Source organism: Cryptomeria japonica, chromosome 8, assembly GCF_030272615.1.
Source record: "Cryptomeria japonica chromosome 8, Sugi_1.0, whole genome shotgun sequence".
NCBI lineage: Eukaryota > Viridiplantae > Streptophyta > Pinopsida > Cupressales > Cupressaceae > Cryptomeria > Cryptomeria japonica.
In genome coordinates, this window is record NC_081412.1 from 440,887,163 (window position 1) to 440,959,251 (window position 72,089).

General features: G+C 35.3%; 1 protein-coding gene across 1 annotated transcript; it reads right to left on the reverse strand.

Annotated features, from left to right (window-relative positions):
* Positions 1–16,679: 16,679 nt before the first annotated feature.
* LOC131857709 (uncharacterized) lies at positions 16,680–43,362 on the reverse strand. Its single transcript, XM_059210412.1, has 3 exons — positions 42,982–43,362; positions 40,235–40,582; positions 16,680–17,267 (listed from the first exon to the last, which is right to left on the reverse strand). Exons 1-3 carry the CDS (start codon positions 43,360–43,362, stop codon positions 16,680–16,682), a joined length of 1,317 nt encoding a protein of 438 aa, XP_059066395.1.
* Positions 43,363–72,089: the final 28,727 nt, after the last annotated feature.

Below are 72,089 nucleotides of genomic sequence, written 5' to 3' on the forward strand. Positions count from 1 at the left end.
AGAACACCGAAGTCTTAAGCAGTTTGTAACCTTCTTTCTAGATTTGTTCTTTGACAATGAACTTTGATCAATAAGTTTATTGTCTTTTCCAACCTTGCATCTTCAAACAATATGCTTAGATTGTCATTCAAGATGTCCTCATAACTGATGCGAATGTTGCTATACATTGACATTCCATGGCAAAATGTTATTATGTCTCTACCACTTTCATCTTGCAAAATAGGCATTTATTTTTTCCACTCCTCTTTAGGTATCATCCATCTACCTATTTCACATCTTAAGTGATGAGAACTCGTCCTTAGTTGGGCTATCAACATTTTTGCTTTCCATTTCATATTCGCTCTCGTGTAAGTTTTTTCCATGATCTCCCGTGGGGTTATAATCTTTGATATAGTAAGTTTTTTTCACCCAATTTGTTTTTGTTCATATGACATTTCTAAATTTTTCTCTCACAATTTTTTTTTATTTCCCCATTAGTAATCGCAAATTTTTGCATATTAATATCCCATTTTTTTATCCATTTGTTATTTTTTTTTCATCCATGTGTTCTTCCTTTTAATTAGCTATTATGTCATAATCATTGTAGACCCATGATGCTTTTCCATATTTTGAGTCTTCTTTAAGTAACTTACTAATTGAATCATCGTCGATGCTTCTAAAGCAAAGGTGCCTATTTTCGCCAATAAGATCTCATGTGTAACCATTGTTTTTATTTGAGGTTGGTTATGATTAGATGTTTTTGAATTATTTCTACTTTCAAACTCCATTTCTAATCTGACTTGTTTTCGTCCTAGATTTCACACCCATAGAGGATCACAAGGGTGATCAGAAAACCAAAAATCATTTTTCTTGGTTCTCCAATCCCACAATTTTATATTCTTGTATATATTTTCTAGAGAATATAATGCTTTGCATCCTCCTTGAATTCTTTTTGCTTTGCATGTTTCCAAATTTAGTTGCTTGTGAAAATTGAGCCCAAGGTATTTGTACTCATTCACAATCTCCAATAGGTTGCCTTCAAAAAGAAAGTGATGTTGCTTTATTTTCTAACTTTGTAAAGAGAAAATCATCACTTTGGTTTTGCTAGTGTTCGCTTGCATCCCGACTTCTTGACATAAGGTTTCAAGATCCTTCAAGTGTTACCTTGGAATATGAGCTATTTTAGCAATTAAAATGATAGCATATTGAACTTCCTCCCTAGTAGCCTTGTTTAACCACTCTTTTAACTTAGCCATGTACAACCTACACAAAGTTGGGGAAAGTGGGCAGCCTTCTTTGACACTGATATAGCTACCAAAACATTGTGACAATTCATTTGTAGTGTCTTGACTTGCATTGAGCATAACAATGCATGTCTAGTAGGCAATGGTGTTGAGCAAGAGAAGCAAAAGGGTTTTCACCTTGTTTGGAAAAGGTGACAAATAAGGGAATGGGGATATAGTGTTGAAAATTGCATACCCCTTTGTAATTTGACCTACACCTTTTGTAACCACTTTAGTGTCCATTTCCCTAGCTTTTGGGTAGGCTCACTTCAGCCCTTGCATTGGCCTTTTTCCTCTCAGGTTGCTCGAGACCCCCTCTTTCTGGAAGCTCCCTCGTAGTGTCAGTCTTGATATTCACGTGTCTCCCTTGTCTCCTATAATTTTCGAGCGTGATTCATTTCGACACTAGCGCACCACGCAGACGTTCGTGCGCCATGCATTCATTTTGTGAAATCTCAACATTCGAATGTCAGTTCAAAGTGTGCCTTTCCGCTTGTCACTTGCACATGTCGATGGAAACGGCCCCAAATCTCCCAAACGTCTTGCTAGCCCTCTTTTTCCCTCCTCTTCTCTCTTTTTAAACCAATCTTTTTTCTCTAGCACTCTCTCTTGCTTCTTCAAGCTCTCTAGTTCTTCCATACAATCTCTCTTAGACTCTCTTACACTCTCTTGGTCTCTTTGTGGCTCTCTAGCACTATCTATCTTAGAATTCTCTTGGCTCTTACAACTTGCTCTTATTCTCATGCGCGTGCTACAATAATATTTCATTTGTTATAGCGCTCTAAAGCTCTCACAGTAATCTCTTTGCATCTAACTTGGATTTTGTGAAACCTATTTGGTAATATCTATCTATTTATCTTATCTTTGAGCATCTTCGGATTCATCACATCTCTTATCCATCAAATCATTTATCATTTATCATTTATCTTACCTTGCATTTATTTTATTTATCTATCTATCTATTTGGTTGTCTTTGGAGGTGGAAATACCAAAATGATTTGACTGAGGCAAGCCCCCAAGTAGCCCCAAACATTTTTCATTTCTGGCTTGTGTGTAGGTTGCATTAGAGAAGATTTATCTGGCTGGAGGCCTCATAGTTGGACCTATTGTTCATCTATTTTCTCTTATTTCACTTTATTTCCTAGTTGTATGTATTTTTTATATTATCGTATTTCTTTCATTTATCTGTATGGTCGTCAATCCCTTCTCTGTACAATTCTCTATTTCTATCCATATAGGACGGTAGTGCATCGCGCTAGTCCTAGTTTTGCACGTTTGTATAGGTCACAAAGAGCTACCAGAACTATCTAGAAGGTTTGTTTATCTTGTATTAGCTTAGTTCAATATCTCATATCCCCTAGCTCACCCTTAGCGCCAGTTTAAGTGAGGTAGCAGCGAATAGTTAGTTCTCTGAGATTCATCATCTTAGAGGTAGCAAATTCCCACCTCTACATTTTGGTGAACCCGACGTGAACACTTCTTCTGTATTATTTTCAAAATCATTATTTATCATTCCTTCATTCATTCAATATCCTTCCACTTTATTATAAAAAAAGGACAATTCTAAATCTTTCCCCTTCTTCCAAAAAAAAAAAAAAATTGGGGCGCTACCCCAAACCCCATTCCATACCGTCAATTTATTAATGATTTATCAGTCTTCGGGTGACTTGTTTATGCATTCTTTCTTAAGTTTATGTTTATTAATTTCAAAATGCATATGTTATTTTCTTTTATTAACTTAGTTTCTAGCTTTATTCAAAGTGCCAATGATGTTCCTTTTCATGCTTGTGATGGTGACTTAGCTCTACCTATGTCACTCTATGCCTTTGATCCCTCTTGTAATATATCTTGTTTCAGAGGATATTTTGTTACAAGAGGATGAAATCATTGACACCTTTCTCAATGTTACTCTACCATATCTTCATTCTAGTGCACTCTCTTCTAGAGATGATGCATTAGTGAATGATGAATCTCAACTCATATCTGATTTTTCAAAGGTCAATGTTGAGAAAATTCCTTCATCTAAATCTTCTGCCTATCATAATGAGTCTGTGAATGTCATTTATGTCTCTATTGCCCCTAAAATCCTAAGAGACCAATCATTCATGTGACTGCAGCTAGTCCTTCTCCAAAGAAGGTCAAATCTATTCATGGTGTTCCTTTTGAAAGTGACTCACCAGATATTTTTACAAGATATACATAGTCTAAGGCTCCTTCTTATAGAATGTTAGCCCATACTTATAATACTCAAAGAAATAAGCAACATATTGATCATCCACAACCCTCTATACCATCTTCTCAACCAATTCTTCCTCAAGCACCTTCGCCTATGGCTACGCGGCCTAGTGATTACAATCTTATTGAGAAACTTCTTGTTACTCCCACTAAGATCTCACTTTCGGATTTGGTTTAGATTGCTCGAGTTTATCAAGGTATTCTACAGGAATCTCTACAAAATATCTTATTGCCTTATTCTGCTAGGCTAGTAGATGTAAATGCATTGATGGATCATATTCATGTAGACTCACCAAATATTACATTATATCCCCATGAACTTCCGCCTCTGGAAGTGAGGAACTTGGTTGATCCATTAATGATAATTGTTCATGTTAATGACATTGGAATTAGACAAACTCTTCTTGATACAAGTTTCACATTTAATGTATGCAGTGTGGATTTATTATCGAAGATTAAGGTTGATCCAAATTCCCTAGCAACATCTTCTTTATTTATTCCTAGTTTTGATACAAGTGGAAAAAGTGTTTTGGGAACAGTTATCTTGCCTTTGAAGGTTGGAGCTATCACTATTCAGACTCTATTACATGTGATGTTATGTCCTCTATCTTATAATCTCTCTTGGGTAGACCATTACTTCATGCTTTCGGAGTTGTTTCTTCTATGCTTCATGGTTCAGCGAAGTTTGTGGCAAATAATAAAGTGGTTACAATCAAGGTTGACCCTGATTTTGTGCACCTATGTCAAGTAGCGGCACTAGGTCAGATCTAAGTTATGCCTTCATTTCCAAATTATGTTCCAACATTGTCCTCCACAGTGATGACTTTTGCCTCTGTTGTGTCCCCTAAAAAGGAAATTCGGAAGGGTGAAGAAGTCTCGAAGAAGGAATCACTTGAGAAACAAGATTCTCCCAAAGTAGATCCTCCTAAGCCAGATCTCCTGAAAGCACAAAGCTTTGAGTCTACTCCTGATAAGACATCTTATGTTGAACTATCTTCTTCATCTAAAGTGAATGCATATCTTGGTGATGATCGGGGCTCCTTAGACTTTACAAGCTCCTTCATTGGAAAATATGAAGTCAACCCTATCCATCTTAACTTTCCAAAAGTATCATTCACACCTGCTATCAAAGATATTATTCTTTTGTATCGTAGGATCATGGGAACACCATTGGCTACACCATTAAAGGTGATCCTCCCTCTTTGGAGGAGTTACAATCACGTTATGGTCCAGGATTCAATATTCCTTCCAAGTATGGATACAAAGGAAATGGTCTTGGGTGCATGGGTCAAGGTGTAATGCCCCACCAGGAACCCTAAAGGAAAACAACACAGCTAGGCAACTAAAGGGTGAAATAATTTTTTTTTTGTTTAAGACTAAGTGCACTAACTAAAACTATTGCACGTTTAACAACACAGCGGAAGTCTACCATATGTTTTCCTAAGGGTAACCAATGAAGATTAATTTCGTAGATTATAATAACACCATAGTTAATCCATTTAGTTAGATAAATTGAAAACTTATGTTTAAAACTACACATACATCCAAATTTCATAATAAAGAAATAAAAGTATTCCAATATATCCAATTTCCATAAACCATTTAAACATAAGATCAAAACAATAACATTCATTTCACTGACATAATAATATTACAATATCCATAAATACATGGCTTCCAATAATACCACTGATCACAAAGATACAATATCAAGGTTACATAAAAATCTGATACAATAACCACAAGGTCTCAACTAAACAATGATCTCGAACAAGAGCTGGTACATAAACCACGAACCAAGAACACCAGCGAAGCCTTTCCTCACCTGAAGATACAATCCAGAACATCCGATGGGAAGTGGCACTACCACCCGACCATGTGATCCCGAAATGGAACCACCCCACTATGCTAGGAGATAGTAAAAAACCCTCAAGCAAGAAAAGTAAGACAAGTACAAAAGGACTACAAGACTCTGCAACCATGCATGAAACACAACTCACAAAACACTAGTGACTCTAAGGAGAGAGTGTCATCGCATAGCTTGATGGTTACCATGGTACAGCCTCCATAGGTCTCGGCCCCCATCCTTGGGTTTCTCCTGGTAACCTCTCCGGAGCCTCCGGTTCCAACTAAGTCTCATGCAGACCCTACCAATCCTTTCGTGAAGACAAGGTGGTAAGCTTGCCATTCTAGGCCTTCTCGTAGCATTATGAGCCCTGTACAAGCACTCACCTATGTATGAGGTACACTTATCTTAATTAATATTTATCTCACTCCCCCCCAATATATTATTATGTTATCACTTTTTAACTAACTTTCGATGGGTTATCCTGTCATCCACTTCGGGCACGACCCTCGCTCGAAAGCCACTCTCTCTCATAGGACACTAACAAGAAAGGTCTCTCTACAAGAACTCTATGGCGAAACAGACAACCATAAACAATCCTGACAAAGCACAGGTGAAGGATACATAAACACTAACCCAAGATTGACCATTTGGACAAACACACACAATGGCTCACATCAATAAGGTTATACAACAACACTTGACCAAGGAAATATAACAACATAGGACGCAATGACAACTCAATTAGAATTGCAACGAAATTAAGCTTGACTGCAAACACCATTTACACAAGATCCTAATACATGCAATCTTTTCTTAAAACAGTCAAAAGCACAAATAACTTGCCATTAAAGATTTTCCAGACAATAAGAAAATACAACTATATTAATACAAAGAAATCAATTTTGTCATTTATCCAATAAGGTTAAATCAATCACATAAAAATTAACCCCCTAATTATATGTTCATGATTAATTTACAAATAGACACGATTAGATTATATCAATAATCTAAATTAAATTCCCAATTAAAAATTATATATAATAATATAATATAATATAATTACATAAATATATATATTCTACGAATATAATATTATATAATTTTATCACATTCAAATATATAGTAAAAAGAAGATTTAATTTTGAAACATCTTTCATTTCCAAAATAACATAATTAAAACCATAGAAAATACCACACACACACACACACACACATATATATATAATATTTTTTTTTTAACTAATGGTTTTCTTTTTTTTTAATTAATTTTTTTTTAAATATATATATATATATATATACAATAATCTAAAACAAGTAAATTCTATTTTCACTCAAAATTTATTTCCAATCAAATTTATTTACAGGGAAATTAATTAATACATAATATCTCCAAAATAATATAATAAAATAATTTCCCTTAACTTTTAATAATACAATAAATTTAATTAATAATTAAATTTATTTCTATAATAACTAATAATATCATAGAGACATAAATATTAAAAAAGACTGTCATAGCCAAATATCAAAACAAAAATCAAACAAGAGGGAATTTCTCTGTTAAATCTCATTCCTCTCAAATCTTGCAATTTTCATGCACAATAAAAATCTTGGCAAAATTTGTCAAAATAACTTTTCCCAATTTTCTCAGAATTTAATCTATAAACACCCAGGTAATAACTTCTTTCCACAAACTAGAAATTAACTTCAGGAATAGGCTTTAGCCAAGAACAAGAAATAATCAGACAAAATTTTAGATTTGACAAACATCTTAACACACACATCATTCAGAAAGAAGAAAGAAATAAAATATTTTCTTAAAACAACAATCAAAAGAAGCCACCCAACCTGGTATAGCTTTCCTGGAAGAAATTTGTAGAAAAGCCCTAATCTTTCCAATAAGTTTCCAATAAATTTCTTCACCTAAATTCCTGACCTGTTTCCTGTGTATCTAAAACAATGACCTATTCCCCTTTTTAAACTAAAATTCTAGGTTCAATAGCTTTTTCTAAAAAAACCTAAATTTAGAATAAAAGTAATTTTATTTTATTTTCTAATTTTATAACAAAAGATAAGCTAACATGCAATAATTAAAAATCATTATTCTTTATTTTCTTTTCTCATGCAATTAATTAATTTTCTAAATAAAGAATTAAAACAATACTTTAATTCCAATTAATTCTTTTTCTAAATAAAGAATTAAAACAATACTTTAATTCTAATTAATTCTTTTTCTAAATAAAGAATTAAAACAATACTTTAATTCCAATTAATTCTTTTTCTAAATAAAGAATTAAAACAATATTTTAATTCTAATTAATTATTTTATTCATTTATTTATTTATTCTTTTATTCTTTTATTTATTTATTTATTTATTCTTTTATTTATTTATTTATTTATTTATCTTTTTATTTATTTATTTATTTATTTATTTATTTAAAATTCTAAGAAACAATAAATATAATTAATCTAATTTATTTTTCCACTAAAATTTAAATAAAATATATTTCTAATATCATGCAGCTTGCAACTTAATTTAATAATTTTTTTTAATTAATCAAATTTATAATCTTAATGCATACATAATTCAACTATGAGATAATTCCATAAACTTAACTAATTAATTAATTAAATCCACTAAAACACTCAAATTGAACAAATCTCAAGTAAATACTCATAAAAAGATCAAACGACAAAAAACAAAGGCCGAACTAATTGACTAGACGACCAACTGACGACACTCACACAAGTGTAAATGAGTAAAATAGGGTCAACTACTATCTCCTCCACTTCCATCGAAAAATATAAGGCACGCTCAGACCTGTGAAGCCAGGTGGAGACGATACCCCGTACCTACCCGGTACTTGTACCTACAATATCCTGCATCACCGAACCACACATGCATATATATACAATATAGAAAACACGGCATACACACTAATGAAGGAGAATTGTGACGTTCCCTGTCTCACCGAAATGAGTGAAGGAAAATCGTCCCCTTGCATCCAATACACTCGCAAATACACAACATTTAATTACACATTGCATAGATAAAGTAAAATGTCAGTACATACAATAATCCATAAAATGCCATAAATCACAAGTATTGAAATACTAAAAATAAATTATACATCTCATCTCCAAATAAAGCATAATGTCATAAAAATCTGAATAACATATCATGGTAATGTATCCATCGAAAACAACCAATAATAAAATGTGAGTCTAATGAGTTCAAATAGTAGGGGTACTACACAAGGTGTTAAGGTGCCTTTGGAGCCAAAATCATGTTCGTTTATGATGGGTTTAGGTTACAATCCTAATCCATCTTCATCTCGTCCTCCATCATATGTTATCTTTGTATCTCCTTGTGAGCGGTCAAGATCTTCTCCACAAGAGAAAGTGTTACTTCCTACTCCCCATCCTTTATCTAAGCAATAGCATGTCTTATTGTGGCTTCTCAAAGCTCACTTGATTACTCTTCCTCCTCCTACACATAATAAGTTTCCTAAGAATGATTCTTTCTGTGCATACCATCAAGTGCTTGGGCATTCCACTAGTGAATGTAAGGCCTTGAATGACAAGATTCAACAACTTCATCAATCGAGCGCCATTGATCTTTTGTGTATTAATACACCTTCTTGTTAATATTTGCATAGAACATGATATCAAGGTATATCTCTATCTTGCTCTTTATCATATTTCAACCTATTGTTCATTCTTACCATGTCTCTTCTTCACCTATAATGGTGCATCTCTATCTCTCACCCGTTGTGGTAACTATCTATCTATTTCTCGCCCTTTGTGGCTCTTATCAAAATCTATCTTATTGGTAGTGGCTTTCCTCCATAGAGAGGTTGGTTCTACCTAGCATCTATCCTTTTATCCTTATCAGTAGTGGCCTTCCTTCTAAGCGAGGCTAGTGCTACTTATCTTTCAGTAGTGGCCTTTCATCTGAGCGAGGTTGGTGCTACTTATCTTTGATCATATGGCATAACACAACTTACTATATCTATCTTTTTTATCATCGTCATATCTGCATGACCGCTAGTGATAGATCAAGCTAGTGTCTAGGTCATGTACTATCTTTTTGGCATTGATTGCTTCCTGACTTCTGGGTGCATTCTTCCTTGAAGTGATCAATCCTTGCATTCTTCTCTTTATTTTATGATTCCTCTATTTGTTGTTATTTTGGGGATGACGCATGGTACTGAGACAACCTTTTACATCAAGGTCTCTTTTACTTTGTTGACTCATGATCGTAGTTTCTTTATTCTATGCTTTCATGTGTGTATTATCTATTTCTTTATCATGTTCTAACCATTTTGTCTTGGGATTTTCTTTTTCTCTAACCCCGTTCTCTTGTGCAAGTTCTTCTATCTAATGCATTTATTTTGTAGGTCTTCAACTTGGGGGCATGCTTCCTTGGCTTAGAGATTTATCTACTTCCTCTATAGTATCATTTTGGTATCACGATGTTATTTCTTTTTCAATAGTTTTCCTTTAGCGTGCATATTCATGTTCATTCATAAGCCCGCTAAAGTAGGGGCAAAATGTACTGTCAAAAATTTCATACCCCTTTGTAATTTGACCTAGAATTTGGGTAGGCTCATTTCAGGCCTTGCATCAGCCTTTTCCCTCTCAGGTTGCTCAAGACGCCTTCCTTTCTGACAGCTCCCTCGTGGTGTCAGTCTTGTTAGTCGTATGCCTCCCTTGTCTCCTTGCCATTTTTGAGTGTGATTAATTTGGATAATAGTGCTTTGTGTGGACGTCCATGCGATGCACATTCAACTTGCAAAATCTCAACATTTGAATATTGGTTACGAGTGCATCTTTCCACTTGTCACCTGCATATGTTGGTGGAAACGGCCCCAAATCTTTCAAATGACTTGCTAGCCCTATTTTTCCATCCTCTACTCTTTTTAAACCAATATTTTTTCTTTAGCACTCTCTCTTTCTTCTTCAACCTCTCTAGTTCTTCCATGCAATCTCTCTTAGACTCTCTTACACATTCTTGGTCTCTCTCTGGCTCTCTAGCACTATCTCTCTAATGCTCTTGGCTCTTACAGCTTTCTCTTATTCTCATGCACGTGCTACAACAAGTTTTCATTTCTTGCAGTTCCCTAAATCTCTCACAGTAATCACTTTGCATCTAACTTGGCTTTTGTGAAGCCTATTTGATTTTATCTATCTATTTATCCTATCTTTGAGCATCTTGAGATTCATCGCATCCATTATCCATCAAATTATTTATCATTTATCATTTCTCTTATCTTGTATTTATTGTATTTATCTATCTATCTATCTATCTATCTGGATGTCTGTGGAGGTGGAAACACCAAAACAAGGATTTGACTGAGCCAATTCCCCAAGAAGCCCCAAACATTTTTCCTTTATGGCTTGTGTGTAGGTTACATTAGAGAAGATTTATCTTGTTGGAGGCTTCATAGTTGGACCTATTTTTCATCTATTTTTTTCTCTTTTCTCTTATTTCACTTTATTTCCTAGTTGATTGTATTTTTATATTATCATATTTCTTTCATTATCCATATGACCATCAGTCCCTTCTCTGTACGGTTCTATGTTTCTGTCCATATAGGATGGTAGCATGCCATGCTGGAGTCCGAGTTTCTTGCATTTGTCCTAGTCACATAGAGCTACCAGAATTGTCTAGAAGGTTTGTCTATCTTGTATTAGCTTAGTTCTATATCTCATATCCCCTAGCTCACCCTTTGAGCTAGTTTAAGTGAGGTAGCGGCAGATAGTTTATTCTCTGAAATTCATCATCTTAGAGGTAACAAATTCCCACCTCTACAGGAGATTTAAATGGTGAGGGTGACGATTGTGATGCATAAGATGAGGTTAGCATAGGATTCTTGTTGGACATTGTTGATGAAGAAAGCATGTGGTTTATGTGGCTAGACGCATAGGGGCTAGTAAACGAGTATTGTGAAATCATTGGTGCTTATAATGGGGGTTTATCTCTAGGATTGTGAAAGGGTTTTCTCAACCCTACAAGATATCCCCCTTCTTCACCCCAAACTCTTCCTAGACTTTTTTGTGACCTCTATAAAAGGTTTTTTCCCCTGCCCCACCTAGATGAGTCTACTACTCAAACTTCTTTTATGGATGGGATCTCTAGTCTTATGTTTTTGCAAGGCAACTATGTGGCAATTGTTTCCATTATTTCTCACAACTTAGTTTCTCCTCTAGTTATGGACTTGCCTTGGTGTGGTATTTATGGGGCTTTGAGTTCTTCCCTATTCTATTTTGCCTTTAGGGAGATGACCTTTCTTTGTTGTTTCTCCTCACTATGTTGCAAGATTGGAGAAGGTCCTTCCTACATTGGATTCCTTGCTAGTTCTAGTTCTCTTGCCTTTCCCTATTGTTGATTCTTATGTTGTGGAAGTTGAACCTTCCCTTTATCCTCATGAGGGAATTTGTTTGAGGTCTCCTTCAGAGGGGAAGACCTTTGTTTCTGCTAATCATTTTTCTTTGGAAAGTATTACTAAAGATTGCAACACTAAGAAGGCATCTCCGTTTATGGACCCTCCATCTCACATCTTTTATATTCTTAGTGTGTGGGTTGATAGAACTTCTACAGACGTATATTATGCTCTTATTAGGAGGTTCTTTTGTCAAAGACCAAACATTGATCTTATTCCTAGATGGGTGTTTGATTGCTAAAGTTCTCCAAGTTTGTTGAGTGTGAAGGTAATAATAAACAAATTTCTTTTATTTTCCTTCCAATCTGATGAGGGATTCACCATATTACTTCAAGAAGTCCCTAATTATTTGGTAAGGATTTTTTCATATGAAAATGGTATGCTAGTGTTGATGTTACTAAGATTAATTTAATTCCTATATAAGTTTGGTTTCTACCAAGATAAAACAGGTTTTACAGGGACCCGAAACCCAAATCCAAAAACAGAGTCAACAAAATAGTAGCTAAACAGTCTAGAACCAACAACAAAACAAAGATAGAAATAGGGGAAACACCCCACAAAGCCCAACAAAAAACAACAATAAAGCCATGGAAAAACCTACAAAAAACTAAGCAAGATCTTTCATAAGCTCATATTTTTTCTCAATAATATTTTTGTTGATATCTTCCAGCTCCTCCATCATGCTCCTAGTGGTACTTTTCTCTTGATTTTTTACTCTTGGTCCTAGCAGATGGACCAGTAGACACCTGCACCTCTAATCCCTATGGATTAGTATCTAGATTTTTTCTTTTATATTTACCAGTAGATCCTAGACCTCCCTTTGGAGTTTTGGGATGAAAGTATCATTCATAGTATTACTGATGTTATAGGCTAGTTTACCACCATTGGCAATGTCTAATGTAGATGCATCAATTATGTGTGCATTATTTTAATTATTATTGATGTATTATCATAGTTCTAGATATTTCTAGGCCCTTACATGTAGGCATAAATTTATTTATAACCTTTAAATAAACTAATGCATAAATAAAATCTATTTGTTTTTATCTAATTCCAGAAGGTTAGAGTAATTTTAGGAGTAGTTTTGATTTTCCTAATTAAAGGAATATTTGAACAAGTCTGTTTGGCTTGAGTTAGTTTAGTTATGATGTATAAAATCATCTTGTATTCAAAATTTCAATAAGGCATAGTTTCTCATATTTAAATAAGATAAATTTATGGAAATGAAGAAAAAAATTCTTAGCTTGGGTCTATACCATTTTTAAGGAGAGTTAAATGTTAGATTTCAAATATAAGGATTTGCACCACTTTGTGTTGTGCCAATTTGGATCTAGGCTATTTTAGCTTGTTGTGATAATTCTTGGTATCAAAGCTTTTTGAGCATATTTGTTGGGACTACATGATTGCTAATTTGTAGGAGAAAAAAAAGAGATCATTGACAAAGATCAAGAGTCAGTTGAAGTCTAAAATTCCATGAGGAAAAGTGTGGTATGGGAAGAAAGTAACTATCAATTAGTAGATGAATTCAAATTGAGAAAGAGAGATCCCAATATTTGTAAAGAAGATTACAGCTGAGATGGTCCACATTGTAGCCAAAGAAAGTGTCATTGATTAGATAACGAACTCAAGGATTTTACTCAGAAGAGATGTTGCTACTAGAAAGGTGAACCACAAAAATAAAGAGGAATATCAATGTTGTTTGATGAAACCATATCAAAGAGAAGATAAATAGCACAAGTCGGGCCACTAATTAGAAATTGGGATGTTGCTAGAGTTTGAAAAAGCCACAACTTTCATAGAAGTTGTAGTAAATTGTAGTAAGATCTCTATTTTTTTTATTTTTTGGTTTGTTCATAATTTTCAGAAGATCACTAAAGGTAGAGAGGAATTGAGAAAGTTGAGATATCATATATTTTGAAGGAGGCCACAAATAATAAATATAAGGATTAGTGGTTACAACATCTGCAAAAGACTAAGAGATGTTGTTAAACAAGGATCAAAGGTTCCAACAAAAGAATCCAAAGAAAATGCTCATAAATTATTGAGTAAAGAACAAGCTCATTGTCACTCTATGGAAGAAGAGTTGGAGCTGTTACATAAATAAAAATCATTGCAAAGAGGGAGATTTGTCTATTTTAAGAAGGCACAATTGTGAAAGGCCACTATAAAAAAATAATAATTTTAGTAAAATGTTCATAACTTTCTCATTTCTTAGTGAAATCAATAAATTCAAAATGTTGGGGAAATATTGAAACAAGAAGGATAAAACCCATAAATAATTATGGAAAATTTGTTTTGATGAGTGAGCAGTTATGTGCAAAAATGTGATGTGTTTTTCTATTGTAAATATAAATTAAATTGATGTGGGTAAGTTTTATGAATTGTGATTTAATATAGTTTGCATATCTAAAGGCCTCTTTTTTAGATAATCCATCAAACACAATGAAGAAAAATTAGTTTACTCCTATTGGAAAATTAAATTTGCATATGACAAGCAAATTGTACCTTAACCCTACACCATTATTGATATCCAAGAAGGAAATAATTCTGATAGGTTCGAGAGAAGATTTTCTTTGCCAAGTGTCAAGAGATGGCATTAGAGTTCATGAAAGAGAACAAGGTTGAGGAAGACTAGCTATGATTGCAAAAATCCTAGAGAAGATAAGGAATATTCAAGCACAGTTGCAAGTTATGAATATTTCATAGAGAAGAGGATCCAACATAGGAGATGTCAGTGACAAAGAGGAAGAAACTCAAGAAGAAGAGGTAGTGTTTGAAGTAGAATGAGTTGAAGCAAGAGTTTCTAGAGAAATTATGGGAGCAATTTCTAAACCAAGATTGGAGGTACCTATGTATGAAGGTATCCTAAATGTTGAGGAGATGATTGACTAGATTAGTGCCTGTTCGAATCAATAAACACTAAGAGGGGGCGTGAATGTGTGTTTTGCAATTTATTAGTATATTAAATTGATTCTTAAACCACCAGATGCAAAAGATAGAAAGTATAATGTATAAACTTAAAGAAAATAACCAGACAACCATAACACCGAAATTTTTGATGGAAACCCAAAAAGGGAAAAACCATAGTGGGATTTGAACCCACAATATTATTATACTATGGTTAGTAGTATAACAATATTACAAAAGTGGAATGCACTTGCATTCAAGCACACTACCTAGAGCTCACTACTCAATAACAAAACATGGTTGCTACCCCAGTGGAATCACTGTCCTACAAATGAGATATAAAGGAAAATACAATGTTTGAACTGGAATATAGCATCTACAAATGCCAAAAATCAATTCTGGTTAAGCTCAAAATGATCCACTACCACTAATATGAAAATTTGCTCTACTGCCAAATACCAAACCATCAAAACTCAAGATGTGCACATGAAATTGCAATCAATCACTCCCAAAACAATTCCACACAAATATATTCATACCAAAATGATCACCCAAGTTTATCGTATATATCTGCACCACCAAAATAGATCTCCAATAGCTGGGCTTCACAAAATTGCAAGATATGAAACGTATCGTCTCATGTCGACTCAATCCACCATAAATTCATATTCTGAACCCAAAGAATACAATCACAAGCTTCACACGCAATAGCACAAACTCCTCGAACACAACACCAATCACCAAAATCATCCCTATGGTTCCACAACACATGTTACCCAACATGTTCACACAATAGATCTTCTCTTTTGGAATCACCGGATACGGGACCAAGAATCATGCACCAAAATCAACATCGGAGGCTATAATTACAAAGTGATATACCCTAAACAACCAATCGACTATCCCAATCACCACAACCCAAACTGCATCACCGGAAATGAGTTAAGCTCATTGAATCTATACACTGTGTTCACATTCTATCTAACTTACACCTAAAGTCAATATGACTTCTGGTAGATAAAATCTATAGGTATCGAATAGGATTCCTAGGCTAAGTTGCCATCAATGACAACTCCTAATTAATCTCCATGCATCTAACATCACCGGAATAGTGTCTCTTGCCAAAAATCTCCCCTTTGGCATTGATGGCAACACTATGAAAAATGACAAGTGCTCCAAAATTTTAAAACTACAATCAATCTAAAAATTTGTACACTCAACTGGCTCCCCCTAAGAATGTGCACCATTTTTCACTACTCTCTCTTCCCCTTTGACATCAATAGCAAAGGTAGAAATCCACCAAAACTTATAAATAAAAGAATGTATACAGTGATCTACAGAAACTTGAAAATATTTGCATTAGTTACCTTCAAATATTTCAGATACTCATTCCATCCTCTTAAGAAACAATCCAAAACATTGATTAAAGAACTAAACATGTATGCATGTACTTCTACACCCTTAAGATCTAATGGTACAACTTTCCCCAAAGCAGTTATTGCATCTTGTTGAGCTCCAAGCAAAGTATCTAACCAGGGAGTGATTGAACTCCTCAATTCTCCCACTTTTCTTATAATTTGGTCTTTCTCTTTATACAGGCTCTTTATTTTATCAATTAAATCTATTATCTGAGCTTCAAAATTGCAGGGAAAATCTGAAAGAGGAGAAAAATATTGTGCAATGCAGGCCAATTACCCTTCATGATCCATAATCTTCTTGTCAATGTCTACTATAAATTTAGGCAAAATGAGACATGACTTAAAGATCTTACCACCTTAAACTAAAGCATCCTCAACACTCTTTACCGTAGATTTCAAAACTGCCCTATCATCCTCAATTGCTTTCAAAAAGGTTTGCAATCTCATTTCATTAAACTTGTTCAAAACTTTTATATCTGCTACTTTATCCAACAATACAAAATGAGAATCAACTACTTGCAACATATTTCTAAGCTTACTGGAGGACAAATAACCAAAATCCTACTTGAAAGAAGGCAAATTTTTCTCTAACACACTGGTGGCCAAAGATATAAGTTCCTTGTCTTCTGATTGATACTTTAGTAAGTCCTCACTCGCTTTAATTTGGGCAAGGGTGACCAACTCCAATTCTTGTATGGGAGACATTGTGCTCAAGTCAATTGGTCCATGTGAAAAGTCATCTTCATTAGCTGTAATTCGCTTACCTTTGTCAGGAACAGTGGAACTTGACATGGTCACTGGTGCCTCTCCAACGTTCTCTTCTCCTTTTTCTTTCTCATCACTTGCACTTGTATCACCCTTGGCTACATCAGCTTCTTCTTGAGTTTTCTCATCTACTCCCTTCTCATCTGCAATCTCCTTGACTGGTTCCTCTAGGTGAAATTCCATAACTGGAGGATCTTTCACAGCTTCACCAGAGTCCCTAATTGCTTGATTATCAGTGGTGTCATCTGCAATTTCTTTCTCTACCGGATCAATCTGCACAAATGGCTGCTTGTGAGAAACTTCTGACTGAACATGTACTACTAGAGTAGAAGTATCTTTGTTGGAGTATCCCTCTGGTTGGGAGTCATCCTTCTTCAAATTTATCTGATATTGATTCTCCTTCAAGAACTTCTTCAAAATGTCCTCAGTTCCTTAGCAACTTCAACAAATTTACCAAACATTATCTTGTTTACCCTATGTTTACTCCTAAACTTTTCTAGACTTCAAGGCTTCATCTATTTCTAATTTCTTCTTCTTGCTTGGTTTGGCTAAACTAGATGGCTCTCCTTGATTTTTAGACTTCTTTGCTTCACTGGAAGGAGGCTTTCTCACCACTCGGGCTTAAGTGGTTGTCTTCTTCACTTCTCTTACCTCTTCATCAGATTTTGTTTCTTCTTCCATGACAACACATTTTCTCACCAATTGATGATGATTGTGGCTTAGGTGGAGGAACTGCCTTATGTGCATTAGAGGTAGGTGCTAACTCTACTTATCCTTAGCCTACTTGGGAGGTTTAGAGACCGGTTTAGCCTTAGGTTTTACCATGTCCTCTTCCTTCATTATATTTTTCTCTCTATCTCTATGCACAACTTCTTTAATAACGCCCATTTGTTCTTCTAACTCCTCTACCTATTTCCTTACTTTCGTTTTCCTGGTAGGTCTGGTAAACTTCTTGTGCAAATCAAGGTCTTTTTCTTGACAAGTACTAAACCTTTCTTCCTTAACATCTACCAATTGACTCAAAAAATGTTGAGCATATGCATCAAGTGTGGTAGCATCCACCTCATACCTCATGGGCATGATCTAAATAGTCCTTGGCTCAACTACCTCCATGTGGCATTGGTCCTTATCAACCATGAAGCAAATGGTTTTTTAATAATTCTCTACAATATCTTTAGGGATCCTTTCCCTACTTTGCATTGTCCCTTGAAATGATTTGAAGTATCCCCACAAGGTAGATTTTTGTGCAATAGTAATACCTAAACCTTGTAATCCTTCCTTTATCTAAATTGCCACCAGTTTATCATATCCCCATTGAATCTTTCCAATACCAAGTATTCATTTAGGAAATACAGTTCCAACCAAACTTGAATACATGTTTCTTGTCTTTCTTAATCTTCTTCAGGTTGCTTAATAACTCAATGAGAATTACTAAACAAAGATCACACATCTTGCCTTCCTTTAGCATCTTATAGGCTACAAATATAGCAGTGTCAGATATAGAGTTATGCCTGCTTGACTGATATACCTTGTACCCAATAACCATCAAGGCAAATCTAATATTATGCTCTAATAGTCATCGACCGACTGTCAAACAAATATCCAGTAAGCTTTGTTACTATTGTATTCTATAATTTCCTCAATCCAGGGACCTCACCGGTTGCATGTAAGCATGTAACCACTTCAATGGCTTTCTTGGAAATCTTATGAGGTTGGTCCAGCCACATGAATTCATCATGGATTTGGCTCAGAATATATTGGACCCATTCGGGTTCGTCGAAAACTAGAAAATTAATGAATTAGATGAAACCCTTGTCGTGCAGTGACTTGAATTTCAACTTCAGACTTCCCAGACTATCCATCATGTGCTTGGTGTAAAGTGAGAGCATTTTTGCATTCCCAAGCTCCTCCATGTCACAATGAATGTATGCCCTAATATCTTTATTGTGAAGTACATTATACAGGACTGAAAAAAATGCACCTTTTGGATCATCTTTAGTGGATTTGAATGGGTTCCTCTTGAGCACGAGTCTTGCCCTCTCACTAATTTCAACCACAAATGGAGTCGCAACACCAAATGCAAGTGCAGATTCCATTTCAAAATAAGAGTATGAACAGATAGCTTCATAGACTAAATACCTTTTGATTCTCAATCGGGTGCAAGAAATCATTGATTGTTTGCTACGGGCTTGGATTTAGCTACTAAAAATATTTCACTTTGATTCTCTGCTCTTCTCTCTCATTCGCTTATGAAGAATGAGCTATTGAAATACCCTTTTATCTCTTGAAAACCTATTTTTTAGTTGTAATGAATGCACAAACCTAATGCCTTCCGAATACACTGTTTTCATCAATTTGCTCACCAGAAATTTCAAATTACCATGAAGTCTTCCGGATAACCTTTGGATATCTAATCTAGATCTTCTGCAACCTTCTAGAACCAATTACAGATCTCTGCAAGGGGGTTGTATAGATCTGTATGATAATTTGCCCCCTAAGGAAAAAATGCTCTAGTTATCGAATGAGGTTCCATCACTGGATTCGGGTGCGGAGCCATTCTGCACATTTGAATCTTCCTTTTTCACCCACATCTTCTTATGCTGATCTCTGATCTCCTCCACTTTAGCTTTTCCTTTTTCATCTGAGTTGTTCTTCTTCACCAGAGTATTCTTTCTTCTACAATATCTTGCAATATGTCTAGGTTTGGTGCATGTATGACAAACAACATTTCTCTACATAGGCCTGAAGTTCATATGATTTGGTCTCATCCTGCATTGGTTAGATATATGTCCAAACATCCCACAAGCATAGCATCTCTTGTTCTAAAAATTATTTATCATTATTCTGCACATGTTTGACTTATGACCAAAATTGTTGCATATGACACATTGATCGATAAAGGTAGAACTGTTATTCATCATCTCATTGTTCATCTTACTTCTGCATTGACTTACCATATGACCAAATTTACCATAAACAAAGCATTTACCTTTGAATTTATAGGCATTAGGTTGTCTTATTGGAGGTTTCTTGTCCTTCTTATGATTACTTTGACTAGAACTAGAGGACTCTCCTTTCTCAAATCCAAGTGCTCATGTATCTTTCCCATTTCTCAGACTTTCCAGCATCTCATCCAATCGGGCTGAACTAGCTTTGAATTTTTCTTTGTACTCATTAGTAGTAGTCAACTCATCTCTAAGAATTATGATCTTCCTTTCAAGTTCTTTTCCAGCATTCTTGAATTGCACCAATTCAAGCTTTTGCTGATCACTCTCATATGTCAATCTACAACATTCATCAGATTTGTCCTTCAGTGACTGATTCAAATTTTATTCATTCTTTTGGTCTACAATCTCTTTTATCAGATTCATTACAATAGATTGCATCTAATTCTTCAAAACTGCATTCTCCCTAACCAACTTCTCACATTCATCTATCTTGTCTTGTAGGGTTTGATTGTCAACACTTTGATCTTCTTTCTCCTTCAACTTATACATCAACTCCTTTCTCTTTTCTCTAGAAGTGTTCAATTGATCTTTCAATGTCTCAATGAAGTCTTCAACTGCATTCAAGTTTCTTTTTAGGCTACTCTTTTCCTTCATCGTTGCATCAAGATCTTCAAGTGCCATAGTAAGTTGTTTCTACAAACTGGAGTCCATTGATTCAATCTTTCGGATCTTCCTCAAGCTTTTAGGCTTCTTCGAAGGAACTAGGCTCTGATACCAATTGTTGGAATCAATGAACACTAAGAGGGGGGGTGAATCAATGTTCTACAATTTATTATTTTATTGAACTAATTCTTAAACCATCAAATGCAAAAGATAGAAAGTATAATGCAAAAACTTAAAGCAAATAACCACACAACCATAACACCTAAATTTTTACGTGGAAACCCAAAAAGGGAAAAACCACAGTGGGATTTGAACCCACAATATTATTATACTATGGCTAGTAGTAGAAAAATATTACAAAAGTGGAATGCATTTGCATTCAGGTGCACTGCCTAGAGCTCACTGCTCAACTACAAAACAGGGTTGCTACCCCAAAGGACTCACTATCCTAAAAATGAGATATAAGGAAAATACAATGTCTGAACTAGAATATAGCATCTACAAATGCCATAAATTAGTCTCGGTTAAGCTCAAAATGATCTGCTACCACTGATCTGAAAATATGCTCAGTTCTACTCTGCTGCCAAATACCAGATCATCAAAACTCAAGATACACACGTGAAATTGCACTCAATCGCTCCCAAAACAATTTTGCACACATATATTCACACTAAAATGACCACCCAAGTTTATTTTATCTATTCACACCACTGAAATAGATCTCCAATAGGTCAGATTCACAAAACTGCAAGATATGAAATGTATTGTCTCATGTTAGATCAATCCACCACAAATTGATATTTCGGACCCAAACCATATGATCACAAGCTTTACATGAAATTACATAAACTCCTCAAACACAACACCAATCACCAAGATCATCCCTATAGTTCGGCAACACATGTTACCCAACATGCTCACACAATAGCTCTTCTCTTCCGTAATCACCGGATACAGGACCAAGAATCATGTACCAGAATCAAGACTGGAGGCTAGAATTACAAAGTGATTTGACCTAAACAAAAAATCGACTATCCCAATCACTGCAACCAAAATTGCATCACCGAAAATGAGTTAAGCTCATTAAATCTATGTGTTGTGTTCATATTCTATTAGACTTACACCTAAAGTCAATATAATTTCTAATAGATCAAATCTACAGGTACCAGATAGGATTACTAGGCTGAGTTTCCATCAATGACAACTCTTAAGTAATCTCCATGCATCTAACATCACTGGAATAGTGTCTCTTGCCAACAGTGTCCTGGATTGTTCTTTGAGTATGAGAATGTAGATGACAAAAAGAAGGTGAAGTTTGCATAAACCAGATAAAAAGTTCATGCATCCCTTTGGTGGGATGGGGTACAAGATGAAAGAGGAAAGAAATGCAAGTCTAAGATCAATAGTTGGGATACAATGGTGGCTAAAATAAAAGGTAAATTTATGCCCAATGATTATCAACATAGTCTTTTCAAGAAAGTACAAAATCTTAGACAAAAAGAAATGTTAGTTAAAGATTTAGAGATGAATTTTATAGGTTGACCATTAGAGTCAGACATATTGAAGATGATCTTGAAAAGGTGGCTCGATATCTCAGTGGATTGAGATTCAATATTCAAGATGAAATCAACTTTTTGTCCCTAAGAATAGTTGAAGAAGCATATCAATGTGCTCCCAAGGTAGAGGAAAATTTATCCAGGAAAAACACAAAATTCAAGGGGTAAAGGTAGAAGTTTTAGAGATAGAGGACAACAAAGTGGTAGAGATCAGTTGCAAGTTCAAAAAGAAGAGGCCAACAACTTATGTCATCAAGAATAATTCCTATGAGGTAATGATTGTTTTAGAGGTATAAGACTTACCCAAGAGGTAGAAGTAGAGGGTTTTGGGGAAAGTATTTTTAATATAATAAATATTGTCATAGATCTTATAAGTGCCCAAATAATCCTACAACAAGACAAGGGAGTGCACATAATTCTCAAGTTGAAGAGGAAACTACAAAATTACCTATTCAAGAAGAAGCACCTAAGGTTGGAGAGTGATTTCTTATGAAAAGAGTCTTGCTAAATTCTAAAAAATAAATTCAAGATCCTACTCAAAGAAAGACATTGTTTAGAACCACGTGCAAGACTAAAGGTATATGTTGTAAGGTTATTATTGATAGTGGAAGTACTGATAACCTTGTGTCTATTGAAATGGTTGATAAACTAGCCCTAAAGAAGATAACACATCCAGCTCCATATAAGATGTCTTGGCTAGAAAAAGGACATAAAGTATTGGTAAATGAATAGTGTTGAGTGGAATTTTAGATAGGGAGTTCAAAGATCAGGTAACATGTTGAAGGAGAGCAATGAAAATGCTTTGATATTATATTTGAAGATGCGAGGATATATACACAAAGTATATGCATAATTCACATAATTGTATAACAATTGTAATTGCACCATCATGTTACTACACTACTACTAACAATGTAATACAAACTTTAACCATTACACCAACATTCCCCCCCCCCCTCGCGCCCTTATTACATTTTTACTAAAAGTTGCCCTATGGACCCCCCCTTAAGGCTTACACAACAAAACTTGTTGATTACATTATATGAATACATACTCTTTGAGAAGATCTTCTCTTGAAGAAGCAAATCCTGAACCAAGAAGGGATTCGTCAAGTTGTCTCTTGACCCTCGGAAAGGTGTAGTTTTGAGCTATGTTCTTAAGCTCTCATTCCTAAACTCTTGAATCAAAGAGTCTTGAATTATTCAAAAATGATCCCTAAGAGATATGATAGATCTTTATCATTGTTTAATGACCGTGATAGAGTATAATTCTTGATCATATACTCTAAAGCTTGCTCGATAACAATCTATATTGAGCTCAACACCAAATCTCAAACCTGTCACCAAAATATAATCTTCATAATACATGTGTTCTTCAAATCTGTTAGTACCAACAAAGAAAGCATAAACCAAAAAATCCAAAAAAAAATCTCATGCAAAACACCATCTCAAAGACATAATCTAACTTGAGATGAAGAAAACCCTCCATCCTTTTGTGCCACCAACCTCCAAGTTTTAAAATTTTATAGTACTAATACACCATTGACACCAAGAGAATAGTCACTAATAATACATTTATCATCTATTGAATCTTCATCTTCAATTCAAGCAACATTGGCTTCATTAGATTGTTCTTTTACATTTCCCTTAAGCACATCACTAGCTTGAGTTCTACAATCCCAAGTTGTGTGGCCCTTTTTCTTACAATAAAAACACCTGATTATCTCTGATCTTCTATAATGACTTCTTGAATAGAGTTCTTTTTCTTGAGAATTTGATCTTTTTTAGTTGCTTCTTGGATATAGTGCTTTCTCTTGAGTATCATCTTCTGATTCTTCTTTTGTTCTCTTATATTCTGCTAGAAGATTCGAAATCATACTTTCTAGTGTTTGTGAAGGTATTTGACTAATCATGAAAACAACGTTGTTGTATTTTGAAGGCAAGTTGTTTAACAATATGGTCGTAGCATCATTATCATCTACAGGTGCCTTAACCTCTAAGAGTTGTGTAATGAGAGATCTCAAATTACTTATTAGGTTTGACTTTGTGATCCCATCTTCCATCTTGAGCCTAAACAACTAAACTTTTAGAGAGAATTTTGCATTGACTTATTTGGCTCCAAATAATTTATTCAAATTATCCCAAATTTCATTTAATTTTTTATCTAAATCTATGTGATGCAATTGAGTGTCGGAAAGATAAAGACCAATAATAGGCTTTTCTTTATCATCTATGTTATTCTAGTCTAATAGCTTGGTTGCATTTGTAGGTGGTTTGTCATTTCCACTTACTATACACCATAAATTCTTATGTGTCAATTTCATTTGAATTTTCATTTCCCAAGTGTGAAAATTAAATCTAGAATACCAGCGTAATGGAATTTCCATTTTAACAAATTAAAATCAACCTTTTCTTTTTACATCAATATTTTTCACATGACTTCATAAATAACAAGATAAAATCGCTCTCTATTCTAAGATGGCACCATAAATAGAATCACTTCTTTCAAGCATGAGGTATTAATAAAACATCAGACTTACATGTTTCTTGAATCTTGTATGAGTCAAATACATGAATATTTTAGAGTAGTGATTAGCTGGCTGAATTGCTCCTGATTTGTTTAGCTCTTCAACTTGATCAATGCTAGATTACTTAATGTTGATGATGAAATAGGATCACAAGACTCTAGTTCAATTCTTGGACTTGAATCATGTCTTTGTTTTCACTTCCACCTTCCTTATGTTGTAGTATAATGCACTTAGTAGATATTCAAATATTTATCGTAGATTCTATAGTTTCATACATTGCACAAATAATACCTTTTAGTGTAGTCTCCTTGCAATGCACAGATAAAATAGTCTCTTTTGGTCTTCTCACACCATTACAAGTACATAGAGATCATATTGTTTGCATTTAGCATACAGGGATCATAACACTACCATCTACAGGTCTACACCATGCCTTGAAACGTTTCACCCTCACATCAGGGGAGAACAAAGACTTATACATATCATACAACAAGTAAGGGATTACTACACCTTCATGTCATATTTTAATACATTCTCTTGCCACTTTTCAAGTCCCAATCATCAATGCCATTTCATTTTCTACTTCATTCATCTTGAACGTACTTTTGATTTAAAACCCCCAAACATCTTTTCGCTACTTTAAATGCTTATAGATTGTTGGAGTGATGATGGGGAAAGTAAAAAATGGCTTCTACAGGATGGCATAGGTCAAAGGCACAAGTGAAAGAAATGAACACCAATATTATTAGCTCACTTCCAATCTACAATTCCGGAAAGGCATCAATATCATCACTCCAACATTCAACATGCCACAAAATCTACTTCATCATGCATAAAATGGAGAAAACAACTAAGTATATAGAATAGAGTGCAAGGATCAATTTAAAGCAACTCTAATACCAAATGAAGGAGAGAAATGCAAAAATTTTGATATATTATTTGAATATGCATGGATGAAATATACACAAAGGAGATATACAATTCAAATAACTATATAGCAGTTGTAACTGCACCACCATGTAACTACACCACCTCTAACAATGTAATATAGAATTTAACCATTACGTCAACACACGTGATGTTATACCAATGGATGCTTGTCATGTTCTTCTAGGTAGGCCTTGACAGTTTGACAAGAAATAAATTCATGATGGAAGAAGTAACTCTTACACTTTTGAAAAGGATGGAAAGAAGCACACACTCATACCTTTAAAAGATGAGAATGGAGTTGAGGAAATAAGTCCTAAAGTGTTGATGGTCAATGGTAAATAATTCCTAAACCATATCAAAGATGAGGAGGGAAGTTTTCTATTAATTGGTAGCCAAGAGAAGTAATTACTATCACAAAGCTAATTAACCTGAGTATAGAAATTCAAGATTTTTTAAAGTATTTTTTTTTATATTATTGTTGATGACTTACTTAATGAACTAGGTCCAATGAGAAGAATTAGCATTCATATAAATCTCATTTTAGGGGCTAATTTACCAAACAAGGCATATTACAAGATGAATCCAAATTAAAATGGAGAAATCAAGAATTGAATACAAGAATTGTTGAACAAAGTGCTAGTAAGAGATAGTTTGAGTCCTTGTGATGTTCTGACAGTGTTGAGTTCAAAGAAAGATTGAGGTTGGAGAATGTGTACATATTCAAGTACCATCAACAAAATCACAATTAGGTTTAGGTTTCCTTTACCTCAAATTTATGATTTGATGGATTGTCTAAGCAGTGCAAGATATTTTTCTAAGTGATTCAGAAAGTGGATGTCACCATATAAGAATTAAAGAAGGTGATGAATGGAAAATAGCATTAAGATAAATGGTGGGATTTATGAATGGTTGGTAATTGGATTGACAAATGTCCCAAGAACTTTCATAAGGCTCATGAATGAAGCTCTTAAGTATTTCAGAGGTAAATTCATCATTGTTTACTTATATAATATATGAGTTTATAGTCATTCAAAGGAGGAGCACATTAGACATCTTAGAATGGTTTTGAAGAAGCACATAAAGAGAAATTATAAATAATCTTAAGAAGTGTACCTTAATGAAGAAATAGTTGATCTGCTTGGGATTCATCATATCAAAAGAATGTTTGAAGATGGACAAGGATAAAGTTAAATCCATAATAGAGTTGCCTACTCCAAGGAATGTCTTCAAGAGGTAAGGAGCTTTCATGGTTTAGTTAGCTTCTATAGAAAGTTTATAATAAATTTTAGTGGGATTTGTGCTCCAATTGTGGAAACAATCAATGGCAATAAGTGTTAGATTATTGGGGGAGATTGTTGGATTTAGTTGATCATTTTTTATGCTAGGATATATGTCAACATATTCCTGTGATCTATTCCAGTGAGTTTGGGAAGATTTTTTGATCCGGTTTTATAGTTTGGTTTTGTTGATCACTGTTTTGCAGAATCTTGTATTTCCTCCGGTATATTCTGATATGATCAGGTCTTGTGCTAAGAATTTGGGATATTGTCTTGGATGATCTTTTGAATCTTCATTTTAGATGGTTTGTGATTAAGTGCTCTGTAAGTTATCTTTCCTCGTGACAGTTGTTGATTGGTTGTGTTCTTGAGCCTCTAGATGTTGATCAATGAAGATTTGAAAACTGGTGTTGGTGCAGCTATTCTGGATGATTCTAACATGTTTGCTAGTGTTTTTGAGTCGCGTCCTATTTTTTTGGGTGATCTGCATTGATTGTTGTGCAATTTTTTGGTCATTTTTATGAACAAATGATGATTTTTGTGTTATGTGATATTTTTGGTGGTGAAGCGTGTTGCAGTTGGTCTTAGTGGGATTTTTTATGGATGTGATTGTTTAGGAATTTGAATTAGGTCCATGCCATGTAATGTAAATCATAATATTGGTTTGGTGGTCGATCTTTGTATCATGCAATATAATTTTTGTAATTGTAAGATGCGGGTTGAGGGTATAGTCAACCTTGTTATCAAGGTTGATGATTTGTATATATGGGTGAGATGCATATGTAATTTGTGTGTCAATATTGTGTCTGCATTATAAGAGAGAGATGAATGTGTGAACAAGGATATATCATTCAGCAAGGTGTTGAGGTGAGGTTGGTTTTGTAGAGGAAACAATTGTGCTTAACCGAAACTATCATCAGGAATTTGTAGATGCTATCATTGCAGTTCATTACTTCTGGATTGTAGTCTGAATCATGTTGTAAGTCAGTGAGACTTCCCTGAGGGTTGTAGCCTTCTGGGCAAATATATTTTGAGCAGTGAGCTCTAGGCAGTGTGCCTGAATGCATGTGCATTCCCCATTGCAATATTTTCACATACTACTACAGAGTATCATCTTACTGTGGGTAGGTTCCCACTGTGGTTTTTCCCTTAACTAGGTTTCCACGTCAAAAATATTGGTTTTGTGTGTTGTGTTGTTAATGTTGGTCATTTGTTAGAATTTATTATGTATTGCATTGATGTTTTGTCATCGATGCCAACACTAGTTGTTTGGATACTTTACCGGCACCCTTCTGGTCCCGGTAGGTTGATTTGGATCTGGCATGATCTGGTAGGCTTCGTTATAGTTTGGTGATGGAATTGTCTTGTTCATGATACTCATGCTCATATTTGGTCAGTTGGTTTTGGTTTGGTGATCAGATGCTATCTTGTTTGCTTAGAAGCTTGGTTTTTGGTTCTCTCGAGGGTTTCACTAGTAGATCTTTTGATGAAGATCTTTGGTGAATTGCACAAGTGGTGTTGGTGCAGCTTCTGGTGGAGTTTCCAGGATGTTGTTGGTGATCATGTTCGAGACTTGGTGGATGGAGATTATTGTTGAAGCATGTGGACCTATATTGGGTCTCGATTGATCTAGGTTATGGACCAGCTTTAATGTCATGTGTGGATTGGACCTCTTGATGTATTCCTGGGATGTCTTATGTGTTGGATATTATTTGTTTGGTCTAAGGCTGACATGGTTTGTAACTATGTAATTAGTTCATTATCTAGTGGTCGACCTATTTGTTTATGGTCAAGGGTTTGTATATATAGATGTAAGATCTCATTGTGGATCATAATGGTTATGGTTAGAGGTCATGGTCAAGGAGTGTAATGTGCAAATAATGTAATATCATTCAGGAAGAGGAGTTGGTCGATCATTGGAGATCGAATTGGGTTTATGTAAGAGGATTTAGTCCTCTGGTATTGAGCTTAACTGAAACTATACTTAGGCATAGGAGATGCTATCTTTTGTAGTTCGACACTTCTCTGGATTGTACTCTAGATTTATATGTAGTCAGTGAGGCTCCTTTTGTGATGAGTAGTGCACTCTAGGATGTTGGCCTTCCTGCAAGTGCAGTCCTCTCAATTGTAATTCACATACTTACTACTGAAGTATTATCTGACTATGGGTAGGCTTCCCTCCGTGGTTTTTCCCTTTATCGGGTTTTCCAAGTACAAATCTTGGTGTCATGTGGATGGTATTTATTCTATGATTACTATTTATGCTTAATTGGTTTAACTGCTATTCCAGTATTAATGTTTTGGGTTCTGGTATTAAAGTTTGAATTGCTAATGGTTTTAGTAATCTATGACAACTGATTCACCCCCCCCCTCTCTTAGTTGTCTTCAGGTTATTTGAACTGTCTAACAATTGATATCAGAGTATTGGTCCCCTCTACGGAAATCTTAACCACTTGAGGAAGATCCTATGGCATCTAACAGTTCAAGTTCATCCCGTTCTTCTGGAGCTATCTTTCGGAGGGATATTCTGAGGCTTGATGGAACAAATTACATAATATGGAAGATTCAGATGGAGACTCATCTGAGATGTCTTGGCAAGGAGATTTAGGAGATCACACAAAATGGTGTCACACCTTATAATCCAGGATCTAGCAATCCTCCTCCAGCAAACTTGGACAAGCAGCTTGAGAATGATTGTAGAGCAAGAGAAGCCCTCTTGTGAGCACTTTCTGATCAACAAATAATGGGATTAACCAACAAATCATCTGGAAAGGCTATATGCAATAAGTTGGAGACTCTTAATGAAGGTGACCCTACTATGAAGAGTGATAAACTTGATGGTTACCTGAAGATGGAAGAAGATGAAAGGATTACTAAATTCATAGAAAGGGTAAATGAGATTGTTATGGGAATTCAATGTTGTGGTGGAACTCTGAGCGAAGATGAAATTGTTTATAAAGTCCTGAGAGACCTACCATCGGCTTACAAAATGAAGGCTACTACTATTAATGAGTTGAGAACAATGGCTAATACATCTATCAATGGAGATACTTTGGTTGGGAAACTATTGGCTTTTCAACTTGAAGAATTTGGACCTTCTGGAGCTGTGAAGTCAAAACCTGCTTTTCATGCATCTACATCTACAACCGGTAAGCAATATTGGAAAGATTTGTATGCAAAGGAATTAGAAGATATGAAGAGAAAAGATGATGAGTTTGAGCAACTTGAAGCATTATTTTCTAGAGGAATACCTAAAGGACCAGTAGGAAGTAAGTATGAAGGAAAAGCACCTTTTAAATGTTTTGTATGCAATAAAATTGGTCATTTTGCATCTAGATGTCTGGAAAGGAATTCAATATTTGAAGAAAGAGTTAGAAGATCATTCAAGCCTAACCCTGGATACCAGAACAAGTATAAGTACAAGAAAAATAGAGACAAATCATGCTACATAGCGGATGAGGAAGGCATTACTGATTCTGATGATGAATCAACAGAAGACTCTGCTAGTGGTTCCGACAATGGGAAGGAATGGGTGTTATTGGCTATCAAAGAAGATGATCCGATATTGGAAGAGAATGTACCTAAAGAGAAGGCACTTGCTACTAAAATTGAAGACAAGGATGAATGGGTAATTAACAGCGGTTGTTCACATCATATGACTGGAGATAAAGGGAAGTTTCTCTCTTTGCAATAATTTGATGTCAGTCTAGTTAGATTTGGAGATGACAAACCATGTATGATCAAAGGAAAAGGAACTATATCATTGGATGGTAAGAACAATACTAACAATATTTATTATGTTGAAGGTTTAAGGCATAATCTTTTGAGTGTAGGGCAATTAGTAGATAAGGGATTTCAATTACAGTTTAAGGATGGAAAATGCAAAATCATTACCAGATTTGGTTTGGAGATTGTAACCGGTACACAAAAAAAAGGTAATATATTTTATTTCAACTACGGTGAGAAGACATGTTTGATTACATAGATTGATTAGAGTTGGCTATGGCATAAAAGGTTGTGTCATGTGAATTTGATTGCATTGTGAAGATCAGTTCAACTAAGGTAGTTAGGGATATACCTAAGATTATGAAGCCCTATAATCCGGTATGTAAAGAATGTCAAATGGGTAAACAAGTCAAAACCTCTTTTAGAAGTATACAAGATAAATCAAATGATGTTCTTGATCTTATTCATACTGATTTGTGTGGCCCTGGTAGAGTTAAAAGTTTTCAAGGTGATAGATATTTCATGCTAATCATTGATGATTATTCTGGAATGATGTGGGTTACTTTTCTGAAAGAAAAATCTGAAGCATTTGAAAAGTTTAAGATCTTTAAGGCTAAAGTGGAAATTGAGATAGGATTGAAGATTAAATGTTTGAGGTCAGATCATGGTGGATAATTCACATCCAATGAGTTTAATAACTTTTTTGATAAGCATGGTATAAGAAGACAATTTTCTGCTCCCCAGATACCTCAGCAGAATGGAGTTGTGGAAAGGAAGAACAAAACTATCTTGGATGCTGCTAGAACAATGACGATGGAAGCTAGTCTACATCATATCTACTGGAGAGAAGCAGTGAGCATAGCGGTTTATACATTCAACAGATTACACATCAAAGAAGAAACCGATAATACACCTTATGAATTATGGTTTGGCAATACACCCAGAGTTAAGTATTTTAGAATTTTTAGTAGTATCAGGAGAGATGATATCATTGGGAAATTTGATCCTAGATGTGATGAAGGCATATTTCTTGATTATTCTAATGGAAGCAAAGCATATAGAGTTTATAACAAGAGATTACAGAGAATTGTGGAGAGTGCTAATGTTAAAGTAGATGAGCTAAATAGAAGTCAAATCAGAGTTTATGAGAAGGAACCAGTAGTGGAAATGATTATATCTGAACCAGTAGCACCTTTACCAGAACAAAGTGTTGAACCAATTACTCTGGCAGTATCAGAGAATTCTATAGTAACTAAAGAATAGGGAAGAGGAACAAAAAGTTAGAAGACTCCTAGATTGAATCATTCAAAAGATCAAATCATTGGGGATAAGAGCAATGGATTGATGACAAGAAGAAGACTAGAAACTAATGAGGTATGTTTAATTTCACAAGTTGAACTGGTATCAGTATTTGAGGCATGTAAAGATGAATATTGGTTGAAAGCTATAGAAGAAGAATTAGATCAGATTGAGAAAAATAACACGTGGACCTTGGTTCCCCGGCCTAAAAATAAAAATATTATTGGAACTAAATGGGTTTTTAGGAATAAATTGAATGAGGATGGTCAAGTTATAAGGAATAAGGCTAGATTGGTTTGTAAAGGATATTCTCAGAAAGAAGGAATTGATTATGGAGAGACTTTTGCACCTATAGCTAGGATTGAAGCTGTAAGATTATTTCTTGCCTATGTTGCTTATAAAAACTACAAGGTTTATCATATGGATGTTAAATGTGCATTTTTTAATGGGGATCTTGATGATGAAGTTTATATTGAGCAACCTGATGGTTTTTCACTATCAGATGATAAAGATATGGTTTGCAGGTTAAGCAAAGCTTTATATGGATTGAAACAAGCACCTAGAGCTTGATATGCAAGGTTGGATAAATATCTTTTGAAGCTTCGTTTTACTAAGGGCGGTGCTGAAAAAAATTTATATTATAAAATCACTAATGATGATATACTGATTATTGAAGTATTTGTTGATGACATTATTTTTGGAGGTGAAGATAAGTTATGCATAGAATTTTCTAAGAATATGGAGAAAGAATTTGAGATGTCTATGATTGGTGAGATAAAAAATTTCTTAGGTTTGCAAATTACTCAGATTGACAAAGGTATTTTCATTTGTCAAACTAAATATGCTAAGGAATTGTTGATGAAATTTAGTATGGGATATTCTAAATCGGTAAGTACTCCTATGGTTACAAGTGAGAAATTGACAAGAAAAGATGTTTTTGTACTAGTAAATCCTACAAGATACAAATCTATGATTGGAGGTCTACTTTATTTGACTCAAACTAGGCCTAACATTATGAATGTTGTTTGTATTATTTCAATATTTTAGAATGATCCTAGAGAAAATCATGAGATGGCGGTGAAAAGAATTTTTAGATACTTGCAATGTACATGAGAATATGGCTTGTGGTACCCTAAGGATGATAACTTTACTTTATGTGCATATACAGATGTTGATTGGGCTGGAGATGTTGATGACCAGAAAAGTACTTTTGGTGGAGCTTTCTTTCTTAGAAAGAAGTTGGTTTCAGGGATCAGCAAGAAATGGTCATGCACTTCTTTATCTACTACTGAAGCTAAGTATGTTGTTGCTACTACCAACTATACACAAGTTCTATGGATGAAGCAAATGTTGAAGGACACAAAGGTGGATTGTGATGCACCGGTAGTTATTCACTGTGATAATTCTACTACTATTGATATATCAAAGAATCCAGTATTTCATTCTAAAACAAAGCACATATCTATCAAGTATAACTTTTTGAAGGAGAAGGTAGAAGACAATGAAGTTAGAATGGTTTATGTGAACACTAAATAGCAGATTGCAGATATTTTCACTAAACCTTTTCCCGAGGAATCATTTGAGTACCTGAGAGATAGATTGGGAGTTTCTACCCCTCCGGTAGAGACTTGATTGATGCGGTTTGGCATCAGTTCAACATGCATTATCAAAGATACTATTCATTCTAGCACTGATGTGGGATGTTATTGCTCAGGGGGAGTAGTCAGCTTTGTGATTAAGTGGTTTATGTTCTTGCTTTGATATTTTTGTCAAATTTCTGGCATTGATGTCAAAGAGGGAGAGATATTGATGTGAAAAGGACAAAAAAAAGAAAAAAGAAAAAGTCAAAGGGGGAGAGATGAATAAAAAAAAGTAAAGGGAGAGATATTGACATTCAAAGATGTATGTTGGAGATTGTTGGTTGTCTTCCATTAGGGGAGACTTGTTTGGCATTTCTTGGTACTTAGAAATTTTTCACATCTAGTGTTGCCATCAATGCCAAAGGGGGAGATTGTTGGCCATTTGGTGGAATTGATTATGTGTTGTATTGATGTTTTTTCATTGATGCCAACACTAGCTATTTGGATGCTTTACTGACACCCTTCTGGTCTCGGTAGGTTAAGTGGTTTCTGGTTGATTTGGATACGACATGATCCAGTAGGCTCCGGTATAGTTTGGTGATGGAATTGGCTTGTTCATGATACTCATGCTCATATTTGGTCAATTGGTTTTGGTCTGGTGATCAAATGCTATCATATTTGCTTAGAAGCTTGGTTTCTAGTTCCAGTGAGGGTCTCACCGGCAGAGCTTTTGATGAAGATCTTTGGTAAATTGCATAAGTGGTGTTGATGCAGCTTCTAGTGGAGTTTCCAAGATTTTGTTGGTGATCATGTTCAAGACTTGGCGGATGGAGATCATTTTTGAAGTGTGTGGACCTATTATGGGTCTCAGTTGATCTAGGTTATGGACCAGCTTTAATGTAACGTGTGGATTGGACCTCTCGATGTATTTCTGGGATGTCTTATGTGTTGGATATTATTTGTTTCATCTAAGGCCGACATGGTTTGTAATTATGTAATTAGTTCATTATCTGGTGTCTGACCTAACTGTTTATGGTCGAGGGTTTGTATATATAGATGTAAGATCTCATTGTAGATCATCATGGTTATGGTTAGAGGTCATGGTCAAGGAATGTAATGTGTGAATAATGCAATATCATTCAGGCAAAGGAGTTGGTCAATCATTGGAGATTGAATTGGGTTTATATAAGAGGATTTAGTCCTCCGGTATTGAGCTTAACCAGAACTGTACTCAAGCATAGGATATATTATCTTTTGAAGTTAAACACTTCTTCAAATTGTAGTCTGGATTTATATGTAGTTAGTGAGGCTCCTTTTGTGATGAAATGTGTGGTCTAGGTTGTTGGCCTTCTTGCAAGTGCAGGCTCCTCAATTGTAATTCACATACTTATTTCAAAAGTATTATTTGACTGTGGGTAGGCTTCCCATCGTGGCTTTTCCCTTTACCGGGTTTTCCACGTACAAATCTTGGTGTCATGTGGATGGTATTTATTTTGTGATTATTGTTTATGCTTAATTGGTTTAACTGCTATTTCAATATTAATTTTTTGAGTTCCAGTATTAAAGTTTAAATTGCTAATGGTTTTGGTAATCTGTGACAACTGATTCACCCCCGCCCCCCTCTTAGTTGTCTTCCAGTTGTTTGAATTGTTTAACAATTAATTTGGTTATGTGAGTATTGCTGCAATTTATCAGTTCTTGTTTTGAAGTTTAATTTTTTAGATCCAGTGAAGACTAATTCACCCCCGCCTCTTAGTATTCCTCCTTGATTGGTGCTAAGAAACTATTCCAATGGAGTAAAGAAGTGTAAATAAGCTTTCAATTATTACAAAACAACATATTTTAGATTTACCTCATTTTGGTAAACTTTATCAAGTGGAATGTGATGCTAGTGGGATCACTATAGGTGTTGTCCTAAGCCAAGAAGGTAAGCCAATTGATTACTACACTGAGAAACTTAATAATAGAAAAAAAAAAGTATTCTTCATATGATAAAGAATTTTATGCCATTTTCCAAGCTTTGAAGAAGTGGAGGCATTATTAAATGCATAAATAATTTATGTTGTATATTAATAACCGTGCCTTGCAACTTGTTAGTAATCACACTAAATTGAATCAAAGAAATATGAAATGGATTAAATTTTTGCCAAATTTTACCTTTTTTTATCAAGCATACAAGTGGACAATCTAACAAAGTTGTAGATACATTAAGCGTGAGAAATCTTATTAATATGAAAGAGTCTAAAGTTAATATGTTGGGATTTGATGTCTCGAAAGATATGTACAAGGAGGATTCATATTTTTGCAAGGCTTATGTAGCATGTGAAGATCCTCTAAGTAAAGATAGGAGTCCATGGGTGGACTACATTCTTCAAGAAGGAATACTATTCAAGGGTAGCAAGCCATGCATTCCTAAATGTTCCTTGAGAGAGAACTTGTTGAAGGGGAAACCTACTAGCACTTTGTTAGGATATTTTGGGGAAAATGAGACACTTGATCAATTGAGTACATACTATTTTTGGCCAAAAATTTAAGTTGATGTGAAGACGTTTGTTGAAAGATATGGGATATGCCAACATTCCAAGGGAAGAACCCAAAACACAAGATTATATCAGCACTTTCCTATTTCTAATAGGCCATGGTGTTAAATTAGTATGTACTTTTACTATCAAAGACTCAAAAAGGTAATGATTCCATATTTATTGTAGTTGATAGATTCTCCAAAATGGCATATTTTATAGCATGTACTAAAACAAGTGATGCAAATAGCATTGTCGCCTTCTTTTTCAAGTAGTGAGATTGCATGGACTTTCTATAAGTATGGTTCCTAATAGGGATACTAAGTTTGTTGGCTATTTTTAAAGGACTCTTTGGAAGTTTGGAACAAATCTCAATTTTAGTTCAACTTACCACCCTCAAACAGATGGACAAAATAAGGTGGTCTATACAAGCCTTGACAACATCTTAAGAAACCAAGTAACATCCCAAACAATGGGATCAAGTACTTGCTTAAGCAAAATTTTCCTATAAAGATTCACTAAATAGAAGAATAGATTTTAGTCCATTTTATATTGTGTATGACATGCATCCAAGAGGTGTTTATGAATTGAGATACTTGGGTAAGAAAGAGATGAGAAGTGTTGATGGAGAAAAGTTTGCAATAACTATGTAAGATTGCATGAGAAAGTCAAACAAAAACTTTAAGAAAACACATGTGAGTATAAGAAAAAGAGCACATTTCAAGAGGAAAGAGGTAAATTTTCAAGTTATAGATTTGGTTCTTGTACAATTAAGAAGAGAAAGGTTTCCTAACAAGGAATACAACAAGATAAAATTGAAAAAGGTTGCACCTTGTAAGGTCTTAACAATTTTTTCTTGAAATTTCTATGAGATGGAGCTTCCAAATGACATTGGAATTTTTACTATTTTCAATGTAGATTTGTATCCTTTCAAAGGGGAAGAAGATTTAATAAATGCACTAGAAGTTAATAATGATCATACCGTAAATTAGGAACCTCAGCTACCTAAAACAAAACTAAAGGAGATTGAATCTATCCTAGACAAAAGGTTAATAAAGAAGATTGACAACAAATAGTATCTTCAATACTTGGTCAAATGGAAAGATCATCCACTTCAAGACTCTACATAGATGACAAATACAAATATGGAAAAGCATTGTAGCAACATTGAAAACTCATGGACAAGAGACCATTTGGTAGTCTGATGCAGGTGCAACAATTATGTGTGTATTTTATTATAATTATTATCGATCTATTATTGTAGTTCTAGATTTTTTTAGGCCCATACATACAACTAGAAATTTTTTTATAAACTCTAAATAAAGCAATGAATAAATAAACTCTATTTGTTCTTAGCTAAGTCTAGAAGATTAGAGTATGTTTAGGATTATTTTTATTTTCTTGATCAAAGTAAGATTTGAACAAGTCTTTTTTGGCTTGATTTAGTTTAGTTTAAATGTATAAAATCAAGCCTCAAGTATTCAGCATTTGAATAAGGCAAAGTTGCGCATAATTAAATAAAATATAAGTTTATGAGAATGAAAAATAACTCTCATCTTCTTAACCTAAATTTGTGTCATTTCTAAGGAGAGTTAAATGCTAGGTTTCAAAGATAAGAACCTACACCAATTTATGTTGTGCCAATTTAGATCTATTCCAGTTTAGCTTGTTGCACCAATGTCACTAAAAAAAGAACACATTTTCTATACACTAGATTTTGTGTTTGTATTAAATTTGGCTCAAAATTACCCAATAGTATTGTACTATTCTCCTAGCTTGGTGTCTGGGAGTAGAAACTTCATTTTGAACCCTCTAAGCTATACTACTTCCACATTACTAGGAATTTCTCATTGTTGTGTCGAGCTATTCATGAGGATGTGCACAATTCTAAGTTGGTGTTGGAATGTAATGGAATGTTGGGGAAATAATGTGTTGTACACCTTGCATAATAATGTTATATTTGTAATATTTATTTATTATGTGAGTTTCCCATGGACATGTAATGTAATATTCATTATGTGATGTTGCACATGCACATGTAACATGTAGAGATTGCTTGGAAATATTCTTGGGGCCACTTGATGAGTTGTATTAAAACATGAGATTATTATATTATAATTATTCATTATTGGGGACATATATTTTAAAAAGGAGAAAACTTAGTACCCAATATTAAATGTGGGGTCAAGGCTAGTTAGCACATGGTTTTGTGGCACATGGTTTTGCTTTACCACTAGTTGTTTTTGTGTGAGTTTGGGTCTATATAAGTGAGCACATGTTTAGTGGTTCAGGTTGGCTGGTGGTTTTGGGTTGTCATTGTATTAAGTCCTTTGGAGGGTTGCATTTGTGAAGCATGGAATGGGATGTGTGGATTCATGTTTGGACACATGAGAATATATTGGAGGGCTTGATGGTTCAAAGGTATTCATTGTAACTCTATGTCTCTTTATGGCTGATTAATATAATGGAGTATGGATGCTTTTGGAGGTTGGTTTTTTCCTTCATGAGGGTTTTCCTAGGATATATCTTGTGTTATCTTGTGGCTTGTCTATTTTATCTTTGCATTATGGTGATTTTGTAAGCTTGTATGCATGCTTTTCTCTCATGGTTTATGTAGGAATGGATTATTTGAATGTGGGTTTAAAGAATTATTTCATAATAGGGTAAGGATTTAGGTTCCTTATGCAAAAAAAACATTTTTGAAAGCCTCTCTTACAAAAATAATCATTAAGAAATTCCTTGACCTTATTCTATAGGGAATGTAATGGAATTGATACAAGGAGAAACATGCACCCCTCTACTACAACTCAAACTCATAACATAAAATGCAACTACAAATATTCAAACACAAAACACGTGCAGAATATAGTAACTCTGCTTCCAATAAACACTGAAATTACAACCACAAAACACAATGTATTCACAACAAATCAACTAACACAAGATCACTCTCTCAACCTCTCAAAGGCCTACCAGCTCCTCAAAGCATTTCCTCTTCCCTCCACTCTCTCTTCGTGAAGTGTCAATGTCCCTCCACTATGTTGTTCCAATTATTTTCATCTACATGCTCTGCTCCATGACCTTTTCATTTCCAAGAATTCTCCCCTTAATATTTCTCTCTACTACTTTCACTTGGGTCACTGCTCCCTCTCCTTATTTTACATGCAACCCTTCTCATTCAAATCCTTCAAACATTCTATCCACCCCACTCTCTGTAGCCACACAAATTTCCCCTTTTACTTAGGGTTGTTGCCTACTCTCTCCCCCCTCCATTGTAGCTCCATCTTTTCCTTTAATATATTAAAACCCATTCATATTCCTCCCCATTCATTACATGACTCTTCTATATTTAATGGGTTGTTATTTTTGTTTTCCATACTTGGGTTGATTTTGGTCATGATGCCATCCCAACAACCTTCTAGTCATTTCATTCCACCACCCATTCATTTCTTAATGGTAAAACTAGATAGTGGCATTAAGAATACTTAATATTGACAGTGTATTTTAAATTAAAATAGAAAACTTTAATCTATTTAACCCTTTCATGCTATTTGACTAGCATTTCGTTGTCTTCACTTGATTCCAACTTTCTAACTTTGTTAATTAATACCTACTAAAATCAACATATTACACTTCATTTATCATTCTTTCAATTATGTTATTACTTTTCCTTTGTATTGATTACTAGCTTTGTATTTCTAGTTTCCAGAGAATGACTATTCACATTAATATTCAATTCATATCTATACCCTATTTTAGATGCTCCCATTTTGGCATGGTAGGCAGGATGCTCCTACATCAGACACACCTGATAGAAATTTTGTGAGCATAGGCTCATAAAAGTGGAGTTGAGTGATAGAATCATGCTTTGAGATTACGAACAATCTGCAATGAACTCCATTGCTATGACAATTGCATATGTAACTAGTTATTTTTCCTCTTCTTCCAGCATCTTCTAGGAACAACTATCACCCTCCACCCACATATTTGTTTACCACTCTTCACTCATCTTATGGATTGGCATCCACCATGCGCCATCCACCTCCAACAATGGTTATCTCCTCTCTTCATTTCCTTTGTGGGATCCAACCCACCATCAACTAATCTCCACCAAATATCCCATCCACTCTTCCCCTCTCTCATGGCTTTCAATCCACCATGAACTGATCACCTCGAACAAGTTTCACTTGCATAATATTTCACAACTTCCCCAAACAAATATACAACATCTTTATTCCACCTTGTCACTATGCAATCCTCTTTTTCACTTACTTCAGCACACATATCTATCTCAAATTATTTCTTACAAAATTTATAAAAAATTACCTCCTCATCAAGCTTCTCAAATTTGACTTCAACAAAGTCATCAACTACTGCAATTATGTCCTCTACCTTTTTACTCTCATTCACATGAAATAAAGCAATAAGATTTGATTCAACCTCACCATTTGTGGCAACCTTTGTCCCACCTGGAATTAATTCATCTCTTTCTCTGTCAATTGTTTCAATACACATCAACAAGTCATCATTTTCAACTTCTTCTTGGTTAGCTTTAGAAAAACCAACATGTTCCTCTTTTACTGCAATATCTTCCTTCTTCTCAAGTTCAACTTCCAAGAAGCTATTGATTCTTCTAATCTCCTCTTTCAAGATGACATCCTCATCTTTACTAATCTACTCATCAAACAAGGGGCCCTCAAATTCCATCATCTTAGCTTCCACATCTTGAGTATCTTCTTGGCTTGTCACAAAAACTACGGTGTCTTCTATACCTTTACCTTCTCTAGGCATTTCTTCAATCACACCTTCATCTTCAAACCTATGACTAAGTATGATGTCATTATCGCTCTCCACTGCATTGCTTAAATCCACAACACTTGATGTTATCACCTCTTCAAGACAACTCCCACTTCCCTCTCTAGTTTCTTCTAAACTGAACTCTGAAATTCTATTCTTATTTCTGATTAGCTCAATCATTATGGACACTTTGTTCATGAGATCCTTCATACCATTTTGCACCATCTCTTTAATATCTACAATCTTATTATTTTCATTGATCTTATCCTCCTCTTTTCCAACATCACTATGTCTTTTAATCAAAATTCCAAAAGTCCCTTTCATTGTTTCTTCTATCTCATCAATCATATATGTTATTTTTCTTATCACTATTATATGTTTCTAAAGTCTATAGAAAATAATTCTTTCTTCTAAGTCCAAAATCGGGACTCTTGATCTCACACATATTCCTTTCATTGTGTAAAAGGAAATACTTTATCTCTATCTTCAAATCTTCAAACCCTCAATCTCACACATGTAAACTCCCTCACATTCAGTGATATGTTTATACCTACCAGAGCCCCAATTCCTCAAACCCTCTAAAAATTTCTTCTTGCAAGTTACATTTACACATGCAACAAATATATCACACAATCCAACCCTTAGGTCCTAGTACAAACTATCTCAATCTAGTGAATCTGTCTGCATGCTCAAAATATTCTAGCTCTGATATCACTGATGCAGGGCAAAATATGCACCCCTCTACTATAACTCAAACTCATAACATAAAATGCAAATACAAATACTCAAACACAAAACACATGCATAAAATACAAAATATAGCCACTTTACATCCATTCAACACTGAAATCACAACAACAAAACATAATGTAGTCATAAAAAATCAACTAACACAAGATCACTCGCTTGACCTCTCAAAGGCCTACCAACTCCTCTAAGCATTTTCTCTTCCCTCTACTCTCACTTTGTGAGGTGTCAATGTCCCTCCACTATATTTCCTCAATTCTTTTCATCTACATTCTCTTCTCCATGAACTTTTCATTTGTAAGAATTCTCCCCTTAATATTTCTCTTTGCTACTTTGACCTGGGTCACTGCCCCCTCTCCTTATTTTCCACGCAGCCCTTCTCATTCACATAATTCAAAAAAATTATCCACCCCACTCTCTATAGCCACACAAATTTCCCCTTTTACTTATGGTTGTTTCCTACTCTCTCATCCCTCTATTGCAACTCCATCTTTTCCTTTAATATATTCAGCCCCATTCATATTCCTCCACATTCATTACACAACTCTTTTATATTTAATGGGCCGATGTTCTTGTTTTCCATACTTGGGTTGATTCTACTCATGATTCTACCTCAACTTCCTTTTATCCATTTCATTCCACCACCCATTCATTGCTTAATGGTAAAACTGGACGATGACATTAAGAATACTAATAATCTTGACAATGTATTTTAAATTAAATTAGAAAATTTTAATTTGTTTAACCCTTTCATGTTCTTTGATTGGCATTTCATTGTCTTCACTTGATTCCCACCTTTTGGCTTTGTTAATTAATACCTTATAAGATTAGCATATTACATTTTATTTATCAGTCTTTGAATTATGTCGTTACTTTTCCTTTGTATCAGTTACTAGCTTTGTATTTCTAGCTACCAGAGAATGACTATTCACATTAATATTCAATAGATATATATAGCCTATTTCGGATGCTCCTATTTTGGTATGGTAGGTAGGATTCTCCTGCATCAGATGCACCCAATAAAAATTTTGTGAGATAGGCTCACAAAAGTGGAGTTGAGTGATAGAATTACCCTTTGAGATTGCAAACAATCTGCAGTGGACTCCATCATTGTGACAATTCGGTATGAAAATAGTTATTTTTCCTCTTCTTCCGGCATCTTGTAAGAACAACTGTCACCCTCCTCCCACATCTTTTCTTACCACTCTTCACTCCTCTCGTGTATTGTCCTCCACCATCCACCTCCAACAATGGTTCTCTCCTCTCTTCATTTCCTTTGTGGGATCCAACCCACCATCAACTAATTTCCTTCACCAAATATCCTCTCCACTCTTCCCCTCTCTTATGGATTTCAATCTACCACAAACTAACCACCTCCACCAAGTTTTAGTTGCACAATCTTTCAAAACTTCCATAAACAAATTTGAAACATCTTTTTTCCACCTTGTCACTATGCAATCCTCTTTTTCACTTACTTCAGCACATAGATCCATCTCAAATTATTTCTTACAAAATTTATAAAAATTTACCTCCTCATCAAGCTTCTCAAATTTGGCTTCAACAAAGTCATCAACTACTGCAATTATTTCCTCTACCTTTTTACTCTCATTCACATGAAATAAATCAATAAGATTTGATTCAACCTTACCTTTTGTGGCAATCTTTGTCCCACCTAGAATTAATTCATTGCTTTCTCTATCAACTACTTCAATACACATCAACAAGTTGTCATTTTCAACTTCTTCTTGGTTAGCTTTAGCAAAACCAACATGTTCCTCTTTTACTGCAATATCTTCCTTCTTCTCAAGTTCACCTTCCAAGGAGATATTGATTCTTCTAATATCCTCTTTCAAGATGACATCCTCATCTTCATTAATCTTCTCATGAAACAAAAGGCCCTCAAAGTCCATCATCTTATCTTCCACATCTTGAGTATCTTCTTGGCTTGTCACAAAAACTATTTTATTCTATACCTTTACCTTCTTTAGGCATTTCTTCAATCATACCTTCATCTTCAAACCTATTACTTAGTATGATGTCATTATCTCTTTCCACTGCATTTCTCAAATCTGAAACACTTGATGTTATCACCTCTTCAAGATAACTCTCACTTCCCTCTCTAGTATCTTGTAAACTGAACTCTAAAATTTTATTCTTATTTCTAATTAGCTCAATCAATATGGACACTTTGTTCATGAGATCCTTCATCCCATTTTGCACCATCTCTTTCATATCTTCAATCTTATTTTGTATACACCTAAAATTTTCTTGAGAAAACTAATTAAATGCATGTTGTTTGATTAATGCCTAATTCCTCTATCTATAAATAAATTCTTTAATTTATTTATATGATTCATAGGATATATTATTCTTATCCTAAATCATTTCCACATTCTTCACCAACTCATCTTATCATGCCACATTAAATGGCCACATCAACATGTGTCTCATATAATTAAATGTTCCTAAATATTGAATTAAACAAATATCTTCAACAAAATTGAAGAGACACATGGCATTGTAACTAATTGAGAGGACACTTGGCATTCTCTTTTCCTCTCCATCCTCCACATGGCACATGGTTCCTTTTAAGGAAACATGGTCCACTTTTCTCTCTAACTTATCCATCTCCAATGGTTCATCTTCTCAAATCAAATCCTAACCATCCATCTTTTCCACCTAGGACATGATCCTTGGAAAATCTATAAATAAGCCTTCCTTTGCACAAATCAAGGTCTAAGAAGTTAGGAGATCATTTGCACAAATTAGGAGCATTAAGTATTTCTAACATTTTCTATCAATCTTTAAACATTCCATACCATAGCATAGCATTATCATTTAGCATAGATCAATGAACCATTTTATCATCATGTAGAATCAAGTTTGCATCTCATCTAGATTAATCTCATACAATTGTAGGAAGAATTTCTTGCATTTTGCATTCAATCTCATTCTCTAGGTTGTCATTTTTAAAGCCACAAGTGCATAAATCTGAGAGCTAATATGGCTTGATAAATACTTGGAGATAGAGGACAATGGGACATTCACAAGAAGGCTGAATTTGATTTTCTTTCTCTTAATTTGCTTTCAATTTAGTCTCATTGGTGTGTTTTAGTGTCTTAATTTCATTGACATATTATGTCACACATTTTTTGGTGCCCACTGTGAGGCCATGCCTCATTTGATTTTCTTTCTCTTAATTTGCTTTCAATTTAGTCTCATTGGTGTGTTTTAGTGTCTTAATTTTATTGACATATTCTGTCACACATTTTTTGATGCCCACCGTGGGGCCATGCCTCATTTTTAACACTTTATCGTAGGTTTTTGATAGATACAGATCCAAAGTTCCATTTCAGCGCATTCAACTTAAAATCTAGTGCAGTTGACTAAGACACTAACGCATTTAATCTCTATTATAATGCATTTCATAGTTCTTATAAAGCATTCAATCTTTGTTTTAACAAATTTGATATATTATGTTGCACATTTGATGCATTTTATTATGCTTTTAACATCTCTTGTAGCACATTTAATTTTTGTTTTAGTGCATTTGAAATAGAGGCCAAAATTTTCCTAAACAAGTGTCCTTGTCTGTTTTGTAGGTTAAATTCTAACAATTGAAGACCAAAAGGAGAAGAATTCAAACTACTAACAGTGTGTTGCAAGACCTCGCATGGAGATATTTTCAATTTAAATATTTATTTCCTTTTATCTACTTGTTTCAAATAGGCACATACCTTAAGTAAAGGGTTAATTGAACATTGTTTACCATGCTTGTGAAGTGATAAGCATATGCTCTCCCCTTAATTGGGTGACCAAAAATCCAAACTCACTCTTTCAATTCATTGCATTAGGATAATACATTTTAGAAGGTGTGCCCTCTCGAGAAGCCTATAAGGTCAGGTGAGAGGGGAATGACCTAAGTGGGAACAACTAAAACCAAGTTATTCCAACCCACTATAATCAAATGTGGTTGTGATGAAAATCAAATCCAATGGCAGTGTCCATTGATAGTGGTTTCATTTTTGAAATCATCAAATCTATGCTAATTAGACTAAAAGGACGAATCACAAAAATCCTTAACTAATCAAGCTGATTTTAAACACAAAGCAATGAAATAAATTAAAGAAGTGGAAGAATAAACTAATCAAACTACCTATTCTCCATTTGTGCTTCCATTGTTCTTCTCCATTTTTGTTGGTGTAGGTGGCTCTCAGGTATTGCACTTGATTTCCTGCATAATATGGGCAATAATTTTGAAGACTATGATTTTGGATTCTAGATGTTGTGATTCTAGATTGAAGATGAGAAAAAGGATTGAATTTATAGATTTTCAACACAAAGGAGGTGAGAATTTGAACTCAAGTGTTGATTGATAGACAACTGGAATTGATTGATCTGTTAACTCATTTTGATTGATCTGTTAATAGGGTTGATTGAGGAGTCAACTGAATTGATTGGAGAGTGAACTCAATTGATTAACCGGTAGACTGAATAGACTAGTCAGAAAAGGTGATTTGAGAGTTAAAAAGGGTGATTGATGAGTTAACTGATTTGATCAATCAGTTCTAATTTTAGTATGTGCTATAGGATTTTGAAATTGAATTTGATTTTCATTTTCAATTTGGATTTGAATTTGGACTTTCGAATGTTGAAATGCACATGAAATTAACTGAAATTCAGATTTGGTGAAATATGAATTTGGAAGAAATGAAATTAATTGGAATTAAGTGAAATTCAAATTTGGGAGAAAATGAAATGAAATTAGATGGAATTATTTGGAATTTTGATTTGGGGATTTGGATGAATTAAATTAATTAATTAAACTATTTAAATGAAATTATTTAATCATAGGAAATTGAATTGATTAAATAATAAAGATTATTTAACTAAGAAAAATGTCGCAATTAATTAAACAATTGATATTTAATTAATAATTGAGATAGGGTTAATTGATTAAATGATGAAATGATAGGAATTTGATGATTAGAAATGTTAAATGTGATTATTAGAAGAAATATTTAATTTCATCAAATAATTAAAGAATTATTTAATTAAGTAGACGAATAATTAGTGTAGAATTAATGAGACAATTTTAGGTGTCTACATTTGCCCCTCTTTGAGACAATGTCGAAACGACATTGTTTCAAAGAAAATGAAATTTTTTTGTGCCAATATCCTTTGATGACAATAGGGTATAATGCCCCCTCGGAAAAAAGTGGTCGAAAAATTGTGAAATGAAGACCATTTTTTTGGAAATATGCTTGTGTAGACGTATAAAAATGACCATATTCCTAAATGAATATTTTATGTTCATTCCTCTATTTAATTAAATCACCCACATTCCTCTATTTAATTAAGTAAATTATTCAATTTATTTAGTTAAATTCACTAGACCCCTTTTTGCATCATTTAATTTAATTAAAACCCTCCTCTCTACTTTTTAATTAAATTCACATTTAATTAAATAGTTTACCCCAATTAAATAAATCTAATTTATTTAAAATCCCCAACTTGCAACCAAATTGAAATAAAGCAATTTATTTTAATTAATTCTATTTTCCCTCACCCACTTGCATTTTCCTACATCTCCCACTTGCCTCCTAACCCTATTCCTAATTTCTTCTAGAATCCATCTAACCCATCAATTATCCCCTTTCCCTAAATTTGAGGAGGTCACTTCTCAAATTTGGAGTAAAGTCTTCAAAATGCATTAAAGCCTTTATCCATTCAACAAGATAACTTGTTGAATGTCCCCAAATTTGGAAGGACTCTTACAAATTTGTCCTCAAAGTCTTCAAACCATTAATGGTTAACTAACCCTTAGTGGCATGGTTAGAGACTTTTTGCCTAACTTAACCTCCATCTAACCCAAGGGTCTCATTAAGCATTTATTGCTTTGACCATAGTTATTCCTTTAACCTTTGCACAAGAGTTTACCCCTCGGATAAAAGTTTTATCCAATGGATAATGCTAACCTAACCTTAACCCTTACCTCCTAAGGTAACCATGAGGTCTTCTCAAGCATGTAATGCTTCTTACATCTCCTCTCAACCAGCCTTATGTTGACAATTATCACCATTTCATTGGTGAAAATTGAAATCATGGATTGACAACTTTCAATCTTGACCCTTGATTAACTCTTTCAATCCTGGCCATCCATTGCCCTATTTTTGCTATAAATAGAGCTCTCCTTCCTCCATTTTGAGGATCCATGAATCTAAGAAATCTATTATCTAAGATCCATGCAAGCTTTAGTATCTCATTTATGCTCAATTTTAGCACATCTAGTCTCTCTTTGCAAAAGGAATTAATCTAATAAATATTTTAGACTACTTCCTTTATCATTAGCTTAAATCATATAACTAGTATATCATGTTAGGATAGTATTACTACTAATCTTGTCATCTTATAATCTAGCTTATTGCATTTGTAGGATCATGCATAGATAGGATGCATTCTCATGTTAAAATTAATCAAAAGCATCCCTCGTTCTTGCATTTGTCATCCCTAAGCCACTTTGCTCAGTGATCTGAGAGCAAAGGCATTGGCTTGAGGGACCTTGTGAGATAGAGAACCATGGAACCATCCTTGGGAAGTTGATTCATTCTTCATGACTCCATAACTTGCACCAATAAGTCTTGTGGGTGTGTGGACAAGCCTCTTGGAGCTTCATTTTTCACATTTTAAGCTTTATAGCCCCGCTTTTCCTGCATACATTTCTGGCACCCACCGTGGGGCCCTATCCCATTAATCAAATTGGTTTTAAAAAATAAACACTTTTGCAGGTATGCAGGAAACAGGAATTAGCGCGTAGGGAACATCCCTTAGCGTATTTGGCAGATCTTTTAGTGCATCCAGTGTACTATTTAACGCATGGGGTCTATTCCCTAGCGCATGCGGTCTTTACCTTAGTGCATCATCGCCACTAACACTTTCCTATAGGTCTCGGCGTGGGAGAAAAATAGAGTAGCGCATCTGAAAAATAGTTTAGCACGTCGGGCCTTTTCGATAGCGCATCTAGATTACTTTGTAGCGTGTACAGTTTGTTCTATAGCACATCACAAACTGAGGCAAAAAAATAAGTTGTAACCAAGTGCGAAATTAAACTTGTTGAAGTCCACATTTGTCTAACGATTTTGCTTGTTATTTCGCAGGGTTCTAACAATTTTCTTGCAGATAGGAGCTCCATTTTTAGGATCATTAAGATAGTTTAGAGTTTTTACCTACTTAGATAAGTTCGTTAAAATTTGAACCTCTTTTAATTTTTCTTAAAACTGAACTCACATTTCGGTTGGGTACCTAAAAAGAACCACAATCAAAATCTTTCTTGCTTTCATAGGAGAAAAACTTTCCTTTTTGGGTTATTAAAAAGAACAAGACAATCTTTCATTTTGCAAAAACAACCTCACCATCCTTTGGTGTTTAAAAGGATCAACTTCAAATTTTTGCAAAGTAAGAGAAACCACATTTGTCAAATTTTTGTTTTCAAGTTAAAGAGGGAAGTCCTTCCCCTTTTATCGACTTCTTTTGTTGACCACCAAGATTGAAGTTCTGCTTTGTTGACCAGGTTCTTTTCCTAGATAAAAAAAACCATTGCTTTGAAGGAATAAAATAAACACCATGTTTTTGTGGAGCAACATCTCCATATAGATTTTAAGAAATCATTGCAATGAAGAGTTAAAAAGATCACTTGTTTGCTTTGCTATGAAAGTGGAAGGAATATGCTCTCCCCTTAACTGGGTGATCAAAAATCCAGACCACTCTTACACTTTCAGTATTTATGGCATTTAAAACCTTAAGCAGGTCTGCCTTCCCGAGGGGTTGAAAAACTCTTAAAGCCATTTTTGGCTGGTGTGAAGGGAATGACCTAAGTGGGAAATGGCTTTGACACCAAGTGTTCCAACCCACTATAATCAAAACTGGAAAGCGATGAAAGTCCTTTTCAACGGTTGTGCGCAGCGATTAGCCTTCCCCCAGTATCCTTGGGATATGTAAAGTCTTTGTTCTAAAGGTTGGGAAGCCTCCTAAGGGAGTTTATCATTGACGGCCGAACAGGAAGCTTGATTACGAACCTTAGCATAGAAACTTTGAGCCGAGTCAGTAACCAGACATTTGTAATATCATAGTGCAAGGGTGGGGAAGAATCCGCCCCCAAGATCGCTCACCATATATCTCCCAAGATAACTATTCAATTGTGAAGCAATTCACTTTGAGTTAATTTCTGGCAAAAGGCAAAATAACGGGCGCCCTCTAGGGGGTGACACGGTTGTTTGAGCTGACGGAATATTGAGACTAGTGGGCTATGGTATTACTTATGACCCTTGAATAAAGAGTCTTTTTGAAGTGTATTCTTTGTATCCAAACCTGTTGAAACATTGGGGATTTGAACACATCCTTGAAAAACATATACTTATTGTTTAGATTAAGCAAAAATGGTTACTTCTTTGGTGTTGTGTCTTCACTTGTTACTTCAAAAAATCATCTATCATCACTGAAAACTCAAAACAAAACTCCAAAATTGCAGAAAACAATCAAGTCAAGGCAGTTTAGCACATAAGAGCAACATCTTAGCGTGTAGGAACCATACTTTAGCACATCAAACCCTATCTTTAGCAAGTAAAGTCTTAACAGTAGCACTTCACCAGAATCTAAAATCAGCAATAGCAATTAGCGCATACTAAAAATAGTTTAGTGCATCAAAGCATCAGCTTAGTGCGTGGAAGTCAACCTTTAGTGTGTAGAGTATAAACAGTAGCACATCAACGGCTCATATTAGTGCATGATCTTTTAAACCGAAGCTGAAATAAATTTAACCAATGAAACCAGTTAGCGCGTAGTAGGGGGTAGCATAGCATGCGGGGTCTTTTCCTTAGTGCTTTGAGAACTTTCTATAGTGCATAGCGTCTATGTTTCTACACATGGTCAAAACTAGAAAAAACAGGAGGCAAAACAAAGGTCAAATTGGAAAATTTTGAAAACATTTTTGGAAACCTCCTTTCATCAGCCTTAACTTCATCAAATCAGAATACCAAAAAATAGAGTATCAAAAGCTATTTCCAAAAGAAAGTTTCTCATCAAACAAAATTTGTCCAAAATCTGAAACTGGTCGCATGATAAACATATCTATCCTATCAAAATTAGGAAACATCATCACAAGTGGCAAATAGGTCCTTTTTATCACACAGATTTTTATCCCAAAACACACTTGTTTAAAACTCTAAGTTGTCAAATCGAGTTTCCATATCAAGGAAACTCTATTCCATATCATTTGACGCACTTTGTCATTAGGGGGCACCTAAACCTTCACTTTGATAAAGTAAAACTTAAGTTTCCAAAACAAGATAAACTGAATCCAAAACAACTCAAAGGAAACCATTGATCGCTTATGCATGACTAATCCTCATATCCTGAGAAGAAAGAATATTTATCATAACACTAAGTTGAAGAAACAACAACCTAGTTCTTCGAAACTTGCCAAAAGAAATTATATTTTATACATCAATCGTCAACTCTTCATATCTCATTGAACATTCCTTCGTCATGTACGATTATATATTCAGAACAAATCAAACAAATTTGACAAGGAACCTTTGAAGACTAGAGCATTTTGTCAAAAATCCACGTTCAGTCAACAAATAAATCATGGAGGAAAGATCAATCCATCATTCTTTCCCAATGAGTGCATCACTTACAACATCCCCCAATTTGAACCACCAACTCCTGAACAAAACATTGAAGAAGAGTTCATCCCTTTTGTCACAGAAAGCTTCTACTAGATGCCTGTTGTTACTCACTCTCAACAAAACAAACAAAGTGAAATGCAATCAGAATCTAGCATGAATCAAAGATTATCAAATCCTTTCGAGCATCCGAATCTAGAGGATGCTAAAATTTCTGAAGAACTTCTTCAAGAATGTCAAGAAAGTGTTTCATTTCAAAAGCTTGTGGAAAGACTCATGGAAAATGACAAAGAAAAATACCTACTCATGCTCACAAGCAAAGGAGTTAAACTTCCGAAGGACTTTGACACAAACATTTTTAGAACAAAATTTCAACATTACGAATATCAAGAACAACAAAGAGAAGAAGATGCATGTGACCCTGAGCAAGATATTCCTGAACAAAATCTACGAGAACAAAACATCCCCGAACAAAACATACCGTTCCATACCCCATTTCAGCCTAGAATTAATGCAAGAGAAGAATTTTGCCCTTGGCAAAACAATGCACCTTTGATTCCTCTTACTCAACAAATGTAAATATTACAAAGACAAATGCAAGACATGCAACAAGGTACAACAGTATGGTACTCCTTAACTGAAATTTGTCCTTATCCATTTGACAGAAGATTGAATATGATACCTTTTCCTCCAAACTTAGATGTTCCCAAATTTGACAAATATGATGGAAAAAGTGATCCCCGTGATCATGTTCGATAATTTTGCATAATGAGTCTTGAATTCGCTCATGATTATACCTATTTGATGAGGTTATTCCCAAGAAGCTTGGGAGGGAAAACAAAGGAATGGTTATCCAATATCACACCTCCCATCAGATCATTCGATGAACTAGTCAACAAATTCATAACTCAATATTCCTATAACATTCAACATGCTATCACCATGTTAGACATCTGTAACACCAAATAGAAAAAAAATGAAACATTCATGGTTTTCCTTCAACGTTGGCAGCGTATGATTTCAAGATATCCTCGAGATATCCCTAAAAAGGAGAAAATGAAAATTTTCATCAACAACTTGAATGGTGAGATGAGTTATAGGCTCAAACTCCAATGCATACCATCTTTTGCTAAATTGATTGAAAATGGGATTCAAGTGGAAGAAGCATGTGTCAAGAAAGGAACACTAGAATTCTTTAAAGAAGGAACAAGTTCATCGCATTACAATAACCAAAACAACAACAATTTGGACAAATCCAGATTCTGGACCAGAAACAAAAACAATGGAAATGATGGAGGCAATGAATCACATGATCCAAAATCTAAGCAACCCGTGCTTGCATTATCAAGAAATCCTCAAGCTACAAAGAATCTCAAAGGTGCTAACCCAGACCCTAATACTTATGCACCAAATACCAATCAAGGTCAATCCCACACCAACAACACCAACAATGCCAACAATGCTCAAAACAATCACATGAATCAAGGGCCTAATAACAATTCACGAGGTAACACAAACAATTTTCAAAAACGTGTCTACACACCATTGGGACAATCACTGGAGTCAGCATTCAGAGAACTCCTGGCAAACAAAATTATCTCTTTACCAGCAATCAGCAACTATGAACCACAAATCAAACCACCTTGGTGGAATGACTCGCACTTTTGTGATTTTCATCGCAACAAAGGTCATCAAACAAATGATTGCATGAGACTAAAAAACATTGTTCAGGACATGATTGATAGAGGTGATTTAACGATGGATGGTTTCAAGACAAATGGTGACCATGGAGCCTTTAAGAATCCTCTTCCAAACTACAACAAAGATGGAGCTTCAACCTCAAATGATACATGTGGGGCTCGTATCAATCACATATACAATAACACCATTAATCATATATCAGTTGTAGACAATCAAGTAAGCATCATCACAATCAAAGATAGGCATGAACCTGAATCCGTCAATGTAACAACCAGAGCTCAAAAATATGTCTTGAAGGGACATATGCCAATAACAAACATTGTACCCAAAATTCAATATGATCTAGTCAGTCAACTACACAAAACTCTTGCTCAAATATCTATATTGGAGTTGCTGAAACTTTCACCAAAACACAAAGACATATTGGAACAAGTGTTACTCGAAACAAATGTACCTCAAGATTGGATGCTGACAAATTCTAAGCCATGGTGGCTCATATGACAAGACCTCATAACCTCACTTTTTCTGAGCATGATAATATCTCATTGAGCCATCCACATAATACTCCTCTCCATATTGAAATAGTCTATAAATACTGAGTTAAACGAGTATTAATAGATGGAGGAGCTAGACTTAATATTTGTACCTTAAAACTTATCCATGCATTAGGATTTTCTGAAGAGTCTATTGATCCACGCAAGAAGATCACTATAAAGGCATATGATGATGAGGAAAGATCATCTAAAGGAACCATGATGTTGCCTATTTAGGTAGGACTGATACAAAAGGATACTATGTGCCAGGTCTTAGACATAGATCTCACATACAATATCTTATTAGGGCGACCCTGGATACATGAAATGCAAGCAGTGCCTTCTACATATCACTAGTGTGTCAAATTTCCCTATAATGGCCAGGAGGTTTATATATCAACTAATCATAATCCATTTCAACATTGTAATGCAATGGGGGCAGCCCAAGACAGCTTGGTTCCACATAATAGAGAGAAACAAAATTCATCAACACAAGATCTTCAACAAAAGTCCAAATCATTACCTAGAGATTTCAAACAGAAAATGAAGATCAAAGAACAAGGCATGGGAGAATACTCTTTGGAACCCATGTGTTTGGCCAACTTACCAACATCACCTAGATCTCATGGATTACCTACCGCATCAACACATCAAATAACTCAACCCATCACCAAGTTTGATGGCACATTCATTCAACTCGGCACTCTAGCACATGAATCTGAGGAAAAGGATATTCTTAGTTGGCTATACAAAGATGAGGAAGAAGACCAAGCAGCTACTATGGAAGTAGCTATACCCACACACCTATATGGAAAAGGGTACTTAATCATGCAGCAAATGGGATACAATGGCAAAGGACCTATTGGTAAGCGTCAAGAAGGCATCACAGAACCATTAGATCCTCCTTCACAATTCAATAAAGACAAAAAGGGATTCGGCTTTGAACTCACTATACTACCAAATATCAAAAACCTCAGTGGAAAGAAAAGAAGAAGTACAAGGAAGACTCCTGGCAGGAGGCACTATTTGAATCAGCAGAGACAATACGTAAAGAACGTGAACATCAAGAACAAGAACAATGTCAAAAGCAACCTATCAACCAAAAGAAGGAAGCATCTACTGCAGAAGCACATCATATTCAAGAACCAACATCCAACAAAGAAGACTCCCCTCTATATTACATCATTCCTCCCCGAGGAGAGACGGTATATGAACAAATGCAAAGAGTGGAAGCAGGATCTGACACATAATCAGAGAAAACTATCAAACTTGTCTCAATTATCAAAGACCCGTTCTCACCCTACAGCATACCAGTTCACAGCACTGCTAGAATCTAGGATAATACCTCTGAGACTGATTCCAATGAATATGAATGGGGCAATTGTTCTAATACTACTGAATATATTTGTGCAAATGATAGTAATACACCCATCTCTCAAGAAGAATGCGACGCAGAATCTAGACCACTTGAATTTGGTCCACAAAATATCTATGACGCCAAGGAAGACAAGCAGCAACATTACGAGCAGGTTTATACGGAAGATGATACCATCGAAGACCTCAATTAAATCCTTAACTTCTTTAACACCCCAGCCAATCACGATGATACTTCCATCCTGACACTTACAGCAACAGAACTTGATCCGCCAAACGATTCCTTGCCACTTGTCTTTCCTGACCTCATAGACTGGAACGAACCTGAAACTCATGATATACCAATTTTCCCAAATGACAAATCCATTATTCATTACTTATGTACCGTTAACCCAGAAACAAACTCTACTAGTGAACAAAGTAATGATGTTTGCAATCAGGGAAGTGCCAAGTCTCTCAGTCGCAAAAATGAACCAAATAAAAAAACTACTACTGAAAACCAATCAATGGCAGCAATAGATCACACAAAAGTAAAAATAAAGGACGCATTTGAGGGTGAAAACCTTTTTAAGGCACCTAAGGATGGGAGACTTGACACTCTTCCTGAACATTATCATGAGTGATCACCCATATTGATTGAACCCACTCAATCAATCAACATTGGTACTATAGAAGCAGCCAAAATTATACACCTTGCAAAATCTCTGACAGAAGCAGAAAGATCAAAATTTATCAAATTTTTTAAAGAAAAGAAAATCAACTTTGTTTGGTCATATGTAGATATGCCCAGGATTGATCCATAATTAATCATTCACCACTTGTCCATTGCTCCAGGAGCTAAGCCAGTCAAGCAAAAACTGCGAAAGATGAATCCACATGTGGCACTCATGGTTAAAGTTGAATTGAAGAAACTATTAGACGTCGGATTTATTTGATCCATTGACTATGTTGAATAGATTTCCAACATTGTACCAGTATCAAAACCAGATGGCAGTATCAAAATCTGCACTAATTTCAGAGATGTCAATAAAGCTTGTCCAAAGGACGACTTTCCTTTACCCAGTATCAACATAATTGTAGACCTCACAACAGGCCATGCAATGCTATCAATAATGGATGGTTTTTCAAGCTATAATCAAATCAAGCTAGCCCTAGAAGATCAAGATAGAATAGCGTTTACCTGTCCTTGGGGAATGTACTATTGGAATGGTATGCCTTTTGGCTTAAAGAATGGAGGAGCAACTTATCAACGAGCAATGACAACAATCTTTCATGACATGATGCATACCTTCATGGAAAACTATGTAGATCATTTACTAGCTAAATCCTTCACCAGAGAAGAACATCTAAGCATTTTAGAAAATATTTTTGATCGATTGGAAAAATTCCAAGTCAAACTCAACCCTAAGAAGTGTGTCTTCAGGGTTACATCAGGAAAGTTACTAGGCTACATATTTTCAGCAAAAGGTATTGAAGTGGATCCAACAAAGGTACAAGCCATTATGGAGATGCCACCACCAAAGAACATCAGCCAGCTCAGATCTTTACAAGGATGACTCCAATCAATCAGGCGATTCATCACTCAACTAGTAGATAAAAGTCTCCCATTTAATCATTTGCTACATAAAAATGTACCATTCAGATGGGAAGCCAAATGTGTAGAATCTTTCTATCAAATCAAATAGTATCTAATGAACCCACCAGTTCTAGTACCACCAATAGCAGGGAAGCCACTCATTCTCTACATTTCAACAACATACATCTTACTAGGGGCTATATACTACATCAGTAGGACATTGAATGGATATGAATTAAACTATACATTCATTGAGAAGGCTTGTCTAACAGTAGTATTTGCCTCTTAAAAATTTTGACACTACATGCTAGCTCACACAATTAAGCTAGTTGCAAAAATTGATCCTCTCAAATATCTACTCAGCAAGGTAGCTCTTACAGGCAGATTGGCTAAGTGGGTCATGATCCTCAGTGAATTTGATATCCACTACACAGAACGACAAGCTATCAAAGGACAAGCAATTGCAGATCAACTGGCTGAAGCACCACTACCTGGAAAACAAACTATGGAGATCGAATTTCTGGATAGGGATGTACTGGCTATTTCTACCAAACAATGGACCTTATATTTTGATGGATCCCACACACAACATGGCTCAGGTGCTGGCATTTTGTTTATCACTCCTGAAGGACACACTATACCAATATCATATAGGCTTATGTTTCCATGCACCAACAACATTGTTGAATATGAGGCATTGGTTATAGGCATCAAAATGGTCGTAGAATGGTGGATCACTGAATTAAAAGTCTACAGAGATTCACAACTCATCATCAATCAAATCAACAATGACTATCAGACAAAGGATGACAAGTTGCTACCATACACGCGAATGGTGGATGATTTCAAACAATATTTTGTACACATCACCTTCGAGCAAATACCAAGGTTGGATAACAAAGCAATTGATGCCATGGCTACTATCGCCTCACTACTGCAAATTCTAGAGCAACAAAATCGTTACGAGTTTCTAGTAGAGCAATTGTTCTCCCCTACCTATGACCACTCAGAATCCCATGTTATCTATGCCTTGACTGGTTCTGGCTCTCCATTAAATGGACCCATTTATGACTATCTTAAGAACAATATCTTACTCATTGACCTATCCCAAAACCATAAGTGCAACTTTATCCAGCAAGCCGCCCGTTATACTCTTACTATTGATACTTTGTACTGTCGAGGTCTAGATGGTACTCTTCTTCGTTGTCTTGATTGTAATGAATCTGACTCCACTTTACATGAGCTTCACGAAGGTATCTGTGGCACACATTCAAGTGGTACTACTCTTGCTAAAAAGCTTCTAAGAATGGGATATTACTGGACAACAATGGAAAAAGACTCTTATCACTTTGCAAAAAAGTGTCCTAAATGCCAAATCCATGGCAATCTTATACATGCACCAGCACAGGAACTGCAGCCATTCACAACTTCCTGGCCCTTCTGTTAGTGGGGACTAGACTTGGTCGACAAAATTCATCCTTCATCTTCAAATGGACACAAGTTCATTATAACTACAATGGAATACTTTACAAAATGGATAGAAGCATTCACCATGACCACAGTGACTGCGAAACAAATTGCCTCTTTTATCCTTAATTATCTAATCTACAAATATGGTATTCTGAGTTCCATCATCACAAATAATGGATGGCCTTTTAAGAACCAAGATGTGCAAGAATTATGTGAAAAATTTAAAATATAACATCATTTCTCTACACCTTACTGCCTACAAGGGAATGGTCAGGCGGAAGCATCCAACAAAATAATATTAAAAATCCTAAAGAAAACAGTGAATGACGCAGGCAAATATTGGCATATACAACTCAATCTAGCACTTTGGGCCTATAGAACCAGCATCCGCACACCTATAGGAGCTACACCATATTCATTGGTATACGGATCAGAACCTATTTTACCTCTGGAAGTAGAAATTCCATCTCTCAGAGTCTCTTTGAAAGGCTTAATCCCAGATGAAGAGTATCGAGTTAACCGACTACAAGAACTCGAGCTTCTAGATGAAAGACATCAATGTGCTTACACTCATCTCAAAGCATATCAGCAACGTATGTGTAGGAGCTACAACCACAAGGTCATTCCTAGAATTTTTAAAGTTAGTGACCTAGTACTCAAGGAAAATCCTAAAAATCAGCAAGATCGGGAAAAGAAAGGGAAATTTGAACCTAATTGGTTAGGTCCCTATGTCATCATATTAGCCTATGGATCAGGCTCCTATTAGCTAACAACTTCAAAAGGAGATGTGCTCGATGAACCAACTAACATCATTTACCTGAAGAAATACTACACTTGAGTAATCTAATGCACTGAAAAGTCAAAAAATCAAAAAAATCAAAAAAATCAAGAAAAAAGTAAACAAAAAGGTACAATAAAAGCAACTGGTGAAAACCTGGCAACAGGTGCTATTGTGAGAGGACAGCTCCTCTATCTACATCCATACCATTATCTCCACAATAAAGCACTATCGGTCATCTCCCAACATTTTTAGCACAATATCCATCCAGGCCATACTTAGTGTAGTCACTATCCTGGTTTATCCGCATATCCTTTCACCACATCTCACCATGGTTTGGTAATCATTGTACATATCCACGTTAAGAAGTGCACTTGACTAGGGGCAGTAATCAAAACTTGCAACATGTTCGAAACATCAAAACTTGTCGTAACCTCAGAACTTCATATCCAGCAAAACAACACTCGTCCAATCGCAAAGCAAAACTTTGATCACTCGACAGGATTCACAAAATATGATGGATGATTTTCTGAAATATCAAATGTTGCATCTTGCATAAAGTTTTGACTATTTCTGCACTTTAAACTTTTTGAATTTTTGGATCCTCTAAATTTTCTCAACAATGCTTCAAAGCTAGAGAACGTCATAGGGACTCCAATATTTTCTTAGTTTTCTGTCTGTGAGGCGATCATCTGTACTGTGTAAATACTTGTCTTGAGACGTGATTCATAGCATATCATTGAAGACATGATTCCAATTTACGCATACAAATGATTTAATCTTGTCCATTTTTATGCAATCCGCACTTAGGTCATCCTGGTTCAATTATACCTAGACACTTGTGCTATCTTGCAAAATAAAAAATCATGTAAATTTTTCTCCAGTCATTATGGTTCAATTATACCATTATGCTTGTATAAATTTTCAACATATCCCAAAAAAAAAAAAAAATCAATGCTCAATGATGATACATAAAAAGAAAGCAAACAACATATGGCTATACAGGGATGACAAATACAGAATGAGGATTCTCAAAAACAATTAGTTGCATATCATTTTACAATTAGTTGCATATCATTTTACAATTCGTTGCATATCATTTTACAATTCGTTGCATATCATATCATGCATCTCATTTTCAAGATACATCTCATAGCATATCATATCATGCATCTCATTTTCAAGATACATCTCACAGCATATCATATCATGCATCTCATTTTCAAGATACATCTCACGGCATATCATATCATACATCTCATTTTCAAGATACATCTCAAAAATCATGCATTATCACAACATATTCATCCAATATCGCATCACATACATCTATTTTAGCATTGCATCATCATAGAATAAACAAAAGCATATAGAATGCATCATCCACAACACATCACATGAAGATCAAAGAAAATGGTGTCATATATATATATATATATATATATATATATATAAATGATCAATGTATAAAATATGTCATGTATGTGCCAATACAACAAAATGATCAAAATATAATGGAGACGACGTCTCTCATGTATGACTATCTCCTAAAGGAGACAGTCTCGTTGAAGATGTCCCAGGACCTGGATCTCCAGGTGGATCCTGTCTAGGAGGCCCTATCACGCCTCTGCTCTTCGTCCTCAACCCATTCTCTCGAGATCGACTAGATCTTGACTGTGTAAAACTCAGCACTTGGTGCTCCCTGGGCACTTCATCCTCATAATGTCTCCTGTAATACTCTGCCTCCTTGGCTCTCAAATCTAGCTCTCTCAAGGTGTCGCTCATCAGGCCACCTATTGCTGCTCTCTCCAAAGCCTTTGCTCGAGCCTCGGCTCAACCCAACTGCTCCAAAGCAGTATCTCACTCTATGGTCAGCTGTGTCATATGATGTTGATGCACCAGCATCTGTGTCTGCAAATGTTGCACTAACAACTGCAGTGATCTAATCTCTGCATCCTCTGCATGCATCGAAATCTGCATCTGCAAGGGTACCTGTGAAGGGGCACCCCCTGTCCCTCTAACTGTCCTCGGTGCTGGTGGGGGTAAAACATCAGATCTCCTCCTCTGGGCTAGTCGTCTAAAATCATCATAACCTCCCACCGCCGCTATCACCTCCTCAACCCGCTCCTCCTCTCCAGCTCTGATAGCCAAACCTCCTCTCCCCCTATCCATCGCCACCTGCTGCCCTACTCTCTCACCTTTTATCCCTCTGGCACCACCATCTCCACCCCTCTCTCCTCTCCTCCCCTGATCAATTCTCCCTTGATCCAATCTCCTCCTCTCCCCTCACCGCCCTTGGCCACATCCTCTACCATCTCCTCCATCCCCTCCTCCTCCATCAACCCCCCCCATCTACCTCCTCATCATCATCATCAAAAGCTAAAATCATCTCAGCTGGATCAGATATCCTGGCCACTGCCCGTGCTGCAAAGAGTGCTGCAAACTCATCTGTCATCCCTGCATCCACGATCTTAGGGGCATAACCCAAATCTGGTCAGCTACATGAAAGAACTCCTCCACTGTTGCCCTGCTATCAATCATCGGTCCCTAATCCGGAATATCTTGTCTTCGTCGAGCATAAAAACATGCTCCCTGTGGAATCCCCTACTGTCGGCCATACTACTGCAGCACCCGGCTATGTAGAAACCTCTCAATCACAAAGGGCGTTCGCCTTATTAAATATCTGTTCATATAGACATAGGGTATCTTCATCCCATCCTCAGCCCATACCTCGCAACCTATATATGGTCGCCAAACGACCATATCAATGTCATCCAACACTCTCCTCCAATGCTCTAGTTTGCCAAGCTTACGCTGGACAACTATCCCTTTGTACCCATATGCATACGCGCATCCAACAGGCCTATCTCTATCTGCCAGTGGCCTAACTGCGAGGATATGGTCCCACGCCCATACATGTAGCAGTGTCACTCCAGCTGATAGACTGTCGTTACCCAAATACACTACCTCATGCAAATCCCTATATTAGTGGGCCAGCATAGCCGACCCCCATGTAAATTGATGACCCTGTGTCACCATATCCTCTAGCACCAATCCCCATCCCACTGACAGTCCCTTCGACCTACGGTCAGGACATAAGAAACCACCTATAAACACTGCCAAAACTAATGGAAGAGACACGTAATCCAAATCCAAAAACTCTTGCCAGGGGATCTCATACCCACAAATAGTGTCATCCTAAAAAAACCAGTGAAGTGCCTCAGTCCTACCCTCCTCCATCTGCTCATAAGGTAGCAATGCACCTACTACATGAATCTGCAGAATCTGGTAGCAATCCTTAGGCGTCACTGTAATCTCACTTGTCGCCAAGTGAAAGGTGTTTGTATCGCTATGCCACCTCTCAGCCAATGCTATCAATAAACCTCGGTTTATGATAAACCGAGGCATATCTAATGAAGAGGTCAAACCACACCTCTCAATAATGTCTCTGTCAGCTTGTGTCAATCGTGGTATCAAGTTCCGCAGTCTCAGAAATTGCTCACGTGACTGTACTACTCCAAGACACTCCTGTCAAAAGCAACGCAAGTCCAATATCAGTTCCCTCATCAACACATGGATATCAAAATCAAATTCATCTCAAAAACTTGAAAACTTTGAACAAATTTAAATCAAGTTCAGTATCATATCAATCCATCAAAACATATCAGCTTGTAACACAACTCAAGTTTCACATTCATATCAACTTGTAACACAACTCAAGTTTCATATCAACTTGTAACACAACTCAAGTTTCACATCCATATCAGTTTGTAACACAACTCAAGCTCCACAATTCATATCCAACACATTCACAACAAAAACTTGAAAACTTTGAACAATCTAAATCAAGTTCCACAATCCATATCAGCTTGTAACCCAACTCAAGCTCCACAATTCATATCCAACACATTCACATCAAAAACTTGAAAACTTTGAACAATCTAAATCAAGTTCCACAATACATATCAGCTTGTAACCCAACTCAAGCTCTACAATTCATATCAAACACATTCATATCAAAAACTTGAAAACTTTGAACAATTTAAATCAAGTTCCATATCATATCAAAATCACATCAAATCTATATCAACTTGAAACATCGCAAATCAAATCAGGTTATATCAAAATTCATTTTGGACACACTTATCACACCAATGGCAGCAGACACGAAGACTAGCAAAATGCACTTATCCCAACAGAACTAGCATCACCCTACCCATTTTTATCATTCCCAGATCCCACTATACCAAATTTTTTCCTATATGTGCTAAAACATCTTGTCTAAGTGCTAAAACATCTTGTCTAAGTGCTAAGCTTCTTCTCATGTGCTAACATGTTTTCTCTACGCGCTACCCAATAAACCCTATATGCTAGCAGAAACCTACATGCTACCCTTTTCTTCCAACGTGCTACCTAACTTACCCTATGCGCTAAACCTACCCCATGCACTATTCTATCTTCTCTACATGCTATGCACTTAACCCTATGCACTAGGTCACACCTACACGCTATCTAGACCTACCCATGCGACCCCCTAGAAGCCCTATGCGCTGGATATTTTTTATGTGCTACCCGTTTTACCCAACGCGCTACCCTGTGCCCCCGGTGCGCTAACCTAATCCTATGTGCTACCTTAACCTAATGATGCACTAGCCTAAAAATTTTGGATGCTACCCTCTATTGTTAAAACCTACGCGCTACAAAAATTTTCGTATGTGCTACCCTTTCGACCCAACCTGCTAAAACGTAAAAATTCGCATAAAAAATTCAAAAAATGACCAAAAACGACAAAATCAAAAATCAAACAGGGGTCAAAAAGGTTGACTTACCAATGGTCCATATGCGGCAGGCCTCTGATACCTCCTAACGCACTTGAATCAATGAGAAGAATATAGAATCAGCATGTTGACTTCTCTCCAAGTGTCACTTTCTCCAAAGTCAACAAACACAAATGAGACAAAATAAATCGCATTTTCCCTTTATATAGGGTAAATCAAAATTAGGGTTACATGGAGGAACATGAAAATCGCTCGTGCTGTCTCATGCCAGCTTACCCAACATCATTATCAGGAGATGAATCAATTTTCGCATTCAACATAGACCAAAATTTACAATGCTATCAAAATTATCCAAATCAAATCAATTTTTCAAAAATTTTGATTCATCTCTCGACGGGGCATTATCAACATCATTTATCAAATATGGGGCACGACGTGAAAATTTTAAAACAACATAAAAATTGATCACAAACAAATCATAATGACACATCATTTTCTTTGAATCAACATGTGCACACACATCACTTCAAAGAGGGGCAAAATGTAGACGTATAAAAATGACCATATTCCTAAATGAATATTTTATGTTCATTCCTCTATTTAATTAAATCACCCACATTCCTCTATTTAATTAAGTAAATTATTCAATTTATTTATTTAAATTTACTAGACCCCTTTTTGCATCATTTAATTGAATAAATCATTTTATTTAATTAAAACCCTTCTCTCTACTTTTTAATTAAATTCACATTTAATTAAATAGTTTACCCCAATTAAATAAATCTAATTTATTTAAAATCCCCAACTTGCAACCAAATTGAAATAAAACAATTTATTTTAATTAATTCTATTTTCCCTCACCCACTTGCATTTTCCTACATCTCCCACTTGCCTCCTAACCCTATTCCTAATTTCTTCTAGAATCCATCTAACCCATCAATTATCCCCTTTCCCTAAATGTGAGGAGGTCACTTCTCAAATTTGGAGTAAAGTCTTCAAAATGCATTAAAGCCTTTATCCATTCAACAAGATAACTTGTTAAATGTCCCCAAATTTGGAAGGACTCTTACAAATTTGTCCCCAAAGTCTTCAAACCATTAATGGTTAACTAACCCTTAGTGGCATGGTTAGAGACTTTTTGTCTAACTTAACCTCCATCTAACCCAAGGGTCTCATCAAGCATTTATTACTTTGACCATAGTTATTCCTTTAACCTTTGCACAAGAGTTTACCCCTCGGATAAAAGCTTTATCCAATGGATAACCATAACCGAACCTTAACCTTTACCTCCTAGGGTAACCATGAGGTCTTCTCAAGCATTTAATGCTTCTTACATCTCTCAACCAGCCTTATGTTGACAATTGTCACCATTTCATTGGTGAAAATTGAAAACATGGATTGACAACTTTCAATCTTGACCCTTGATTAACTCTTTCAATCCTGGCCATCCATTGCCCTATTCTTGCTATAAATAGAGCTCTCCTTCCTCCATTTTGAGGATCCATGAATCCATGAATCTAAGAAATCTATTATCTAAGATCCATGCAAGCTTTAGTATCTCATTTATGCTCAATTTTAGCACATCTAGTCTCTCTTTGCAAAAGGAATTAATCTAATAAACATTTTAGACTACTTCCTTTATCATTAGCTTAAATCATATAACTAGTATATCATGTTAGGATAGTATTACTACTAATCTTGTCATCTTATAATCTAGCTTATTGCATTTGTAGGATCATGCATAGATAGGATGCATTCTCATGTTAAAATTAATCCAAAGCATCCCTCGTTCTTGCATTTGTCATCCCTAAGCCACTTTGCTCAGTGATCTGAGAGCAAAGGCATTGGCTTGAGGGACCTTGTGAGATAGAGAACCATGGAACCATCCTTGGGAAGTTGAGTCATTCTTCATGACTCCATAACTTGCACCAAGAAGTCTTGTGGGTGTGTGGACAAGCCTCTTGGAGCTTCATTTTTCACATTTTGAGTTTTATAGCCTCGCTTTTCCCACATACAGCTAGTAATCGATAATGTGAAGTTTGGTGAGTCATTCAAAAAATTTGCACATTTTGTCTGTTTTTTCCAAAAAAATTCATTGATGTGTAAATTTGCAAAAATTAGCAAATTTGCAATTGAGTGTATATGTGTCCGCAATTGCTAATAATAATTTGCAATTGCTAATATTAATTCACAGATGAATTATTTGCTCGCAATTGCAAATATTAGTTCACAATTGAAAATATTAGTTCAGATTTGAAAATATTTGGTTACTTGAGAGATTGTTTGTGCATTAAAGGCATGAATGATCTCTTGAAAGAATAATAATGTTATATGATAGTTGGAAGAATGGTTAGTTGATGACATGAATGAGTTTAATTATAGAAAATAAATGGTTAGAATGATTTGTAGATTTATTGAATGATAAGATTGATGGGATTGATAAGATAAAGATAAAGTCTGGTTTCAAGGACACATCTTGTATGAGAGAAAAATGATCAAAACGTCTGGTTTCAGGAAGGATACACCCTGTATAAGACAAAGATATATGATCACGTCTGGTTTCAGGAAGGATAAATCATGTATAAGACAAAGATAGATCAAACAAGAAGGATACATCCTATATAAGATGAAGATAGATGATCAAAATTGATGAATAATGTAGAATAATTGATTGATAGATATAATAGTTGATATGAGAAAATGATAGAATCATAGATGAGAAGATTGGAATTAAGTGATGAGAGAGATCATGTTAGATGAAAAAATGATTGGAAAGAATTGAAAAGGTTGATTCAAGAAAATATGCTTGATGAGAGAATGATCTTGATTAAAACAATCAACATGATGGGATTATAAAAATAAAATGATATGATTCATGATGAATAGTCTTCTTGTCTTTATTCATAGTGCAATACATTTTCATCATTGAGCATTATTATGTAACAATGAAGCTTTGTACATTAGGGTATGAGGAACCAATATGTAAAGATATCTCATTGCAAAGAAACAAACACGTAGCAGACAAGGTGTGAACCCTCCATTCTAGGAATAGTGTCAGGGGTCGAGGTATGCGCGGTAGTCACAAGCATAGATATCCCTCATGGGATACTTTTCGAATGAACATACCAATCATAGACACCCACCGGAACTATTGCCCTAGAACTTCATTGGTTCACACCAAAAAAAGAAAACAAAGAAAAAGGATCATGCCCATCACGGATCCTCTAGTCACTTGTTGGACACCCTTGTGTAGCTAAAAGTAATGATCTTTGCCAATTTGATAAAAAGATAAAACCAATTAGAACAAAAATGCAGCAGTCATACTGATTTGTGTCTTTGCTTTGATATGTTTGATGTGATTTTGATAATGTCTGGTTTCAGAAAGTTGCGGACCCCATTTAAGTCTGATTTGTCTGGTTTCGAGTGTATCCTCTTCTATTTAAGATAAGATAATGATCATGTTGATATGGATAGTTGATACAATTGATAAGACTTGTTCAGTTTGATTGCAGATGTTTGGTTTAAGATAGTTATATCCTTTGTGAACTTCATGCGAAATGTTTGTTGGATAGATGCTAGGATATTTGATTCTTGCGAGACATGTTATTGCAAGTTTTCAATTGATTTTTTCAATGTTTTTGTATTTTGTGGATTGATATTTTGATTTTTTTGTGTTTATGCCCCTTTCTGGCAATTGCGGTGGATTTTAGCAATTGCAATGGATTTTACTATCAATTGCTGATAAATATTAGCAATTGTGTGGGATTTTAACATCAATTGCGGATTTCCATTTTCTGGGCTTGATTTTTCAATGTTTTTGTATTTTTGATGTTTTTTGATGTTTTTTATTTTTTCAACTTTTTATGTTTTTGGATTTTTTTATATTTTTGATGTTTTTGGATTTTTGAAATTTTCGATGTTTTTGTTTGATTTTGAATTTTTTGATGTTTTTGATATTGATAAAACATGACATGCCATTAATTGATAAAGATTAGACTAACTTGGACAAAATCCAGTAGTCATACTAATCTATGTCGTTGTTTTGATTTGTGTGATCATTGATAGGAATGTCTGGTTTCAAGAGTGAGTACCTCGTATAAGACCGATCTGTCTGATTTCGTGTATACCCTTCCTTGTATAAGACATGTTGATGTATGATAAAATTTGATTGATAGATTGATTAAGAAGAGATGTGATCAATTTGATTGTATACTTTGATAGTTTGTCTGTTATTGATTTGATTTGATAGATGGCCCATGCTTTCTTGCTTTGATTTGCAGATTTTGATTTTTAAGGCTTTTTTCAGGACATTTTCTGATTTTTTGGATTTTTCATGACATTTTTTATTTTTATATTTTTTCAGTTATGCCCCCAGTATGTAGACCTATGATGACATCATGATTTAGGTGATGCATATGGAGACAATGAATTTTTGATATGAGTTATGCTAATCCAGGATGCATGACAAAAATACAGTTCCTATTCGAACAAGGATGTGTGTGTGTGTGTCTTTCATTCTAAAATGCACTAATTGAATTGAAGGTAGGAAATGTTTCAGAGATATGAGTTCAATCCATTCTCAAAAAACCTTAGACCATCCAACCTAACACACTATGTAACCAACATTTATGAATGGAGGCACGGAAAACTTCTCCATCAATTCTTGAAACTTTGATCTTCTTTTGCCAATGTGTGTGCATTTGAATTCATTCTGACTCTTATAACCATCAAAGACTCTTGGAATCCTATGTGGCTAGCTACATAAGTTATTCTAACTTCAAAAGCATCCTAGATAGAGCCTCGCTGCCAGCAAGCTTTTAGGGCTCTGACAAGGTTATGCACTGTAATCTCTCAAATATCGCTCCATTGCTAGTAGGCGTCCATAACCCTGATGGAGTTATTCGCATGTTCCCATAGTCAAGCTTTTTGTTATCACACTTGTATGTGTGATATTTCAATTTATATCATTGCTTATTTTTCCTTGAGATGGATATTGGCATAACACTTTTTTCTTTTCTTTTCTTGCCTTGAATTGTAAGTAATGGAACCTACTTGGGTATGACAATTACAGTGGCGCTGAAGCAGAATATTGGATTTTTCACTAACCACATGACCAACTAGGTATCTGTAATGACTTAGAGCCTTTGATTAATGTGTGAGATATAGAAATTGATATATTTTGGGTAACAAGACTTGAGAGTGAAGCTTCTACCCAACCAAGGATAAAGCTTAATCACAATGCGGCGTTGAAGATGAATGACTAAAGGCCTCCTAAAGACTTCATGAACAAGTATCTAGGAAATGAGACAACCTTCGTTCCTTTCAGTGCAAACAGGTGAATGACTCAGACAATTATGTTTTTATTGATGCAACTATATAAGAAAGCAATAATGATATGCAGCTATATGTTGTGTAATTGTGATATGCAAGCAACTATGGTGCATTCTGAAATGGAGATATGCAATGCAATATTGAAAATTGAAATGAACCCACCCTTAGATGTAATATCTTTTTAGGTGCATGTTGTTATTGAGTTGGTATGAACTTTGTGTAGATAATTCATTGGTCTTTGTTTGAAGAGTTGGATGAACCTATCTTTTTCATAGGATATTCAGCTGGGTGTATTTCATGTACAGTTTCTGCTATGGCCTCCTTATTTTCAAACCAATCCAGTTGTGGTATATCTTCTTGCCCCCAATCTATTGCATGTGGGTGTATAAGACAAATAGATTTTGGTTTTGAATTCGTTGCATGAGCGGGTGCTATGTTTTTTTTTATTGACACACTTGAAGAGTACGATGAAGCCAACCAAGCGTTGATCTTATAAGTTGGTCTTGTGCTTGATTTTGTCACTACATTTGCATTTGATGATGGCACACATGCAATTGTTGACAAGTTGCTCTATGTAGTATGATATGGATTGGTGATATTATTGATAAGGGGTTCATGAACAACTTGTGTAGAGGCATTGGGATCATGAGGGAGACTAGGAGATATGGTAGATTCATTTGGTGAGATGGAATCTTGTGAGAGACATGGAGGATTATGACATGGAAATGATGGGATAGAGGGATCTTGATCAAGATTTGGAGAAACAATGGTATCTTGTTTAGGACATAAAGATAAAAGTATGCTTTGATCTTGACTTGGAAAGGGATTATTATGAAGGATAGAAGGGCTATCCTGATCTTTTTTAGGAGGTGGATGTTGGATGGAACTTGAAAGAACATCTTGCTCTTGCAAAACAAGGGTGTTATTATGAGTGGAATAGAAAAGAATGAGGGGATCATCATAAGACTCTTGGTCGATAGGATCTTGATCAAAAATTGGGTAAGATGAAAGGGTTTGTTCTTGATCTTGATTTGTTTCATGACTGATTTCTTCTGATTTTGGATTGTCCTCTTGACACGAAGAAGGAGTTTGTATGGAGATTTTTGGAAGGTTCCAACACTTTGGAATGATGAGGAAGGATTTTGAATGAGATCCTTTGAATCATGACTTGAATTAGATCAGATTTGTATGATGGATAGCTCTTGGGAGATTGTGTTATTGGATAGAGAAGGCATGGATTGGTCTTGTGTGACTTCGGGGGATGATGAAATGGTGCATAGATATGGTTGATTTGGACTTTGGTTAAAAGGGATTTGATTTTGGTTGAAAGGAGTATGATTTTGGGTGAAAGAGGTTTGATTTTGGTTGAGAAGAGTATGATTTTGGTTGAGAGGGGTTTGATTTTGGTTGAGAGGGGTTCGATTTTGGTTGAAAGAGGTTTGAATGTTGGGTTGGTGTGAATTTTGATTTGGACTTTGGTTGAATAGGGTTTGATTTTGGTCAAAAGGGGTTTGATTTTGGTTGAAAGAGGTAATTTGAATGTTGGGTTGATATGATTGGTATGATTGATATGTTGTATTGAAAGAAGGTTGACATGGCTCTAATATTGGTTGAACATAAGTAGGAGTAATTTTTTTCAAGAATGAAGGTTGGCATTTTTGAATGGTCTCATAAGAAAAAGAAGGTTGGCTTGATAATGATTCCCTCGTGGTTCTCACCTCCCTCATCATATTTTCTAACCATCCCCTATGGTTGTTAGGACTAGCCATGTCTCTCATTTGTTGTTGCAAAGTATTGATTTGTTGAGCTAAGATTTCTATGGATGGTAATGGAATAGGAATAGAAGGGATGAATTCTTCACCTTCCCTATGAAATACATAACGCCAATCCATGATGTTTTCTTGATTGGTTTGGACCTAGGATCACAACATGTAAGATGTTTTCTCCATTTCTTGAATGTTGCAAAAGTTTGATGTTGATTTGATGTTTCATGTTGATGTTGAAACTTGACCTTGTTGAGGGTGTTTGATCTTGTTGATGTTGATGTTGCATAGACATAGTAGCAAGTAAAGAAAACAATTCTAAACAAAGAGAGCACTTGTTTAAAAGACTTTTTCAAATCCTTAAGAATGTTGAGATCTTTTTCAAGACCCCATTTGGTTTTCGTTAGTATTTTGGCAATTCGATAAACACATCAAGCATACTCTCATAATGCTCAAAAGGTCACAAGTATTACCACAACCCACATCTTGATACTCCGTCAGCTCAAACAACCTTGTCACACCCTCGGGTGCGCCCATTTTTTTGCCTTTTTCTATAAATTAAGCCAAAGAAGATTGCTTCTCAATTGGCCCATTATCCTGGGTGATATATGGTGAGTGTCTTGGGGGCAGATTCTTCCCCACCCTTGCACTATGATAATTCAAGTGTCTAGTTACTGACTTAGTTGAGCTTCTAATTTTTAAGGTGTTTAGAAAGGGTTTCGTTCAAGTGGTCACAATCAGCAATGTTTTATACTCTGTTGAGGGAGGTCTCCCAGTCTATAGAGGTTATGCTCTACAGATTTTAACGTATCGTATAGGCACTAAGGGAGGCATAACATCATTATGACAACATGTAACACTCATCATATATAATTTTCATCACATAGACATTTATTTAGAGTGACTTTGATTACTTGGCTTTAGCCATTTCCACATAGGTTGTTCCCCTCTCACCGGCCTTAATGGTGCCCTAAGGGCAACTCGAGAGGGAAGGCCTTCTAAAGGATGTAAGTACAAAAGTTTACTGAAAGCATAAAAGAAGAGAGTTTGGTTTTCTAATCACCCATTGAAGGGGAGAGCATAATACCTAACCCTTCGAAGACATGAAAAAAAAGTTCTTTTTATCCTTCCATTACAATGATTTTCTATTTTAAGTGGAGATGTTGCTCCACACAGGCATGGTGTTCATTTTTAACCTTCATAGCAATTTGTGAAAGAACAGGAAAGAATTTGATTTTGTTCTTTTTAAAAGCACCAAAAGAAGTTCTCTACTCTAACCCTATAGAGAAAATAACGTTAGTAGACATGTGGTGGGCTATCTAGCCTAATTTTCTCAATTACAGAGCTCTGTCTTTTCACAAACAGAGAGAAATCTTGATAAAAACCAGAACTAAATAAAGATAGAATGTGAAAAACCTAAACTTGCAATTGTGAACTAACTACTGAGAAATTGTGAACTGATATATGATCAATTGTGAACTGATATGTTGTCGATTGTGAATTTCTGTGATAGAAATTGTGAATTGATGTCTGAGAAATTGCGTAGCAATATCAAGTCAATTGCTCAACAATTTAAAAAGAAAAAAAAAAAAATTTAAATGAATAGAAGCAAAAGACAGAAGATACAGGTTTATTCTGCAATGATGGTAT

Excerpts from the sequence above, each read along its gene's own strand:
- LOC131857709 (XM_059210412.1), bottom strand. The coding sequence starts at position 43,362 with ATGGACTTTGAGGGCCTTTTGTTTCATGAGAAGATTAATGAAGATGAG. Across the intron at positions 40,583-42,981 it reads TTGAGAAGCTTGATGAGGAG|ATTAGTAAAGATGAGGATGT; the intron begins GTAAATTTTTAT and ends TTTGATGAGTAG. Across the intron at positions 17,268-40,234 it reads TTGAGAAGCTTGATGAGGAG|ATAAATTTGAAGAAGGATGA; the intron begins GTAATTTTTTAT and ends AATCAATATCAG.